A 65,967-nucleotide genomic window follows, 5' to 3' on the forward strand; every position below is an offset into this window, starting at 1 on the left:
TGCAGCCACCAAGAGGACTTGGTCATTTGAACTCTGTTCCTGATGGGAGGATTTCCCCAGACTTGTTTCTTTGAATGAATTTCTTTTTCTTTGTTTGGCCAAAAAAAAAAAAAAAAGTAATGGTCTTGTTCTAAAGCATTAGTATAACCTCCAGTATCTCTTGAGCACACTTAGTGTGTTTCGGTTTTGCCCTTAGTGTGGGGTACACATCCATTACTTCATCGTTGTTGCTCCATATGGTAGTAATTTGTGTTCCCTCGTCCTTAGTGAATCATGTATATATAGCATTGCTCTGAGTAAGTTGTTGCACCTCAACGTTTCCCATAAGTATTGGTATAACCTTCGATATCTCTTGAGCACACTTAGTGTATTCCAGTTTTGCCCTTAATGTGGGTACACATCCATTACTCCATTGTTGTTGCTCCATATGGTTGTAATTTGTGTTCCCCTTATGTCTGCATGCTGCAGACCGTTGTGAATCCTTTATATATAGTATTGCTCTGAGTAAGTTGTTGCACCCCAACGTTCCCATGACATGTTTTTAATGGATCCATTTTCCATTGTGCCCCATATCCACCTCATTCGGTTCCTTGGTTGATTTAGTCCTACACACGTTAGTATATTGTTATTGGTGCCTATGTTTTGTACATTTCTGTACATGCAAGTCTTTAAGGAATTGTAACCAGGGAGAGTATCTCTAGACCCTCCCATGATGTGGGTAAATAGGTGTAGGTCCCTACTCCATCCACTCACAAAAGCCAAAGTGGATTTAGGGTCAATTGGGTTCTGATTATCCTAGTTACATTTTTTTTCCCCGCTAAAAGGGTCATTTTATTAAGCGAAGAAAAAAAAATTAAAAAAAAAATACAGCAATTAGAACCTTATGAGGAACCAACCTCTCACACCTACAACAACTGTTGCCCTCAATACACCCTTCCTCACTGGTTCCTACTCACATTTGAAAACATCTAACCCATCAAAAACAATATCTCGGACGTCTAGAAACTTCCAAATCAAGTTCTTTAAGAATTGAATTGACCAAGCATGAACCACTAATGGTCCAAATTGCACACCTCGCCACTTGAATTGAAGAGAGAGTTGTTGATCAGATGAAGAGATAACAGTCGGCTGCTGCAACTCTCTCTTCCAAAAGACCCAAAGATTTTGAACTTTCTCCATCCGGAAATTATACACAAAATAAAAAGAATATCTCAATCTATTAAGTAAAAGAATTGGACGCTTACTGACATCCACTTTTGGTTCAACGACACAAAAAATGTCTGGTTGATGAGTCATTAACAAAAGTTTAAGAGCCCTCCTACTAGACGCATTACAATGTTGCGAATATTCCAAAAGAAAAGCTTCATAGCAACTACAACAAGCAAGCATTGTCCTCTTCCAATGAGAAGCTCTTATTTATTGTAGATATTTTTCCTAAAGCAGCATCTACCTTCTTGAATTCCTCTGCCATAGAATCCTTTTTACTTGCTAACCATTTCTTCACTGCGTGAGCCTTCTTAGGACGACCAGGTTTCCGATGAAGAGAGCCTTTAGCCTGCACTAATATAGAAGACAAAGGTGGATGAACTATTTCCAATGCAGCGATCCATCACTTTCCATCCTAGCCGAACTCTGATGGACCCCACTAGAATCCAAATCATCCTCCCTAGTTGCCACGTCAACCCCAACTGAGTTCCCTCTTAAACACCTCTCTTCATTGGCCGAACTTCTATAGTCAAATTCATCAACGGACCAATGAATCCCCCAAAGTAAGGTTTCCAATTTGATTAGAACTCTTACTCGCATCAAGGACTTTTTGAAAATCAAATGGATAGGCCAACCACACAACTTCAATCTTATCTGCGGGTCCCATTAGTGAACTCCTTAAAGAAAAGTTACCAATTAAAGTAGAACTCTTAGCTGCATCAAAAGATTTTTAAAATTCAAAAATATTGGCCGAACCACTAACCTCAAAATCAACTTCGGGGTCCACTTGATAACTCCCCAAGTGAAGGTTTCCAAGTGGTTACATTTATAGCATTCTAAATAGCATAGCATGTAATTACTATTATTGGAAACACCCGATGTCTCAAAGGTTTGTTAGTGTTATAAGACGTTAGGAGATAATAACATAAGTGTTGGGTTTGGGTGTCTTGTAATCTGCAAATCCATATAATTAAGTTGTATTTGTCATTAATTCAGGGTTTGGGACAATTACTTGCATAGGGTTAAAATTGTAACTATATGGGGGTTAGGTTTTAGGTTTCTCTATAAATAGTCTTTATGAGATAACCTAGATGTATCAATTCCTGTAGGGGATTGGAGAACCCATCTTGATGATAGGGATTAGGGGCAAGCAAAGGGGTAGCACTTTGTGAGGTGTGAGAGTGGTGTGGGGTTATTTGGAAATAGTAAAACTTATTTTCTCTTTAGTGGATGTGTGCAGGATTTTACCAAACCATATTAAATTCCTCTTGTGTGTTTTGCTTGTGTTTCTTTTTTATTCATGGTTATGTATCTGTATCCCCAATAAGAAGTCCATCATATTATTTTGTTGTAGGCATTCGACTCTCAGTCCTAGTGGCTCTACTACCTAGATTCGCTGAGTCCAATCACAATCCACAAATAAGTGTCATATTGATTCAACCTCACTACCACACATATAACCACCACTTTGTAATAGGTATTCAGCATGCCAGAGTGGCTCTGATGGGGATACCTCTATGCAAAACATGCCAAAAGAACATTTTAAATATAGGATGCACTTTAATCTACCAAAAATAAAAAAAAAAAAATAAAAAATAAAAAAATTCCACCATAGTTTATTATGATTCTAATAAGTTCTCAAAGTTAGATTTGTTCAATAATTTCAAATGAAGTTTTGTTGAGAATTCCCCTGTATCGGACAACATGGATTTCCACATATCATGTTCATAAGTCAAAGCTCTATTCAAAATTTTAGAGGAAACTAATGGCGATAAGGAAAGCAGAATTTCATTCATACAAGTAACTTGCTATGTCCATCACCTCAGCAAGGCTAGCAGAATTTCATTCATACAAGTTAATGGTTTAACTCACTAGCCTTATAATAAACGTGCTAGTTTTTCCTTTTCATATGCTTTGTGCTAAAATCATGATTAGTATTTGGACGAAGGAAAAAACAAATCACGATTAGCAAATATGTATGTAAAATGTGTTTAGTATACGATTGTCACATGTCATCATTTAAATGTGTTTTGTCGTATGTTTCCTAAATATGCACAAAAAAAATACAAACTTTTAGAATTCCATTTTAAACACACTTTTGTTTTCCAAATGCCCCCCCCCTTTCACCTTGGACTTGTTTTATTTGATTATATTTCTTATAATATTATCTTCAACCCAATATTAATGCACAAGGTTGTGGATCTATTAAAAAATTTATAAAATGCTGATTTTCAATTTTGACTAACACATGCATTGGTCTCAATCAAATCAAGTCGTAGTTGAAATGGTTTTAGATATAAATATGGAATAGTTTTCGATACTATAGTTGTTTTACACGATAGAAAATGTATTTGAAGTAACATTTCCTTAATTTATATAAGAGCATTGACTTTTTCATTCATTATGTTATGTTGAAAAAACATTAATTGTCAATTTATCCTTCTTTACCATTCTCAATTTGGTTAACTACTTTATTTGATTTTTTTTTTATTTGTTTTTTTGTTATCTCTAGGCAAAGTACATTGTACACATTCCAATTTTAAAAAAAATCCAAACATTTTTTAAATAAATATAAGTTACGTGGGGAAGTATTAAGCTCCACCTTTGTATTTAAAAATTAAAATGTCATTTCATTAGATTACAATGATGCAAGGACCACTCTTCTGAACAAAGTATATGTTTCTTGTAAAATATTTAGAATTAAGAGTTGTAAATAAATATAGTTCACATAGGTCAAATAAAGGATTCATAACATTCCTCCATTATAAAAAAAAAGAGCATCTAATTAGATTTCCATACATCAATTTTTTTATAGTGAAATAGTATAAGGTGAGGGGAAAAAAAAATCTTGGTGCCTAACCTTCTTGATTTTTCTTTCTATGTTCATGTAGGGTTACATCCTACCGTAAAGTTCGGATTGATGAGTTAAAAAGCATGGCTAAAATACTATATATTTTTTTTTATCTTTTTCCAAAAAAAATGTTTTATATTCTTTAGTAGCATAACAATGGTGGTTTTCATTGATTGATTTTGTGTTTGGCCACTAGGATGTGAACCTTTCACCAAAACCACATCAATGGTGATCTCTTACGTAACTATTAAGAGGTGTGAAACACTCCACTTTTTCCCGAAAAAGACTATCCCTAAAGGTATATCAAAAAAGATTTTTGGTTAGACTCACAGGAGTATGGGTCCAACACTATTTGGTCTACATGGGTAGACTTGTGGCTGTGGGTTCCACTATTTCATATAAATGTAAAAATGTTAGGGCATAAGATATGAATTTGAGTAGGTTCTCAAATCAAAGTTCATGCAATTGAATTAGTCAAAGCTAATTTGATATAAGAGCGTTAAATTAGGCCAACTTAGTATATAATAAGTTAAAACGATTGACTCAAGTCGTTCCATAAGTTTGAAGTTTTCAAACATTGGTCAAATGCCTCAGATCCGAATAAGTGAATCCGAGTAGGTTCTCAAATCAAAGTTCACATAATCAACTAAGTCAAAGTTGATTTCAGTTCAGATAATCACGTTATGTATCTAATGAGACCTAATTTGATATGTGAGTGTTAAATCGTGATTTTTCCTAGGAGCAATGCTGCTTCTAGCAATCAAAGGCCCAAATGCATTTTGGGGTCTAGGGCAAATCTGGACCCCAAAATGCATATGGGTCATGCGTTGTTGGGAGTGACACTGCTTCCAAGCATGATCCATTAAATTGGGTTAACTTAGTATATGATAAGTTAAAGGGCTTGACTCAACTCGTTCTATAAGCTTCAAAGTTTTCGGACACCGGTCAAATGCCACAGATCCAATACAAGTCAGATTCGATGGGACAGTTTCAACTGGGCAACGACCGGTAGGTTTTAGGTTTGAGCACAAATGCACAATTAAAGCCACATGTCCCTCGACATTGGCATTGGGTGGTAGGCATCATGCCTCCCTTTTAATATCCTTTGCTTTGTGAAGGGAGAAAAGAATCAATCCCTGCCAAACAATGGAAATAAAAACCAAACAGCAGGATAGGTTGATCTAATCACTCTTGGGTGGTGACCAATGAACGAGAAAAAAGGAATATTACCAGCGTAGATTCCACGTTGCTTATTTCAATAACGGTATATACGCTCCTCTCCTTTCTTTTGACCCGTTCATATCGCATCAATTGATCCAACGGTCAAAGTCTCCTATGACTTTTCAAGACTTTACGTGTTCATAAAGTCAAGAAAATGAAAGACAGGCGAGTGAGAGATTACAGACCGTTGATTCCACGAGGGTCGAAGACTGACGGAACGGCTACGACCGTTAGGAACTCCGTCTTAGTCCACGTGGGTCCTACTTATTATAGCTAAGTAACCAATCAGATAATAACACGTTTCCCATCGTCTGAGCTGGAATCCAGTTACGTGAATCTACGGAATCCACCTCGCTTCGCCTTTATGGAGAAAATGAACTGAAAAATGCCTTCAGACCGCGAAAGAGGAAATAAGCGCGAGGGAGTTTTCTCTATTTAAGTGTTTCTTTAGATTTCTTTTTTCTCTCACTCTCTTCTGTGATCTTCGAGTTCCGAAACTTCTCTCTCCTGAGTTCCATTGAGAACCAGAAACTTCCTTCTCCTTCTGAAACTATGGCTGATACAGGTATTTTTGAGTTTTGTAATGTTGCTATGACTGCAGATCCTTTCCAGAGTTTCTATTGTGCTGATTTGCCGTGTGTTTCTCAATCCATTTGAGGTGGTTGTTGTTTTTATGGATCTGATCATGCTACTTTGTGCGAGTGTTGTAGGCCTATGCTTTCGCCCTATTTATTGTTGGAAATTGTCATACAGTCTGTAAACATATCCTTTGTTTCCATTGTGCTGATTTGCCCTGTGTTTCTGAATCCATTTGAGATAGTTATTCCTTTTATGGATCTGATTGTGTTACTTTGCGCGAGTGTTGTAGGTCTATGTTTTCGCCTATTTATTGTTGGAAATTGTTAGACATGCATCAATTTCTGACATGCTTCAATTTCGAGCTATATAGTTTAGCTTACGGAGTTACGGTGTTAAGTAAATCCGCAGTTTTCGCACTTTGCATGCGGTCTTCATTTTAAGTAGGTAGATTTTCGATTTACTCGGAGATGATCTGGCGTCTACTGCCGATTCTCATTCTTGTGAATGTAGATACAAGCAGTGATTACACACTGAATGATCGAGACATCTAATACAGAAGACTAATTGAAGTTCGTTCTTGTGAATGTAGATGTAGATACAAGCAGTGATTACACACTGCATGATCGAGACATCTAGAGTCTCTGGACTTCCATTTCGTCCGTGATGATATTATTTTGAAAACATGGACTCCCATTTAATGACTGATTGTTCTATGCACATGTGTCAGTTGCAACTTATATACTATGTCAAAAGAACCAGGAACTTTTCTGACACAGACGCATTCCCTTAGATTGCTGTTTCAGTGACCTCAGTTGCATAATTATTGTGCCTGTTCTTAATACAGATTAAAAAGAGAGGCTGTATTGCCAGCAACTTATGGCAGTTAAACTGCCTGGTAACTGTGGTTTAGATGATATGCCACAGGTAAAAATGTGTGGAATTTGTACAATGCCCAAACCTAGAGATGCTGGACTGGTACACATTGACAACACTTCCTAGCTATGTGTTCTCTATTCATGATATGATCAGATACCCTCGGCCAAGTTCATGGGCTTCATCTTAGGGTTCTTGAAATGCTATGCTAGGTGTTAAAGCATTCACGAAAACAATTGTTATTGCAATTCTTCTGCTAGTACCAACTGGTTGCAGGAGAGTTCCTGTTTCTGATAAGAATGCAAAATCATGCTTTATGTTCTAAAAAGTTGAATTAAACGTCTTACAAATAAATTGCCAAATTTTCGTAGACTTCTCTTCCATGGATTTGCCTCAGCTGGATGGGGGTCTTCCCACAAAGTGTTCTGTAACTCTGGTCCATAAGGCTGTGTCTAAACCGTAAGCACTCAAATTATTTCAATACAATTTAAACCATATTGAACTTTTGGCTTTCCTTATCATTTTGGCACTCCAACTTGCACAGTATTACTTCTGTTGTCTACCATTCTCATTACTGTCATTTCAACATTGTTTGACCATCTAAATGGACTTCCCCTTGTTTTGTTACCTAATATGGTTCACTTACCTTCTTCATCCAGACAAATCACTTAGTGGTACTGTTTATCGATTTTTAACGTTCAACTATGTAGAACGAAGTTGGTCTTATAGAGCAGTCTTATACTTTGGTGATCATGCAACACTAGAAAGTCCCTCTTCACTCTGTGACTTATCAATTTTTCCATTGAAACATCAAGCTGAATCTACCCTTGTTGATTTTGGAATCTTAATGGGGTCTCTCTCTCTCTCTCTCTCTCTCTCCGTCTCTGAGGATCTTTTTGAGCTTATTGCATTGTTGTTTAAGTTTTGCTACAGAATAACCTTTGATTTCACCATGTACATTATCACCTTTCAGTTATGACTCCACCAACTGAGACTCTGGAAGAATCTCACCTTTCAGGTATGACTCCACCAACCCAGACTCCGGAAGAATCTTCAGACTTGCACCATTCATCGCATCCACCTCTAAATGAAAGAATACTTTCATCCATGTCACGGAGGGCAGTTGCAGCTCACCCTTGGCATGATCTTGAGATAGGTATTTAAATGTTTATGTGAATCATGTTACCCCTTGGTTAGCCTACTGTGGTCATTATAAATATGCAACAGTATAGGCCAACCAATTATTTAGTATTTCATGGTTAAATCTTTCAAATGAATGATATGATTGTCAACTTGTATTCATGTATGCAGGACCCGGAGCTCCTGTGATTTTCAACTGTGTAAGTTTTCTAAACTCTATGGTTTGAAAAGCATTTGGAATTGGCATAAACGTATAATTTGCAAATTCCAGATGATAAGGTTAAAGAATGTATCTTCATCTGTATGTCATATGTGATTTTTATTTTTTATTCTTTGAGCTGGAACCTTTTCCTATTTGATACGTTTTGAGTATGGGGTGGAAAATTCATTTAGCACATCTAGGTGGCGTTTGGATAAAATTTATCCTTTTAGAAGTAGTTATGCAAATTTCAATAACTACATCGTCTTCAATGGTCCCTCTCTGTCTGCTCACTTGTCAACAAGTCCATGTTATGTACAGGTTAAGAAAAGAAACCTTCTCTCTTGTTTTATTTTTTCAATTTCCAATAAAGGATACAGTGGCTCTCTTTCTTCTTCTTCTTCTTCTTCCCTTTTTTTTGTTTCTGGGATATCTGAAAGACGGAAGATTAAGGGGATAATTACGTTGCCTTTACAATCTTTGGTGAAAGGATGTATTACCTATTAGTACCTACAAAACATATAGGAGCAAGGACCCACATATAATGTTGGTGGCTATGTTGGTTTTCCAGATGTGACATAAAAAAATGGTTCATCCAGCTGAATATCGTCCTTTTTTTTTTCATGAAGAAAACAATGAACCTCTGACAGCTAAGAATCTTTCTTACACAATGAAGTTTGTTGTTGATTAAGAATCTTAGATCATCAAATGTGAAATTTTCCTAGCAGCAGCCTCATATAGACCCATCAAGGCTTCTGTGATCTCAGATAGAGATGATCTTAATAGGGCTTGTGCTTATCATCACTTGACAGTTAAAGATTAAATATCAAAATTTCTGTTTTGAACGAAGTAAGAAAACATGTAAATAGAGTATGGATAACTCTAACCAGAAGGTTGTAATGCTGGATATTGCTTCTTAAACTTAAGTAACATATTTCTAAATCTTGCAGGTTGTGGAGATAGGAAAGGGGAGTAAGGTCAAATATGAACTGGATAAGAAAACTGGACTCATCAAGGTAACTCTGTTTCTTCTTCTTTAACATTTCTTTATTTTCATAGGAGCTACTAGTTGACACTTTATATGCAGGTTGACCGTGTACTGTATTCGTCAGTGGTGTACCCCCACAACTATGGATTCATCCCACGCACTCTTTGTGAGGATAATGACCCGTTGGATGTTCTTGTCCTCATGCAGGTATTCTATTCATATTTCCATCCCAGACTGCTATTGACATTATTGTATGTGCAGTTGATAGATAGTTGCACATCCATTTGGATTTGAAGGCAAGCCTAGCAAGAAGTGTTCTCCACTTCCACTTTCCCATTTTTTGTGTGTTTGCCCCGCTCATTTCGTTTTCATCTTTACCAAATTGACTTGGGGCTATGTTTCAGAAATTTCAGAGTGCATCCAGTAACTTATGATAATTTTATAGTACTTCACTTCTAAAACAACACACAAAAGGAGTGAATGTTAAAAATGCAACCTTACTACTCCAATCCATATACTGTGCATGAGTCATGAAAATTTTCCATGAGGTCATCAAGAATCTCACAATAAAATTGGAAGAAACCTATAAAGTAATCACATCTGTATGGGCTAGTCACTTCTCTCCGCAGCATTAATTGCTTTTCTGACCTTTACTTGACCCTAGTTTTGTCAGACATATGACTGAAGCCAGGTGATATAGATTTCATTACAAGAATTGGAGGAATCACTTCTCCATTTTCTAGATGCTGCTGGTTGACTCCAAATCATGCCTTGAACACTATCTTCTCTGCCCATCAAATAGTTGTCCCGCTATCCAAAGGCATACTTTATGTAGCCAACCCCCACTGTCACCAGATTTTTCTATACCTAGTAATTTATGTGGTCAATGTTAGGTTTATTATTTATTAATTATATATTTTTAAATGAGTAACATTTTATTCTTCTGCAATGCCAAATTTCTTTATACATGCCTCCATCTCTTTTCTGCCCAATATTCTTACAATTTAAGCACTAGGAATGTCTGTCACTAGAAGCATACATCATTGGATGCATCATTGGTGATAAATGATTAAAATTTTAAAACCCCTCTTGGGGTATGTACATTTGAGGTCTATCTCTTTTTCAGAGCTGCCGTTGGTTCTCTGCTAGTAGTAAGGTTCAAGTAGGTCCAGATACATAGCTGAACACCCTTCCCCATCCCCTCTCCGCATACACAATATAATTCTCTTATTAATTTTCATGGCTTGAAGCTGGGTTTAATAGTTCATGGTGTTGCAAATATATAGGAGCCTGTTCTTCCTGGATCCTTTCTTCGTGCTAAAGCCATAGGTCTCATGCCTATGATTGATCAGGTATTGGCTTCTCATGAAAAACATGGTATTTCTGGCCTTTTCTATCAGCTTCAAATGACCTCTGACAGCTGACACCAACATGTAGGGGGAGAAAGATGACAAAATAATTGCAGTTTGTGCTGATGACCCCGAATACCGTCACTACACCGACATCAAGGAGCTTGCACCTCATCGGCTGGCTGAAATCAGACGGTTTTTTGAAGACTGTATCCTCACTACTGTTCACTTGTTGACTAATATTTGACGGTAGACCTTTATATCTTGCATGACAACACAGATTTAAAGTAAATATTGCATATTTCTTCCTTGACAAAATCGTACTTAGACAAGAAAAATGAAAACAAGGAAGTTGCAGTGAATGACTTTCTGCCTGCCAATTCTGCATATGAAGCTGTCCAGCACTCCATGTAAGGACTCTTTTTAGCTCCTTTATTTTGTGGTTTTAGTTAAGATGCCGAAAATATATTTTAATGAATGATCCTTTCAGTGTTCTGATTAGTTCTGTCACTCATCAACTTAAATATAGTTTACAAATATATTTATAGCAAAAATGAGTATGCAATTGGTACAAATTCTAATCAGTAAAAAGCTGCCCGTGGTTTTACTGATTATTTATTAGTGAGGAATTCATTTTCTACAATGCTTTCTAGAATTCAATCCATAACTTGAAAACACAGCTACTTTCATGGTTGGACTAGTGATCTAGTCTAGTAATAACCCTTCTCTCTAACTTTTCCTATCATCTTGTTTTTAAGGAATCTGTATGCTACCTACATTGTGGAGAACCTGAGGAGATAGGGGAGTTGCAGGGATTGATTCTGAAGTTCTCCGTCTTGTTACTCATATTAAGGTTTCCTTATGAAAGAATTTATTTGTACTCTCATATTTTGATGTAATTGGAACTTCTGATTATAGTATTCTACAATGAATGGGTATTACCTTTGTCTTCAGGGCTAATGTATCATGCAAATCTATTTCTTTTTTCCCTTCTTGATAAAGATGTATCATGCAAATCCTTTACCCAAAATTCGGATTGATGGATAGATATACAAACTAGTATCATGCAAATTTATTTATTCTATCTTTTTGTGGGGTGGGGGGAGGGGGAGAAAAGGGTTCTGGGGAGTTTGGGTCGTCGCAAAGGGGACTGGATCTTGTGATGAATTTGGATCGGTTGGCAGTAAGCCGCACATTTACCCTTTAACTACCATTGTTGGGGATAATATTAGGGTGTGCACTCTGTTCTTGGTTCACCAGAAGTAAATTTCACATCTTAGGTGGATCTTTAGATATTTACCCTGATTTACTGCATATGGAAGTACATTCTTGCCTCAGAATCTATTATGAATAGATGCCAGTTTACAGAGTGCCTTTTTTCTTTTCTTTTTTTCCCTAGAGAATTTTTAACTGTGCAATGTTATTGTGATTTATTCTTTCTTTGGTGAAGGAAAACAAGGCCAGATTCTAGATCCCTGTGAAACAAGGTTAAAAACACTATAGAAGCCAACCACATGAAATTCCTACTGGAAAAGAACCACAAAACAAGTCATTCTAGATTGATCTCATTTTCAGTGCGTTGGACTTCACTTGATTGACTTGTGGGATGTACTGTATTTCAGTGTACAAAGACAGGATTTGAAATTTAGGGAAACGATGTACCACTACCAAGTGGCAACTAAACTTATTTATTTTAAAAAAAAATTGAAGGACATGAATGAAGTGAGGGCGGATCAGTGACCCAGACGGGGAGCCGCTTCCTGACCACAAACATCAGTGGGGCCCACGGTGAAAAACACTTTTTGAAAAAAATTAAAAAAAAAATTTTTTTTTCACCAGTGGACCCATTGATTTTTGTGGTCAGGAAGCCATTAGGACGGAGGGAGATGATCCCGATTCCGACACGAAAGGTCTACAAAGCACATTTGAGGTAGCACCTGACTCACCACGCCTAAGCGCTAGCGCACTCCATAACCTTATTTAGATCCGTTTTATCCAGATTTTGCTCGATGGTTGCTCACAATGTCTTTCTTCATTATCATCCATATCCGTCTCTTACATTGCATTAACACAGATGGCCACAGGTCGATCGAATTAAAACATATACGAGCATTGCTAGTGTTGTACGTTATGAGAAGGTAACCAAAATGTATTCTCCAGGTTATAGTGATGAAAGGGTGACAGTTCTGAAACCGTTTCTCTGAGGCATTTCTTCGAACAGTTCTCTTGCTAGAAACCACATTTTTTCCATAAAACTAATGCTTCGGTTGAGAACAAAGGTTGGCGTTGGGATGAAAAGTTTTTTTTTTTGGTAAACGTTGGGATGAAAAGTTGCAAGATAAGTAGTTCAATACTGCGAAGTTATCACACTGAACCTCTAAATGCTAATAGCCACCTGCACTTGCCGCTAGCATCGTCTCACCCATCACCACCGACTTGAGATCACTCGGAACAGATACCCCAACTAGGTTCAATAAGAAAAACCCATGCCACTGCAGTTTGCATGTGATAGCAAACTAGCATTGCAAATGGAACGGCAAGTCCACAGCTATGAGATCCACTAACGGCAACCCACTTAGCTGTGTATTTTCTGCTGAATTTGAAACCCCTGTGACCTGAGAAACAGTCCCTCGTTTGAATTCTGCTGCAGCTACAAATGCCCTAGAAATAACACCCCTCAGTTGCATATTCTTTAATTACATCCAAGAAACTAAAATGAGAGAAGATTGATGGATTCCTTTCGCTGATTCGCTTCCATGGATTGGAAGCAGCCATGGAGACAGATAACACACCTCCTCGGTCTTACGATTTTATCTGGCACACTTTCATCAACTTTGTTTTTGAAAAACACAACATGCTCTCTAAGCTCGATTTTTCTAGTACCAAAAACGAACCAATTTACCAAACGCATTTCAACCATTTTTAACTCTCATAGCCCCCTTTGGTTTTATCACTTTGTCGGCTGTTCATCGATCCCCTTTCGAGGTTTCTCACGGTTTAGCAATCACAACAAGACAATTGGCCAAAAAAAAAAAAAAAAAAAAAAAAAAAAAAAACAAAACAGAAAGAGGGGAGAAAAAAAAAAAAACACCACCCCCCCCCCCCCCACCCCCCCCCCCGCAGCGACCCACCCCCCCCCCCATAAAAAAAAGGCGGCAGATGGGGTACCCCTTTCCCTCCCGTTATTATCCCCCCCAAAAAATTATCCGATTAAGTTACTTATTTGATTCTTAGTTTTTTTTTTTTTTTTTTTTTCTCGGCTAAATTTAACATTACAAAAAAGGGAAATCAACAATAATGCAAGGCATGGGCCCCCCCCCCCGCCCAACCGCCGTTACCCCTTAACATAGAGGAGAGTGCTACGAACATACGAGGTGCCGTCACCCCAAATTGAAGATAAAGTTTAGACTGTAGCCCCATATTTCAAGAATACTAAATCCATTTTTTCCCACCATGCTATAAAGCTAGAAGCTGTTGAGTAAATATATATAATGTAAATCAAATACTTGAAATTCTTTGAAAAAATAAAAGCAAGAAAAGGGAGGCGGGGGGAAGAAAAAGAATCAAACTATTAGTTAATTCGCATCCCTGTAAATAATTAAAAATTTTCCAAACCTGCCTTTAAAATTTTATGCTACTACCCGAATTCGTCCCAATATAATACTGAAACCGTATTGAGTATGTTTTCATCACTGCCTCCCAGACCAGCAACTTAAAAGCATAAACATATTTGAATTGATCAACCAGGCACAATTCCCGCCATCTGAAGCTGGGAATCCATGGAATGACCATATGGTTCAGACAAAATTAGGAGACAACTTAAACACAGATTATAAATCCCTGCACGCACATGGATTTTTGGTTTCCCCCGAGATCACAGTAAATATGGCTCACATACAGGAAATTCAAACAAAATAATCTCTGAATAAAACTTATAGCCTCTTTGCAAAACGCTCTGAAATACCCAACTAACTTGAAACAGATAACGAATCAAGCCTATTAAGTTCCAAAATTGCAACAGAAATTACTAAGAACTAAGCTGGAAAAAATTCCTTTTTCTTTGGGGTAAAAAACTGGAATAATTCAAGTCCATCAATCCAACTGCTGAACCTTCCCTAGTAAAAGAAACCAAGTACTTTACCACCAGCATTCTTTCTCCTTGCTTCTTCATGATCCATGATGCCAGCAGAGGTCGTCAGCACAATATACCCAAACTGCAGATTTTGTAACAAATGAGTCAATAGCATTCAAACAGCGATCTAAAAATCAAAATAAAATAAAATAAAAAAAAATTAAAAAATGGAGAACAAGCTCTAAACCGGCAATGTGCTGTGCCTGCCTACTACTGGAAATGACTGCCTTATCCCAATCTGATTCCTACCTAATCATACAGTCAAGGCAGTCATTTCCAAAAGTCTGGGACGCCTTCTGTGTCTAGCCATCAGAACCAAATGAGAGAATAGTAATTCATTTAACAGTGATACAGTTCTGAGGTAAACAGATTGCCAAAAAAACACCCTCTACCAAGAGCTTTCTAAAATTATCAGGTAAAGCATATAATGCTAACCTGTCTTGAAGGAAGCAACCTCGCAGTCCAGTTTTCAATATCTGAAACAGCAACATCAAATCGAGGGCTAATAACACCACATTTGTTCAATCTACCATTCAGTTCAACCACAATCTTTCCAGACCTATGATCATCAACATACTCAAACTCTCCAATGTAACCTGTAGAATGCAAATGAAGGACAAAGAAGAAAATGGTAAATTATGATCAGAAAGGTTCAATAACAGAAAACAAAAATAAAACAATACATGTGGATCGGTTAATTCAATAAAAATGAATGGTAGCTCAGTCGAACCATGTTTCTGCATAACCATGAGGAACTTGATGATCACTTTCGAGGATGGTCTAATCATGACCTGCCGTTTTCCCCTCTTCTCCGCATTGTACATGCTTTTAAGAGCATCATTTAGAACACTGATCCTCACCATTTTGACAAAGACTGCTCCTGCAAAAGGCAACAGTGGGAACTGATTGCATATAATGATGTCCTAAAAAGAATTTCTTCCTCATTTAAATGAATCAGCATTAAAGCATAGCAGAATCCGTAAATGAAGATTTCATAATTGAATTCATCAATATTGGAACAATCCCACATGAATAAATGCCAGACATTTTCTCAAACTGAGGCAGGTAATAGGGTGTACCTTATATATATATATATACACACACACACACACACACACACACACACATATATACATATACATATACACACATATTAAAAATCATGAGGATAAAAAATGAGGGTTTGGGTTAGTTTAAATGCATACAAGTTCATACATTGCCAGCGCCTGCTACTTTAGAAATGCACATAAGCAGAAAGCTTAGCCTGGACAAACTTACTTCCACGAAAGCAAATTGTGGTGTCTAATTGAGTAAACCCTTAGTGCATAAGAAGATAATAAAGGTGTCATATTCTACCAAAAAATGCAGAATGAAAACAACCAAAAAATAAAATGAAATATAGCTACAGATGGAACCCAAAAAATGTGACACATACAACAAAATTTTGAACTTAAAATATAGTATTCAAGAAGTATTTTGTTCATATGAATAAACATAAGTTGACCATTGACCCAACAAAACATAAACATCTAAAAGCTTTTCAAGGTTCTAAAATTTTAGATGCAAGTCCCAACTCAATATAAACAACGATCACAAGGGGGCTGGCCCATGCGGGGCGCTAGTCATCCATATATTAGCGTACAATAAAACAGAATGCAGTTATATTTCTTCTTATTCTTAAGAACCACACACAAGTAACAGCTTCTAAACAAAGAAGCAATATAAAAACAGCAATGACGATGATATTTGTAAATACAGATATTGCCGAAAAAACAGCATCTGTTAAGACAGCCCAAATGAAGAGACTTGATGCACTATGATTTAGCGTAAATATAATGCCATACTATGTAACCTACCTATCCATCTGACATAACTCCAAGGTGAACATGAGGACACGCACAGGAGCCCCACTAGACTACTACCGAGGCAACCTTAAACAGAAGTAAAGCTGGGTCTACAAGAATAGTGTAATCAAATTCAATGGCATGGATTATTCGCCTATTCGGTAATTGCCAAATCTCAGAAGCCAAGATCATTCCACCAGAAAATTTTACAATGACATTTATTATGAAAATAACTAGTACAACGCTTACAATCTATGTTTACGACAGAAACTAGAACCTCACATCACCTTGTTTTGTTAAACTCACAAATATCTGCAGATGTAACTTAGCAAAACTGAAAATCCTAAACGAAGATACCCCATGAGAGGATCCAAAATTAAATAAATATTTCGCAATCGTACATGAAGTGATTCAACTGAAGAAAAGAAAAACCGGCGAGATAAAATTAGTAGACATATGAAGATCTATAGCAGCAAAGACATCGTCTAAAACAACAATTAACTACAAAGAAAAGCTGAAATAGAATCAAAAGAAACAGCAAGCGACGAGGATTAACTTAGCAGAGTAACGCAGGATTGCAATGGAAGAGCGAAGGGTATCAGATCCAGCGTTTGAGGGTCTCGAGTCTTACCTGTAAGCAGAAGCTTTCTGCAGCCGCTCCTCCTGAGGACTTTGAGGGGAACTAGGGTTTTGAGAGAACAGAAATTGCGAAACCCTTCATTATAAATAGAAACGAATATATGAATGCGAATTACTGAAATACCCTTACCGGTTTATTTCTCGGTTGAATTTTGCGGGTTTTCTTGAGAGAGCAACCCTAGGGTCGCCCGGTTAAACTTTCCAAAGCCCATAATAAGAAAATTGACTTGGGCACTAAAATGGGTTGGGCTTTTAGCTCTTCTTCTTCTTCTTTAGGGTTTAGAATAAGGACCTATCTGATAGTGCGTTTTTATTTTGCCACCTGTATAAGAATAAATCTAACAATCATGAGACAAAATGTAGATACAAGAACAAATCTAAGGGTTGTTTTAGCATTCAAATTTTTACTATTTTATAAATTTAGAAATGAAACCCTAATACAATTACAACCCATGAAAAAAACCTCACAAAGCACCCGAACCCTATCTTCTTTGCACAAAATCTCTTCATTTTCATCTTTGATTCACATCTTCTTCCATATATGCAATTTTCCAATCCCAGTTGCTCTAGTAATACCCAAGATCGTCTACCACTACATCCATGATCTCTAACAACCCCACCTCTGGACGACTCTCCGTTCTTCACAACTTATGTACCGCCAAATATACCTGATACCAAATCAAGCTTAAGCAGCAAAGTCGTGAGTGCCTCATTCATTTGCATCTTCTCCCATTCACTAATTCTAATGGCACTGAGTGTCTCTTCCGAATGCATGAGCTTTTGTAATCGGTCTGCCACTAAATTGATGACCTCGTTCTTCTTGACCACTTTCCGAATCATGTATGTTCGGTAAGCCGACTATATCTTCATGGCTAAGTCAAATTCCAATGGTTGCAAAGAAGTCCGGTTAAGTTAGGGTTCCAATGCTTTGAGAGGTTTCATCGTGTGTGTAATTGCATCGGGTGTTTAATTTTGTAAAATAAAAAAAACAATCAACTTTCAAAGAAAAACAAAACTTGCATTCACATATATATACCCCCACATTTTCTCTCGCAATTGTTAGATTTATTCTTTGCACATGTGATGAGACCATAATGGCTCATTGTTGCAAGTAAAAATCTTTTGATAATTCACCAAAATATAGTTTATGGTGTGTCTCACTTTGAGAAATACGGTGATTTTTGCAACATAAATTGAACTTTAAAAAAGTTTATACTTTGAGAAAAAAAAATTTGATGAAACATATTAGTTTCTCAAAGCAAAAGTTGGGTATATTGTATTTTAGTGAAACATATTTAGAGAGTGGTATTACATAATATTACATCCTAAACATGAGAAACCTATTTTAACCCTCACAAATTGTGATAAAAAAAATTATATTCTTCAAACCTAAGGATAGGGATCATTCGATTCTTCATCGTCTATGTCTCCAATGACCAAAGTTTCTATTCATCTTCTTTGTCTATGATGAAACTCTAGACCTTGTCTTTGTGAAAATGGTCATTATTCTTCATATTATATATCTCTGGTTAATGTGATAGAGCTCTTACTTCTAGAAACAAGTTTTATCAAACACCTATAAAATTGTTTATAATTCCAAAAGCGCTTAAAGTTGCTTATGACATCTCTCAGAAGCACATACATTTAGTGGGTTACTAAATAGTTCCTAGGTTTATATACGTGAGGCTTGGGGTACCTCATTTTAAAAGCATGTTTTGCAACTTCTTAAATAACGTTTTTGGCATTTTTCTATCATTTGATAATGAGAGGATGGATAATGAACATTTGCAAAAATGGTTTGTTCTTTTGTTTTTTTAAGAATGAACCAACAGCAAAATATAGTCTCAACGACTAAAGATATTGGTGTTTGCCAACTATGTAAATCCCTTGGGGTTTATGCTTTCAACACTTCTTATGTGATAAAAAATTTATCATTTCTCATTTACTTACGAAAAAATGTTTTACTCCATCCTACACAAATTGCTGAACGTTTATATGTATATATATAAACGACAACTAAACCATTAGTAACCTTTGTAACAATGGATTTTTATACGGCCCATTTCTAACAAAGAATATGGACCATCCATCATTGTGGATGTATGACATGTGGCTTTACATCACATCAAAAGGTTGATGTTGAGTTTATACAGGATAAAACAAATTATTTAAATTTAATTACAACCCTTTAATGTGACTTGTGAATATGTATAATACATCCACAAGATCCATTTACTTGTCAAAAATAGACAATTCCCTATAATAATAGTTCTATTGTCATTAAAAGAAGACAATATTTGTCCATGAGAGGAGACACACCACTTGGATAACCTACAAGTAGGGGTACCAATCAAACTCGGGCCACTGGTGAAGGGAGTAACACTATAGGGTTAGACGGAACTTCAAAAGATGTAGGAGAGATCGGAGAAATAGAATACAATGGAACCATGGAAGAATATAGAGATGAGAGAAACCACGAACGACCAAAGATAGAAGGAGAAGGCATCAGATGCAAATGTTAAAGATGACTCAAAAAACTGAACATGACGGGAGATATTAGAAGGAGAAGGCAGCAGATATAAATGTTAAAGATGACTCAAAAAAATGAACATGACGGGAGATATAAATGCGACTAGAAGAAGGATCCAGACAATGATACCCTTTGTGATGTAGAGAATAGCCAATGAAGATGCAAGGAAGAGTTTGAGTTAAAGCTTATGAGAAGTATAAGGATGGATATGAGAATAATATAAACAACAAAAGGCACAAAAAAATGGAACCTCAAAGGGAGATTTAACTCCAATAATATGTAAGGACAAAACTGACCAATAGGAAGGGGGAAGACCAAATTGAAACAAAGATGCAAGTGCAGTCAATGAGATGCCAATTTTTGCATTTAGCAATGTCATTATGTTGAGGGGGTGCGAAAACATGCTTGAAACGTTTTTCAAAAGGAAAAAATAAAATAGAGAGGGCAAACAAATTATAAAAATTTTCGGAACAGTTAAAGCGTGGCAAAACAAAACCATTACCAAAACAGAAAACTAGGGTTTGCCAACTAAGCCACCCCTCGGGGTTATTTTACCTTTAAAATTTGTTATCGAAAGAGACCAAATAGTGATATTTCATGAGTGAAAAATCGAAAAAATAAAGAAAATTAATATAAAAAATAAAAAAGTTAAGAAATTATTAAAATAAATTAAAAATCCGGGGCCATGGCCCTGAGTCCTGCCTAAGAGTGGAAATGCTAGAACCCTTCAAATACATTGATTAGTAATTTTGTTCTTCGTTTTTCTTTGGGTAGAGATTAGGAAATATATCTATTACCGTGTTTTTTTTTTGTTGTTTGGTAACAATTTATTCGACCACATTATTATGATCCAACAAAATAAAATAGAACAATTTTGTTTTGTTTTCTTCATGATTCTTATTATATTTTTGTATTTTAAATCCCCTTTTAGATCTCTTTTCATATTTTCATTCGCATGATGTAAATTAGCTTTGCTTGTGGAGTTTTCGATTAGTTATTTATAAATTATAACCCTATGTCATGCGCTGCATCCTGATAAGCTGCGTTCTATCGTATCTAAAACCCTGGTTTAAACCCTCTCCCTCTATTCTCCGTTTCTTTGCTGACGTTTAGAAGCCGTTTTCATCCATCATCACAAGCAAACCCAGGAGAATTTGGGATGAGTTCCTTCAACAACAACAACAGCAACATGGACAATCTCCTCTTGCAAACCCTGATGGGTAGATTACAGCTTCGACCTCCTTATCTCCACACAAATTCTCACCTTTCCCAAAGTTTGGAAGATTTTATTCTTGATTCCAATTTAATTCCAGACGACGATGATGGTGACGATACCGATAGAACTCCCCTTGCCAAAGAAGAATCGAAGCTGGAGAAGGAGATCATTCGTATCATACTCACTGGAAATACCGAATCCTTGAAACCCAATTCAGGGCAAGCTGTTACGATCGGTGAACACCATGTATGTGTTGGGTTTCATGAGGATACAGGGTCTGATTATCGCGTATGGGAGTGGCATGGACATATAATGCTGTTTGATGAAGAGAATGGGTATTCCCCCGAATACATCTATGGGAATTACTTCGAGAGAGCTCCAGCGCTAAAGCGAACCCCTGATGCTGAAAAAGACAAGGAAAAGGTCGAGGAGAAGGAGGAGCCGGTAGGAAGCTTGGGGCTGAGGGAGTTGATTGAAGGTGGGGATTCAAACGGTGGTCGGATTCTCCATCGGAACATGAATTCCAGTTCTTTGAGGTGAGGATCTCGTTCTCCTCATTATTTGGTATTTTCCTAAATGGGTTTGGGTTCAATGCTGACTTCAGGTTTAAAAATTGATAAGTGAAAGCACCCTGTTTGGTGTTTGCATGGTTTTGAGAGTATGGTAAGATTGTCAATGCTTATTGTGTTATATGACCAACTCCGAAGAGGCTTGTCTTCAAGATCTTACCTGGAATGTACACTATTCTGTGCCCTCCCCCCACAACACTAAAGACTGTTCTGCTTGTGATTCGTTAATATTTTATTGCTCTAATTTTTATGTCAGAATTTTACCTCGGTTGGATTGACCTTTTGAGTTGCAGCTTGTGATTTGTTAATTGTATTTGCATTTTCATTATTACTATGCTATGTTGTATCTATTGCCTTCTTAGTAAAGATTTTCATGAACCAAACATTCCCTTAAATTCAATATGCAGAGGTTAAATTTTCTCTCCAGGCTGAATCTAGCTATCCATTCAATAGTATACTACTGACAACTCCTTACACACACACCCAAACTGATTATGGGCATTCACAAATAACACTTCACAACCCTCACAGGCTTTTACACACACAAGTGAAATGAATCAGTCAATATTGGCATAAACACTATTCCAGGTACTGGCACTTACACAAACATATAGGTTTGCACTGTCCTCATTGTGCCACGTACACTAGCAAAACCAATCAAGTAGGTGTCCCAGGGACATGGCTGACTGGCTTGGCAATGTCTTCTCATACAGACTGGCGCAATATTACTTTCGAAGTTGTTTGTAAATTTACCCTGCTGCCTAGAATGGCTAGTTTGCACACCCATCCTGCAGCACATATACTATAATATCTACAACAAGGTAATCGCATGTGCATAACACAAGATATACATGGTTCAGCAGTATACCAACATCCATGGGGTAATACCGTATCTGGTATTCTGTATCAACCCAATACACAGCTCACAATTTTGACTGTTGTAATGGCCCTGATGCTTCTACAGCCTGCTTCAACTTTTGGTATATGCCCTGCTATGTAGAACAAATAATCCAAAATCCCTATTTAATTACAACTAAATATTGATTCAGATATTTACCAAACATGTAACCTCAGTAAAATGCGAAAAGTTAGAGATTGACAAGAGGGTCTACCTCTGCATGTGTAAATCCGCTGATGATTTGTTCCCAAATGTGTTGAAGTTAAAGTACCAAGTGCCATGATCATCAATGAAGTCAAGCCAATCACCAGAACCCTTTATCACCATGAATTAGGTTTTTTGAACCTTGGATTACTTCATGGCAGAAACAAACTAGATGCACTTTCTACAAGCAGTAGAACTTACAAACTCCCTTTTATTCTCCTCAGATCAGTTCACAATAAGAAGTTACATTACTGTTGATCTATAAAATAGCCGCAATTATAGCTAATCCACAGTTATTACTTATTACAGCAATCAATCTCCTTCAACCTAATGTGATATCAGATTAAGGTTAACCAAATCCCAGATAACCCACAAAAAAGCAAGTCAGTCAACTGGGGAGCATAAGCTTCAACAGTAGGGTATGAACCTGACCCAAAAGTAGACTTACGGTTCAAACTAGAACTCAGAAATACAGCCAAGAGTGGGGGTTTCAATGATTGTCTAGTGCTGATCTTGGAAAGCTTAACCAAGCCTTAAGATACGGGCTAATTAAGTGGCTAGATACAAACAACAGCAGATATCAAAATTATTAAGGCTCTTTTTGGTATCAATTTTCATACTCATTTTTTCCCATTTAAAATAAATCAATATTTAAAAGCATTTCCATAAAAAATGAAAAATAATTTGGTAACTGTTGTTTAAAATTGATTATTGAATGGAACACAGGTTTGGCAAATGAATGTGTAAATAGTTTATAATAATTATAAATTGGTAAATAAGTGAAGAGATTCCACATTCACCAATCTTCCCCAAAACAATCCAAAATCAATGAAAAATATTGCGTTAGGGCACTTGAAGTTCTCAAGAAATGGATTAATAGTAGGTGAGTAAACTCTAAATCCCCACTCGTTCTCCTTGAAGCTTGTCTGTTTCTTCCTCTTCTTCTCCTTCGCTCTGAAAAATTGAGACGGCAAAGATTTTCTCTCTCTCTTCTACACTTCGTATTCTCTTTGCTTTCTTTTCTTCAACAAAAGAGGTCCTTTCGAAGAGTTGTATGTTCTCTTTTTGTTCTTCACCAGAATCTGCAATGGAGAGGACATGTGTTGCACAAGCAGGAGGGAAAAGTTCTCTTTTTTCCCCTTTTAAGGTAGGTCATGGGGAGGTTGGTTGAGACAGGATGGAGCTCCATTGTAGTAGGTAAGATGATAAACATTTAATAAGAGGATCATAGTCCTAGATTTCTACAATAAGAAGAGGATCAGCCTTGATCTTTTTTACCCCTCTCTTCCTGCATTGATGCAATTGTCTTTAGATTGTATCCTGTTGTCCACCATTATTACATATGAAGACGAGGATAAGAAAGCCACTGGAAGCATAGCATGAGCTTGGGCTGGGTGGGGTTGCAGGAGAAAGGAGGAGGAGGCTTAGGCAGGAAAAGGTTGCAGAGGAAGACGAGATGGTGGAAGCTTGGTTGTGGAAACTTGTGTTGTTTCTAATATTGAAAGTGAAATATCTAATGTATCCCTAAGTATTGGGTCTTGGGGGTAGGGGCTGATCAAACTTCAGTGCACAATGAACCAAAAGTTTTTTTTCCCTAGAATCTTTAATTGACTAAAAGTTCATCATGGTTTTCGGGGTTTTTTCCTATTCTTTTAAATAAAATTAAAGTCTCAAAATAGATAGAAAAAGCACATAAAAATGAGAAATTGTAAGAAAATTAGAATAAAAAAATAAAACCAAAAGGAACCTAAGTATAGAATATTGTTACTTTGTTAGATACCTTGTTAGATACCAAACCAGAACTGGTTGTGATCCAAACTTGGTTGAGTGGAGCTGGCAGTGAAGAGATCCAATTGTTAGACCTTTTAGGGTTTTCCTCAAAACCCTAATCAATAATAAAACCATGCAAGAACTAGAATACTATATTAAATTTAGGAAGTATTAGGCATACCTTACACCAAACGTATATTAAAGAAGATTGATGCAAACCTTGAATGCTAAATCTGCAGAGTGACGAAGCCTTCTCCAATCTCTTCATCTTTCTACCGTACCTCTTTCTTGTGGAGAGAGAAGAGAACAAAAAAACTTAAGAGATTGGAGGGATCCCATCATAGCTATTTATAATAGCAATCCCAAACCCTAGTCCACTTCCACAATAGATCGGTTTGGCCCATCTCAAACCTAATGGCAGTTCATCGGCCCGATGTGCTGAGACCCCCATCAATTATTAACCCAAATAATTAATCCAAACCCATATATTGCCTAGGATAAACCTAACAATCTCCCACTTGGGCTAGATTAATTACTCTGTTACGATAAATTGATGTGGCCATGGAATCTCAATCATAAAAATTTGCCATTAATCCTTGATCTAGTTAACAAGTTCACAAATGTCGGATAATAGTAAAATTTGTCTCATCATACGACATATTTCTTTCTATCAGTCACAACAGAAGTTTACTTACTAACTAAACCGAAATGAGATGAACAAGGAATATTTAATAATTGTGGTCACATAAACGACATTTTTCCTTGTCGATCCTTCGTCATACCCCTGAATATTGTCATATTCATGAGTTGCCTTGAACACCGTCACATTTAAGGCCAACACACATTTAGGCCCAAGGCCATGGTCAATAGTTAATCTGTCAATTATGATTAAAGCCACATTTGGATAATGGTAAAATTACCATTTCCAAAACATCACAACAACGAAACACAATTAAATTTATGCATGCATCAAAACATCCATAAGAAAATAATTCCTTCATCATATATATATATATATCATCATTCATTAACTCCCACTGAGTTCTCTCACTAAACAAGCATAAAAATTATCAAGAACAGATCATAAGATCAATTAAACTACCAAATAACAATGATGTGAGAGTAAAAGTTCAATCATTAAAACATAAGAACTACTAAGAGAAAAAGGTTTCATCCCCTGTATTACTCTTTCTTCCCATCCTTAGAGTCTTTCTTCTCAAGCCAAGATTTACGTGCATTACAGTCTCTCTTCAAATGTCCCTTTTGATCACACCAGTAACACTTAATATCATCATGGTTCTTCTTTTCCTTGTTATATGGATGATACTTGTTTTTCTTGGAAGAAAATTGTTTGTTTTTATAAAACCCACTAGCAGATGTCTTGTTGTGTTCAATTAGATTCATTGTCTCGATTGTTGTCCTTTTCTTGTCGTTTTCTTCTTGAGCACATATGGAAATATTGTCTTTTATGGTTTTTTTCTTTGTTTGCGCATTGAGTGAGGTTCTAAGCGTAGCATGACTTTGAAAGAGATTTGATAGCAAGATGAACTAGAAATTCATCATCGATCGTTGTCCCAAGATCTTTTAATTTATTTGCAAGAGAAGACATCTCCAAAAGATATTCTCTAACACTTCCCGTACCATCAAATGTAGATGAAGTCAGCTTGGACATCAGTTCTCCTTTCTCACCCTTTTGTGATAACTCAAACACTGCTTTTATCTCTGCAAGATATTCTACTGCAGTGTCCTTCATCTCTACACTGTCACGCATGGACTCAGGGATGATTTTTTTCATTATAATTAAACTTTTCTTGTTGACTGTCACCCATTCTTTATGCTTTGGCTTCCATCCCTACTCTCTCCGGGGAAAACTATAAAAGATGGGTAGATGAAATAAATGCTACACTTGGATTGCTTGATTTTGATGTAGCTCTGAAAGAGCTAAAACCTGTTGATATTTCCCCTGCAAGTGCATACGAGGAGAAGCTAAAGCATAAAGAATGGGTGACAGTCAATAAGAAAAGTTTAATTATAATGAAAAAGTCAATCCTTGAGTCTATGTGTGACAGTATAGAGATGAAGGACATTGCAGTAAAAAGTATCTTGCAGAGATAAAAGCAGCGTTTGAGTTATGACAAAAGGGTGAGAAAAGAGAACTGATGTCCAAACTGACTTCATCTACATTTGATGGTACGGGAAGTGTTAGAGAATATCTTTTGGAGATGTCTTCTACTGCAAATAAATTAAAAGATCTTGGGACAACGATCGATGATGAATTTCTAGTTCATCTTGCTATCAAATCTCTTTCAAAGTCATGCTACGCTTAGAACCTTACTCAATGCGCAAACAAAGGAAAAGACCTTATTTCCATATGTGCTTAAGAAGAAAAGGACAAGAATCAAGACTATGAATCTGATTGAACACAACAAGACATCTGCTAGTGGGTCTTATAAGAATAAACAATTTTCTTCCAAGAAAAACAAGTATCATCCATATAACAAGGAAAAGAAGAACCATAATGATATTACGTGTTACTGGTGTGTGATCAAAATGGACATTTTAAAAGAGATTGTAATGCACGTAAATCTTGGCTTGAGAAGAAAGACTCTAAGGATGGGAAGAAAGAGTAATACAGGGGATGAAGCATTTTTCTCTTAGTAGTTCTTATATTTTGATGATTGAACTTTTACACTCACATCACTGTTATTTGGTAGTTTGATTAATCTTATGATATGTTCTTGATTAAATTTATGCTTGTTTAGTGGGAGTTAATAAATTGATATTAATGGTATATATAATGAAGGAATTATTTTTCTTATGGATGTTTTTATGCATGCATGCATTTAATTGTGCTTTGTTGTTATGATGTTTTGGAAATGATAATTTTACCATTATCCAAGTGTGGCTTTAGTCATAATTGACGGATTGACTATGGCCTTGGGCCTAAATGTGTGTTGGCTTTGAATGTGACGGTGTTCAAGGCAAACCATGGATATGACGATATTTAGGGATATGACAAAGGATCGACAAGGAATAACGTCGTTTATGTGATCACAATTGTTGAATATTCCTTGTTCATCTCATTTTGGTTTAGTTAGTAAGTGAACTTCTGTTGTGACTGATAGAAAGAAATATGTCGTATGATGAGACATATATTCTACTATTGTCCGACATTAGTGAACTTTTTAACTGGATTAAGGATTAATGACAGATTTTTGTGATTGAGATTCCATGGCCACATTAATTTATCATAACAGAGTAATTAATCTAGCCCAAGTGGGAGATTGTTAGGTTTATCCTAGGCAATATATGGGTTTGGATTAATTACTGGGGTTAATAATTGATGGGGATTTCAACACATCGGGCCAATGCACTGCCATTAGGTTTGAGATGGGCCAAACCGGTCCATTGTGAAAGTGGACCAGGGTTTGGGATTGCTATTATAAATAGCTATGATGGGGTCCTTCCAATCTCTAAAGTTCTTTTTTTCTCTTCTCTTTCCACAAGAAAGAGGTACTGTATGAAGACGAGGAGATTGGAGAAGGCTTCGTCACTCTATAGATTTGGCATTCAAGGTTTGCATCAATCTTCTTCAATATACGTTTGGTGTAAAGGTATGTCTAATACTTCCTGATATATTTTATCACATTCTAGTTCTTGCATGGTTTTATTATTGACTAGGGTTTTGAGAAAAACCCTAGAAGGTCTAACATCATCGTCCTAGATTTCTACAATAAGAAGAGGATCAGTCTTGACCTTTTTTACCTCTCTCTTTTTGCATTGATGCAATTGTCTTCAGATTGTATCCTGTTGTCCACCATTATTACATGTGAAGACGCAAACGAGGATAAGAAAGCCACTGGAAGCATAGCATGAGCTTGGGCGGGGTGGGGTTGCAGGAGAAAGGAGGAGGAGGCTTAGGCAGGAAAAGGTTGCAGAGGAAGACGAGATGGTGGAAGCTTGGTTCTGGAAAACTTGTGTTGTTTCTAATATTGAAAGTGAAATATCTAATGTACCCCTAAATATTGGGTCTTGGGGGCAGGGGCTGATCAAACTTCGGTGCACAATGAACCAAAAGTTTTTTTTCCGTAGAATCTATAATTGACTAAAGTTCATTATGGTTTTCGGGGTTTTTTCTGTTCTTTTAAATAAAATTGAAGTTCAAAATAGATAGAAAAAGCACATAAAAATGAGAAATTGTAAGAAAATTAGAATAAAAAAATAAAACCAAAAGGAACCTAAGTATAGAATATTGTTACTTTGTTAGATACCTTGTTAGATACCAAACCATAAGTGGCTGTGATCCAAACTTGGTTGAGTGGAGCTGGCAGTGAAGAGATCCTTTGCTGATAAGTTCAACTAATTCCAGCCAAGGCTTGGGAACTGATTTTGTTTGAATGTTTTGGCTCAAAATTTCTGCCACCAAAATATCAATGGAAATTGGTATTTTTCTAATACACCATAATAAATCATTTTGGTGGGTTTAGGTCAAATTAAGGCTTGGAACTTCATTGAAATCCTAATTTTAGCCATATAAACATATTTAAATGTTCAATTTTTGCTTTCACACCCTTGATTGTTGGTACTTGATTGAATTTGAATGTATAACTAGACTTTTTGACATTCTTGATGTACTAGAGGACATACGTAAATTTGCAATTTGAGCCATTAGTGAAGTAATGATTATACTGTGTTACCAATTATGCTTAGTAATTAATGCATAAGCCCATTTAGTTGGGGTAAGGCTGAGTTGCTGTATAAGCACATACTGTTGAATGTCATTGCTAGGTCAATCCATTAGTACTTCAATCTTTCAGTACTCTCTTAAATACAAGTGTCTAGTAAGGCAGTAAGCTAGTGACTGAGTTACCACTAAAATATATTTAATTAATCTTCATACAGTTAATATAACCCATAACCTTTTTAGATTTTTGTTGTAGGAAGATCCATTTCTTGAAATAGGGGAAAAAAGTTACATTTATAGGGTGAAAAAATGTCGACACTATGAGGTCATAGGTTGGTTTATGATTTTCAATGAATATCAAAACTATTACCATGAGGGGTGGGCCTTGGCGTAACAGTTGGTGGACAATAGCTGTAGCTTGAGGTGAAGGAATCAAAACAGCCTCTCAGCAAAAATTGCTGGGTAAGGCTGCGAGAACTGCATGGGGGGGGGGGGACTTTGCTTTTGCGGAAGTCTTTGGCATAGGGTTCGCCCTTATTAAATCTATTGCTATCTAACATGTATTGATCATATTTTTCTCCCCAAAAAAAGAAAGATTTGGAGAACATGGCTTACTTGAAAATGAAGAACAAACTCGAAAATTGAGCCTAGGAACTTCAATGATGCGATTCCCTAGGTTAGGTTGGAATGACATCATTAAAAATAAGCTTAAATATTCAAGAAGGCGTCACATATGGCCTCCCAATTTGAAATTTCATTCATAGGACACTCAGTCCAAAATTTTGACTGATACCGTGAAGATATGGTCTGCTTAGAAGGACAAAACATTTTGACCAAAAATTTTGTTGCCCTTTCTTTGTTAGACCTTGTGTTTGTGTTGGTGCTTGCGGAAAATACTCAAAAAATATTTGAGATATTGTCAAGTTTTTGAACCAGAATTCTGATGCACTAGTTGGGAGATATAAAGGTATCACCAAATTAGAAGGTTAATCCGTAACACACACACACACACACCCCCCCCCCCCAAAAAAAAAAAAAAAAAAAGAAAAGAAAGAAGAAGAATTAGAAGGTTAATTCCTGCAGGTCAAACCAACCATCAACTTGAGCTAGAATTGGGTTTGAGTGAAAGCCCTGGTGTATCTTTTTTGTGCTTCAAAGCTGGGCAGATTCTGATGGTGAAAGTCGGAGTTATGCAAGCTTTTGTAGAATAGAATAGGAAAAGCAGAGCCACAAGCTGTGAGGTGTTCTGGCTTTTTGGGTGTTGCTTTGTTTCTTCAATCAACAGCTTATACCGCTTACAAGATAGGCAGAGCAGGGTTGACTGATGCAGATCCAGCCTTAAATTAGGCTCTCTTTCCTAGGTTCACTGGATGGGTGTCCTTTGTAATCGGCCAACTTGTTGGACCTAAAACATGGGTACATGGGTTGATGAATATGAAAATTACCTATACTTGGCTTTATATTTGTCTAGTGCATATTTGAGTTGATGCATATTTTTTACAGCTGATGCATGTTATTTAATTAGTCCTCGATGAGGCTAATGCATGTTATTTAACTAATCCTTATTAGAGTTGATGGAAAGTCCTTGTGGGTTGATTATGAAACTCAATGCCAATTAAAACTTCTATTTTAAGAAGGCTGCTGATTTCAGCTCAAGTTTGTTAAGAGTCCAAGTCCACTTAGGAATATCTAACTCTGCCTTCCAACTTTCTCACAGTGAACTCCCATTTTAGTCATCCGCCAATGACGCTTACTCAACGATACTCTTGTGACCACCGTGAGTGTGTGTATCATTGACAGTGTTGACAACAATGGCACCAATTGCCATATTCCTGTCGAAGAGTTAAATCTTGTCCTATCCAGCACAGCGTGCAACCCCAATGCTGTTCCTCTGTATAAATACTGCTTCTGTTTCAGTATTTATGCTTGTGTGGACTTCTGGTTTTAATTTTTTTAATAGTTGGCTGAATTAATCCAATAAAATAATACAAATCAAGCCACGTAATTATTAAGCTAGCCCATTAGCTGAACCATTAAGTCACTTATCAAAGTGGAAGTTCAGTTCCGATCCCAATGTGCTCGGCAGATTGATGGTAAAACACTGAAACATCAGTACACAACCAGCGAATATTTCAGTCTGCCTTCCAACTTTTCTTACCGTGAACTTCCATTCTAATCATCCACTTATGACTCTAACTCAGCAACACTTGCACTATGAGCATGTGTATCATTTATCGTGTTGACATTAATGACTACACTGTTTGCTATGTCCCTGACAAAGAGTGAAATCTTGTTCTATCCAGCACAGCATGCAATCCCCACACTGTTCCTTCCTATAATTGTTGCTTCTGGTTTAAGTATTTTTGCTTTTGTGGACCTCTGTGTTTAGGTTAATTCCCCTTATAATAATTGTTTTTTGCTGTTAGGGAGTAATGAGGGTAATTTAGGAATTCCATGTTAGAGAAAGTAATAAGTGTTAACTAATCTAAGGGTAATAAGCGAAAGAACTGCAGGAAAAAACCAGCGATAGTTTGGAATCCATATTGGACTCAACCGTCGGATTCCCCCCCCTTTGTAATAGTTATTTTCCTATATAGATTATAGAGAAGGTTATCTTTCGAGGATTCTCACATCGAGAGTGGGATCTCTCAATCTTTTCTCCCATTCTTTTCTTCCTTCTTATTCTTGAGTTCTCCTCCTATTTTTCTGTTTGATTCACATGGTGCCAGAGCCAGGGTATTAAGAACCCTACAGATCTTTGTGCCACAGGCTATACCTTCTCTGTTTTCATATTACACTGCTGTTGCTTTCTGCAGTCGTTTTTGAGAGTCGTATACAAAATTTTCGGTAATTTGTGGTAGCACTCGATGCTTGTTTTTGAAGATTGGATGTAAGAGCTGGTTCATACTAATATGCAGATTGGGCTGGTTCACCAATTGATAGGTTGTGGACTATAGGCTATTTTACCTTTGTTGGAGGAAACCTTGTGTCTGGGAAGAGTAAGAAGCAGACAGCGGTTGCTCGATTCAGTGCAGAATCAAAGTGTCGTGCTATAACAATTGTCAATGATGTGTATTAAGCAATTTTCGGGAGAGCTTGGCTTTGACCATGAATCACCTATGTCTGTTTGGTGTGATAAGCAGGCTGCTATCTATATAGCATCAAATCCAGTTTTTCAGGAACAAACAAACATATTGAAGTAGACTGTCACTTTGTTCGTAAGAAGCTACAGCAAAGACTGATCTCCACTCATCATGTTCAAACCGGAGGACAATTGGCTGACTTGCCAAATCCTTAGGGGCTTGAAGAGTTAACTATATTGTAACAATATGGGAATGTTTGACGTTCATTCTCCAGCTTGAGGGGGAGTGTTAGAGAGTAATAAGTGTAATTGAGGATTGCCATGTTAGAAAAAGTAAATAAGGGTTAGTTAATAAGGGTACTAAGGGTAGGAAAGAACCAGCAATAGTTTGGAGTCCATATTGGACTGAATCGTGGGATATTTCTTTCCTTTCTTTGTAAAAGTTATTTTCCTATAGAGAGAAGGTTATTTCTTGAGGATTTTCACATCGAGGGTGAGATCTCTGGAATTTTTTCTCCCGTTCTTTTCTTCCTTCTTATTCTCGAGTTCTTCTTCTCCTATTTTTCTGTTCGATTCACACTTGTCATTATGTTCAAACCTGTTTCTCTAAGGATGCAACACCAACGAGCATGGTTAACAGGCCATCATTCTAAACGTGTCAACACTTGTGACCACTATGAATGTGTATCATTGATTGTGTTGACATTAATGAGTAATGACTACACCCATTGCCATGTCCCTGACAAAGAGTGAAATCTTGTTCTATCCAGCACAGCATGCAATCCCCGTGCTGTTCCTTCATATAAATGTTGTTTCTTGTTCAGTATTTATGCTTGTGTGGACCTCTGTTTTTAGGTTAATTCCCTGTATAATAATTTGTTTTTCCTGTTAGAGAGTAATAAGGGTAATTTAGGAATGCCATGTTAGAAAAATAATTAGGGGTAATATGGGAAAGAAGGGTAGGAAAGAACAAGCAATAGTTTGCGAGTCCATATTGGACTCAATCTTGGGGATTTTTTTTCCCTTTTTCTGTAATAGTTATTTTCCTATATAGAGAAGGTTATTTCTCGAGGATTCTCACATCGAGAGTGAGATCTCTCAAATCTTTTCTCCCATTCTTTTCTTTGTTCTTATTCTTGAGTTCTTCTTCTCCTATTTTTCTGTTTGATTCACATGGTGCCAGAGCCAGGGTATTAAGAACCCTACTGATCTTTGTGCCACAGGCTATACCTTCTTTGTTTTCATATTACAATGCTGGTACTTTCTGCAATCGTTTTTGAGTCTTATACAAAATTTTTGGTAGTTTGTGGTAGCACTCTATGCTGGTTTTTGAAGATTGAATGTAAGAGCTGGTTCTTATTAATATGCAGATTGGGCTGGTTCGCTCATTGATAGGTTGCTGACTATAGGATATTGTACCTTTGTTGGAGGAAACCTTGTGTCTAGGAAGAGTAAGAAGTAGATTGTGGTTCCTCGATCTAGTTCAAAATCAGAGTGTCATGTTGTAGTACTTGTCACCTGTGAGTTGATGTGGATTAAGCAATTTTTGGGAGAGCTTGGCTTTGACCTTGAATCACCTGTCTCTTTGGTGTGATAATGAGACCAAGGAACGAATCTGGTTCGTGGTTTCGCGATATTTCGCCCCCAAGTGGCTTTTCAAATTTAAAAAATGTGAATTTTAACAAGTCGTTCTCAACGGACTCAACACTTTAAATAAATTAATGCAAAAACGTCACACTCACTCGGTCAAATAAATTAATATAAAGTTTAAAATAACCTGCAAAACATCACAATCGGTTAAATAAAATAATATGTTAATATCCTGCGGTTAAGTAAATATATATTTGAGTGGTGTGTCGGCATTAATGCTTTACCTTTAACTCATATTTTTAAATAAATAAAATAAAATATCACGTGGTTACAAATCAGCAACCGTCAATGTCAAATCATTTTTAATTTTTACCAAAAATACTATTTTTAACGGATGAAATGATGGACATTGGAAATTTGGACTCTGGCGGTCGCGCATCGTCTTCTTCCTTTTCTTCGTTCTTCATAGTTCATCTCTTGGTTTCCGCGAGATTTCGGTATTCTTCTCGTCGCAGCTCTCATCTTTGCCGGGCGCTCGGGTGGCCGTCGCCGGCCGGGTCGCCCTTCCTTGGTTTTCGTCTCGATCGCCGGTTCGCATTCGCCGATTGCCGGTTTCGCCAAATCTCGCGTTGTTAATCTCGTTTCGCCCTGGTTTCGTTTCGCCGGGGCGTTTTGTTCCTGTACTTTCCATGAATGAGACTACTATCCATATAGCATCAAATCCTATTTTTCATGAACCAATAAAGCATATTGAAGTAGACTGTCACTTTGTTCGTGACAAGCTGCTGCAAGGACTGATCTCCACTCATCATGTTCAAACCAGAGGACAATCGGCTGACTTATTCACTAAATCTTTAGGAGCTCAAAGAGTTAACTATATTGTAACAAGCTGGGAATGTTTGATGTTTATTCTCCAGCTTGAGGGGGAGTGTTAGAGAGTAATAAGGGTAATTTAGGAATCCCATGTTAGAAAAGTAAATAAGGGTTAAGTAACAAGGGAAGAAGGGAAAGAAGGGTAGGAAGGAACCAGCAATAGTTTGGAGCCTATATTGGACTCAATTGTTGGATATTTCTTTCTTTTTTTTTTTGGAGTTTTTTTCCTATATAGAGAAGATTATTTCTCGAGAATTCTCATGTCGAGAGAGATCTCTCGAATCTTTTCTCCCATTCTTTTCTTCCTTCTCATTCTCGAGTTCTTCTTCTGCTATTTTTCTGTTCGATTCACATTTGCCATTATGTTCAAACCTGTATCTTGAAGGATGCAACACTGGCAAGCATGGTTAACAGGCTATCATTATAAACATGTCAATGTTAGATCATGTCTTTAACAAGTTACTGCTTTGTACTTAACTAATAATGTTTATGTGGCTTTACTGATAAAAAATGTGTCATAATATGTTTATCCACGCACACCAAAAAAGAAGAAAAAAAAGACGTTTTACAATTTTATTTCATACTGGGTACTACTTGTGTTGTAAAGGGGGAATACTTTGGGGCTTCTGATCCAGCAACAGTCATATTACATTCTTGGTGAGTTGCTAATATATTTAGCCATTTAGGTGTTTCTCTTTTATCCTTTGCACGTGTGGATGCAAAACCAGTTCTGGCCTTCTAGCTTTGTGGGAAGCATTTGATCATTGTGGATCTGACTGACTAGGTCATTATAGCTACACTAGTGGAAGAAGTTAATTTGCAAATATTGATTAGAACTGGTGTTTGGATTTAATGAACCTGCACTGGAATAACACTCTGGAGCTTGTTTACTATTCCTTCTCCCACCACCCTGTGAACTTCTTTTTCTCCCTAAAATTCTTCTGACATTGCCTAGTTTACCTTTCCTCTGAATCTTACAGGTTTTAGGTGTGAGGACTAGTACTTGGGTTGGACCAAGAGAAGAACCGTTGGGGTTTGAACTTCGAAGATGAGTCTGCATTTTCTTCGGTCTTTCTGACATTATGATTTTGTTCATCAGTGTCTCAAGTTGAATATGCCCAAATACAGAGGTAATGAAGGAAAAAGTTTTCTTAGTAAAAAATAGAATGAGTGGTGGCATGGTGGCGCAAAACGCCTTTTTTTTTTTTTGTTCTTTCACAACTTTTGCAGAGATTGCGAAAGTATGTTTTTCTCAAATACTTAGCACTTTATCCTTTCCAAATTTATTGATGGGATGGTGATATTTGGATGATGGGCTACTATTATCAGTTGTTTGAGTTTCAAGCTACTGCACGTATTACTGTATTGCTGGTGTTTTTATGACCTGTTATATGTTATTGGTATAGATAAAAGTATGGCATCAATAGAGATGCATTCTCCCCCTCTCTTTCTTTCTGGGTTAGTGGTTTTCTTTTATGGCTCGTCAATTATTTTGTGGTAAACTGAAGCAGCCCAAGATTAAAATTCTTTTTAAGAGCAAATGATAAAGATATCCCAAAATGGCATTGTTTTACTCTGTTATGTACCCTCTGTCATTTACTCTTGTTTGTAGTAAAATGCCTGGAAGTAAGATGAGGTTGGAACTCTTTATTCTCTTGTAATGGGTAGTGGCATGAAACTCTTTTTTTTTTGCTTTTTTCTTTTTTCTCTCTCCTTTTTATCATGAACTTCTAGACTATCTCACGTGTTTCATTACATTTTTGTTCGTAGACAATTGTTTTTCTGTTAGAACGGATTTTTTTCTTCTTATTGTTCTTGAAAAACATTTTTAAGTCATAAGATAATGTTTGATAAACTCGTTTTGAAATTGTTTTAAAAATGTAAGAGAATCTAAAGATGTGTAAAGTCCAATTGTAGACTCAAAACTTCCTTTTGCATCCAAATTTGAGCTCATCTGATTGAATTTTGGGTGATCCTATTGGCTAGTTCTGCAATCTGTTTTACAAGGAGAAATCCAGTTTCGGCCAATTTTGGGTGATCCTAGGTTGGGACTTAAGCTATTGTTTTAAAATAAACAGTAAACAATGAAAGAGTAAATGCACATTATCAGATACAGTGATAGATGGGGGTATTTATAGGCACGGTTCAATGTGTATCGTTGACACCTGGCGATATATCGCTGTGTCGCTGGGGGGCAACACGACTCTCCCCAGCAACACGATATTTACCATATATTGACGACATATCGCCCCTGTGTCGGCGATATATCTATAGTCGATATATCTATATCGATATATCACTGAAAAATACATCCATCATATATAATTGTATAATGAATTGTAAATTTTAGTACATCTCTTTACTACTTGTCTTCCTGTCTTGATTGTTCCATAGGTCTTATTACTAAAATTCTTTCATTTAATTTTATCACTACTTTGTTGTTTTGGCCAAAAAAAAAATTGTTCCATGGGACAAAATCCTACCTCTTTGTCCTATCAATGACATGTTTCTTTTTTGAGAGCTGGAGTTCCCTTCGCGTCTTGACGTGGATGACTGAGGCTGGGCTCATCCAGACGTTAGCTCTGGCAGCCGCTGCGACACATGGTCGAGAACTTGGCTTGGGCATGGCTTTTTGGGGATGAACCCCTAGTCCAATTTACTTGGGTTCAATTAAGGATCGGACGTGGCTTGGAGTCAATGCCTTGGGTAAAATTGGCATAAACCTCCTTTTCTAATGTGCGAATTTCACGAAAATTTTGGCGACATCTACTCAAATAGTTTCAGTGATACATCTTACATGCCCCAAATTTATTAGCTATTAAAGCTTTCAACAAAACTGGCACAGAGCCATGGCTGAGACAAGTGAGGAGAGAATAGAGAATCCCTTGTGATTTTGACCACTAAAACTGTTAAGCTAACAACAATTCTGCATTTTAATGGGGAAATGCCAATTGAAAACAGAGAGGTAGAGCTGAACTAGTGAAGTCTCAACATAAATTGTTTTAGTGTAGGGGAAAAATCGAAACAACTCTGCATCTCGTCACGCTCCTTGGCCTTCTCAATCCATAAATTGTGAACGAGACAAAGGAGAAGTTGAAGGTTTTCTTTGTTTTCTTCCTCTCTTCTAGCCATTTTCTCTAGTATTTCGTCAGTTTCGACGATTTTTATAAATGTTTACTTTTGATGTTTTTTTATATATGTTTTTGGCTAATTGGGGAAAAAATGACGAATTTTCACCCTAAATTTGGCAATACGTTATACCATGTTTTCTCTACTCTATAAAAGTCACAAGTTGTGTGATAATATACAATATAAGTGCTTTGAGGTGGTCCATTAACCAATCATCATCAAATTACAAAATTCTTATCAAGCCTATCAACAGCAATGTGATCTCTTGAGGAATTACCAAAGTTAATGGACTTATCTGAAACAACAAAATATGTAATTTAATGTGCTTTTTTCAGTGATCCAGTGTCATCACCCCACTTTCAACTTTCACTATCGTGCGAAAATGTCAAAACACAAGAAAGAAAAATCTTATCCAAATATAGAAACATAAGAGTATGATATCCAGTTGATCGTGATTGTTCATTTACCTTGAACCAATTTTTTTTTTTGCTTATTTACCACTATCTCTAACAGTTTGAATATCAAAACCCTAGTCAATTTAATCTAGAAGTTCGTTTTTTTGGTAGAAAGTTCGTTGCAGTACTTTATCATGAGTTCACTCAGTGAAAAAGAAAAAAAAATTTAAGTAAAAAAATTCGAGTACGCAAGAAAGCGTAAATAAAGAACACGGAAATTAAAACAATCCTACCCGTCAATTGCCGACTCTTCAGATAAAAATAAATCCAACGCTCCAAAATAAACACACGACAGCGATCCGCGTCAATTCCTGTTAACCAATAGAAAAGTCATAGTTCCTTCTATAAGTACCTAAAATTAAAACCTTCTTATTTTCTTCCATCTAACTTTCAGACTTTCTCTAGCTTTCGCAGTTAAATCTTCTCTGTCCGTCGTTTACGTTTTGTGTATTCGTATTCTCGTAGCGGTTGATAATGGCTCCCAAAGCAGAGAAGAAACCCGCAGAGAAGAAGCCAGCGGAGGAGAAGAAGACGGTAGCCGAGAAGGCACCTGCGGAGAAGAAGCCCAAAGCCGAGAAGAGGTTGCCGAAGGAAGGTGGCGGAACCGAAATGAAGAAGAAGAAGAAGACCAAGAAGAGCACCGAAACCTACAAGATCTACATCTTCAAGGTTTTGAAGCAGGTTCACCCTGATATCGGTATCTCCAGCAAGGCCATGGGGATCATGAACAGTTTCATCAACGATATCTTCGAAAAGCTTGCTCAGGAGTCTTCGAGGCTTGCCCGCTACAACAAGAAACCTACCATCACATCTCGAGAGATCCAGACTGCTGTTAGACTTGTTCTTCCGGGTGAATTGGCGAAACACGCTGTTTCGGAAGGAACCAAAGCCGTCACCAAATTCACTAGTTCGTAGAAAACGGGTTGTTTTCCCCCCTCACTTTTTGTGATTCGATCTAGATTAGATACAATTTTAATTCAGGCGGCAGAGGGGTTCGATTATGATTTTGTGAATTTCGATCGTTGCCTGGTTAGGGTTTCTTTGAGGTGGTTTTGTCCTCTCTCCTTAAGGATGGATGCATGCTGTAAATCTCTCTTTTACTGAAAATTCTGGAACATTCAAGTTCATGTTTGTTGTGTTGCTAAAAAAGTAGCATTACATGCTTTTCTTACTCTGGTATTTTTATGAGTTGTCTAAACGTTCTGTCTTCTCTAATCTGAAAATCGTCATTTCAGATTGAAACTGAATTTGCTGGGATGTTTGTGATCGTTAATTCGCAGGTATTGTGGAGTAGTAACTACTTACTTCAAGACTTGGCTGTTAACATTAGATCCCATTTGCGAATTTTTGGATGATGAGACAAATTTGGAAACTTCGTCTGCAGTTGGTTTATATTTCTTTTGTTTGTGACTCTCAGTGTTTCCTTTTTAAATTTTTCTACAAATGAGAATCCCTTGGTGTTTCTTTTTTATATTTTTCTGCAAATGAGAATTGATCAGAATAGATTTAGTTTTCTAACTTAGTCATGGAAAACTATAAATATGTGTTGTGCTTCTTGATGCTGCCAAACGCAGAAGAACACACCTCTTGCGTGCTTCCTTACCCAAGTTTCTTATATCCTGCTCGCTTTGTGAAGATGCAATTCATATTGTTGTATGCATTCATGCTTTGCTAGTGCATTCTGGGAGCAAGCATTGGTATCAAATGAGACATTCATACTATTGAATCTGTTTTCTACTTGGAATTGATTCCAAAAATGCAGAACAAACAGAACCGTGCAGTTACCATAGTGATTATGGTCATCGTCCCAGTGCACATAATGTACACAAATCTCTGCAATCCAGTGATTGGATCAGTGCACTTAATAAGTATTCCTAACCATTTATTTCCATAGATCAATGTTGGCTGCATTTTCTGCAGTGAAAGCACAGACCATACCCTTCTGATATCTCACTCTTGTAGTTTTATGAACTTCAGTTGCTGGGTTTCCTTTAAAAATCGTAAATATAAGTGCCTCACAGCCTCCAGTAGACAGTTTAAACTGAGAATTGAGGTTTGAGGCTGCCTTGTTTGATAACAGGAAAGCTCTAGGACTCGGTTGAAGCAGTCTTGAACATGTTTGGGTCACCAATTCTGATCTGACAAGTTGTAAATCATTTTATTAATGTTCCAGAGGATTCTTTATTATTGGTTTTATAGCAAGATCAGATTAACATTCTAATTGCATTGCTGAATTCCACTATATTTTATCGGTTCAAATCTGAAAGCATAATTAGTGTCTTTTTCTTTTTGGGAAAAAAAATTAGTGTTATGTTCCCTATATAATACCTCTGTTACTAACTCCAGATTTCCATTAGATTTTTATCAGGATTTACTCTTTTCATGTATTATTTACCTTCGTCCAGGTCTTAGGTTACATTGAAACCATGGAGCGTGTTATTCAGTAAGTCATGTCAGCAAAGATGAGAATGCAAAGATGAATCATGAATGTATGAAAAAGTATAAAAGCTAAAGCAAGAAATAGACAGATAAGAACTGATTTGGGAGTGTTGGGTTGACCCACCTGGGTGATGAGATGGTCATTTGGGAGGCAAACTCACTTTCTAGTAAAGTGAAATAGTGAATGTGAATTTGCTTTTCCAGGAGAAAGAGTTAGTTGTCATTTGGAGGTGATTTCTCGTTTAGTTTTTTGAGAAGCTCTCTTGGGGGTAGAAATGTAGTCATTTAGAGGTTATTTCTTGCAATTTCTTGAGCTTTCTTCTTGTCGGTGGCTTATAAGTAGTATCTAAACTATTGGAAATTGTATTTGGGCATCATAAAAGTGGTTATGTTCTTGTGGTTTAGAAGTAATATTTAAACTATTGGAAGTTGTATTTGGGAATCTTAAAAGTGAGAAAGAACCATTGTTTGATTGTATTCTTGTTTATTTTCTCGAGGGTTTATTCTCTCCTTTGATATTGTTTGTATTCTTGTGATAGCTTTTAATCTCATTATTCATCATAGTGGAAGTTCTAGCTGGGATAGATTCTGTGATTTTTACCTTCACATTGAAGGGTTGTCCATGTTAAAATTGTCTATGTTTTTGTGGTTGTTATTCTTTCTCTTTTTTCCTTTTTATTTTTTAGCTCTTTTACCATCAAATCAGCAACAGGGTTTGCTTTTCTGAAGACATGTTTGAATCGTACGGGTCCATCACCTTTGCATATCTTCCTTTCACCCGAACACGAGGAATTAAGCTAGTGATGGCATGGCGTTTGACTAGTCCGACAACACCAGAAGGGAAAAGAAATCCTTCACCATCGCCACTTGAATGCCATCTAGAGGTCCACTTTTAAAATTGGACAATATGGAATTTAACGGGTGAAACTTCCCATTTGAATCGCCAACCACATCCCCCATCTGAGTGAAGCCTCCTCTCTGCCCAACAGCAGTAGCAAGTAAACCAGCCTAGAGCCCATATCTTCTGTAATGGTGAATCCACTAGCTTGTGTGATCTCTGTTCGTTTCTGCTTGTCAATAATACTTTTTGAAATTAGAATTCTGGTCTTCTCAATGTTGACTTTGCTCCCAATAGTGCTACAAATTTTTTCTAAACATTCCATATAATAACCCTCCCAATTTGAAAAGGTTTCCTAGCTCTACTAGAGATAATATCTTGTATGCCATGAGTTGGACGTTCATTACATAAAACAAGGAGATATGGGGACAGGGGGTCTCCTTGCCAAATTCCACGAGAAGGTTTGAAGCTGTATGTGGCTTCCCCCATGCCCCCATTCCAGAGGATTCTTATACTAAGAAGGGGATATGCATAATGCTATAACCTCCACAAAATAGTACGGCGGTCTTGCCAACAGGAGGGTTCCTTTAATAAAGCTCCATCCGATCCTGTCATAGGCTTATCTCTAAGTCGATCTCTATCGCCCTAAACTGTTGCTTATTAGTGCTTCTCATTGATGAAAGATCTCTTGGGCAGTGATAATATTTTCTTGAATGTCTCACTGTCAACAAATTAACTTGGTTTGGTGCAGGAAGACTTGGCATATATACTCCTTGAGTCTGATAGTGATGGTTTTTGTTAGAATTTTGAAGCTAATGTTGCAAAGGGAAATAGGTCTAAATTGTAAAATCCTATGTGGTTTGTCAACTTTTGGAGTCAAAAAGTAATGAGCGTCTCATTGAGCTTACTATCTAGTTTGTCTCAAATGCACCTCTTATCATCTGGAATAGCAACCCTCTTAGAGTTTCCCAGGAGTATTGACAGAGTGTCATGTGGATCCCATCTGGTTCTGGCAATTTCCATAATCCATAGACTGAAGTGCTTCACCACATTGTATACTTCTTCTACAGTTCTACTGATACTTCTCGGTCAAGTTGAGAGACCCAATCATGGTTAAAAAGCACGAAAGCTGTGGAATACATAAAGAGGCTGCATGTTCGCGGATTCTTCAGAAAAAAGGTTTCTAAGGAAAGAAACCACATTATATTTTTTAGGGTAGCTGGTTCCCTCATCCGTTCACCATTCTCATCTTTTAGTTCTTCTATTTTGTTTCTGCATCTCCTAGTAACTGCAGTGGTATGAAAAAAAAATTGTTTCTACCTCCATACAGCAACTATTCTTTCCTTGCTTTTCGGGTAGGAGAGATGATGAAGTAATGGCATCAAATTTTAAACTCATTGATTGCCCCTTCAAGCTTCAGAGAACGAAGAGCTTCAAGTAAACTTTCAAGCACCACCGTCTGTCGAGAGAACGCAAGACTCATTCGAGGTTATTGTTCCGTCAAGATGAATGGTGTGAATCCGCCAATGTTTCACCCTTTTATACTTGGGGGTAGAATCCACTCATTCATAAACCACCATATCCTATCAATTCATGAATCTAGAAATTTGAAAACCCTAAATTCTAACAACCAAACATGCCCTTAGTAAGTCGACCAGCATGGGTCAAATCACATGTTATGTTCGTGCCCTAAGCAACCCACTACAGCAACAGGTGTTGGTATATGGACAAAATTAAAAACATTTGGTAGGTCCAGATGGTGCATCAATCACTCTGTCAACATTTTTGTTGCCTCCAGCACTGCATTTCAGTTCAATTTAGGGATAGTAACGCACAAACATAAGAACTTACAAGAAACACAAAGATTTACAGGTTTACCAAAAAAAGCAATATATTTACATGGTTTGAATTTGAAATTGTGAGTTCTATCACCGCTTTTCTTGTTGGACTCTATCATCGCTCATCGGATTAAGAAACTTGTACTTCCAAACATACCAAGTCTAAGACCACTAAAATTCAAGTTGATGTATTACCATCTTCAAACATCAATTCAGAAAAAGGAACACTCACAAGGCAAAGAAAATAGTTCACTGAAAGAGAAATTTGAAACAATACAGCGATGTACTTGTGACTCATAATTTAGAAAATAACAACAAAAATTCAGCTATTTCAATTCATTTGTAATAATTAATAGCCAAACACCAGACAGATGCAAATCTCATAGGTTCAGTTAAGCCTTAACTTGAACCGCAGCATTACCATGGATCATGAAATAAGAACTTTATTCAACTTCTATATTTTTTTTTCGCACCCCAGCTCTCAATGTAAATGAAATCAATGAAATAATTTCTCATAAAAATTTTGTTTTTTTTTTTTTTGTTTTAGTGTTCAATAATTTCTAGATCATTCCAGACATTAGATAGGGATACGATGGCTAATGAGGAAGGAGAGGGGTGAGGATGAACAAGGTTTGAACGCTCCTTAATGGTTGTGGGAACGGCGAAGGATGCGAACCCAAGAAACGAGGAATTCATAAAATAGATAAGGTTCCGAACGAAGAAAGTGGAGTAGCATAATTCAAAATGATCTGAAAACGGGAAGGATTCTAACCGTGGAACTGTGAATCGATCATCTTGAACTAGGAAAGAGCTGCAATCTCTATATAATAAATGTCAACACAAATACCAACCCAGGAACTATATTGCAAAAGATTAAAAACGAAAGCATATCCTAAGTGGCTCCATAAAGTAAATGCAAATCCACAGAAAAGCCAGATACACTATGAATAAGTCAATGTTAAGCATCTTGCCATTCACCACCCATGTCTGTTATCTACAGCACACAGATCTGCAATCAATCAGGATTCATTAATTCGAAGTGCCTAACAACAAAGATCAGAGCTTTAAAGAGTACAATTGGTTCATATGTTGCTAAGATCTACACATCCACAAAACACATGATACAGGTGAGACACGAGAGGGGTTTCAAGCTGGAGAGCCTAACTAAGCTGCCGCCGCTTTCCTGGGTGATTTTGTAGCCTTCGAAGGTGACTTTGGCTCTTTACTAGCAGCTTTCTCGGTCTTTTTGGGCAACAGAATAGGGTTAATATTGGGAAGAACACCTCCGTATGCAATCGTTACACCAGATAAAAGCTTCCCGAGCTCCTCATCGTTCCTCACCGCTAACAAAACATGCCTTGGTATAATTCTGTTCTTCTTGTTGTCCCTGGCTGCGTTTCCAGCCAACTCCAGAACCTAAATTCACAATTGAAATCATCAAATCAAAATAGAAATAAATTACACAAGTTAACTTCAATCTCGCACTTGAGAAGTTGGAATGTGCGACAAGAAGCAAGATTAAAAAAATATTCTTCCCAAAAAAAGAAAAGGTCAAACTAGAGCTAATTCTTCCCAAATATGAAGGGAAAAAAAGGTTCAAGAAATAATCAATCGCGCCGACAAAACTTATTTACAGAACCAAAGGTAAAAGATCGCTATAAGGAGAGAATCAAAAAACAAAAAGCAGATGAAACTGGGAAGAGATCTACAGTACCTCAGCTGCTAGATATTCAAGCACGGCTGCTAGATACACCGGCGCACCAGTTCCGACACGTTGAGAATAACGACCGTTCTTCAAGTAGCGTCCGATCCTTCCAACAGGAAACTGCAAACCAGCTTTCACAGATCGAGATACAGGTTTCTTCTTCGGTCCACCTCCTCTTCTTCCTCCGGCACCTTTCTTCACCTTTGAAGGTGTCTCCATCTATCAAATCTCAAATTTACTTGCCGGCGGCGAAAAACAACACAGATAACTATTCCGGCCGGTGAATTGCGTTGCTCGAAGCTACGAACCAGTGGTAGAACGCAAAGTGAAATTTTTGCAGAAGCGAACGATTTGGACTCTTCGAGTGGCGAAGAAATGTGTGGACAATTTTATAGTCCGGTCGTTTACGCTCCGTTTGAGGATTACGCGATTCCCACCGTTGGATCGTTTTCTGAATCGACGGTAATGGTTAGTTTATTTGCAATCCGTGCAACGCGACTTGAACCAATAGAAGGCTCTTGGGGCTCTGACGTTTTTTTTTTCTTCTTATTTTGGTGGTATATGGGCCCTCACGTTAGACAATAGAAAATCTCAAATCGACGAGTCATAGACTAATCGATACGTATCTATATTTGACTCAATCGATACGATACATCTCGATACGTCTCTATATTAAATTATACTAAAATACATTGGTCAGAGCGATATAATACTTGATCAGGACGATACGTCTATAAAATCACCTGACTAATACAATACTCAATACTAACCGATACTTATCTATATTTGACCCAATCGATATGATACATCTCGATACGTCTCTATATTAAATTACACTAAAATACATTAGCAAAAGCGATATAATACTCGATACATCTCTTAAAATCACCTGATCGATACAATACTCATACCGATACTTTAAACATAGCTCACAATACACTTAAAGCAAGTGTAAATCCAATGGAAGCCTTTAGATTAAAGTATTCCTATAACTTATTAGTCTTTTCTTTTTTTTTTTTTTCTTTTAAAGCTTCATTGAGAGAACTCATAGCTTCCGACGGACAAATGTTTAAATGCCATGGAGTAGAAGGGTGCCAAGTCACAAAGATAAATTACAAAAAATTGAAGAACTTTTCAAAATGGAAGATTCCTTTCATGTAGACGTAATAGATACTACAATGGTTTTTCAATCTTCTAGCAACAACAGGTTAAAGAAAAGGTATTGGAATCAATAGATTACAATTGTAAAAGATCCACATATCTTTGCAACCTTTGTTTATGGTGATTTAGATTCAACAGAATTCATGTATGGAAACCAACTAGAAGCAATAGGAGCACAAAGGAAGAGGCTTTGGTTTTGCATCGGAGATTTCAACTCCTATTTACATCGGAGAGAAAAGGAAGGTGGAAACAACACTTTTCAAGGGACTATCATACATTTAGAGCTTTCATTAATGCATGTAGTTTAATGGACTTAGGTTCCGAAGGGTCTCTTTTTACATGGTCAAACTAAAGGAAGGGAGAAAACTCTATTCGAATCAAGTTGGATAGAGCAATTTGCAATGTTGGATGGAGACTATTTTATCTTTAAACTACCATCTTCATTAAAACAATTATAGGATGAGATCGACCACTTCCATGTATATGATTCAACCAACATAAATTGGAAATCCTCACCAAAGTAGAGTTGCTTGGTTGGTAATGAACAACACCTCTTAATGAAAAGGTCACAAGTTCAACTCTATCCTCTCTAATGGTATGTGTAATATCCACATCCCCATATATGAAAAGCTCATTTAAAAAAAAAAAAGATTCCTATGAGATGACAAAGCCTAGGCTTGAGATTCCTTTTTTTCAAATTAGCATTTGTATTAAGTTTAAAATAAGGCCACATTGGTGGGCTCAAACTGTAGAATGGGTTGATTTGGGAGTCTTTTTTTTTTTTTTGTTCAATGGGGCTTTATTAAGCCGGGGGATGGGATATTAATATGCCTCAGCGAGAATCGAACCCACGGCCTCTTCACTAAGAGATGTTAGTTTCAACCACTAGAACAGTTCTGCGTTGGCTTTGGGAGTCTTATTTACTGGGCTTCATCGTTATACCGTCATTTGGATTTGTATGAGCATAACAGACCCAATCCTTAATGCCCAGAAGAATGTTTCAAGAAGAGCTCTTCTCCTCTCAATTATACCCTTCCAGGCCCATGAAGAATTCGAGCCCACTCAAGCTTCCTCAAAAGAACTATCGTAAAAACCTTGTTGTTTATAAACTAGAGCCCAAGTAGACGATGGACAAGCCCATGGAGATTCAAGTTTAGCAAGTAGAGCCCTATTTTGAGTTGTGAGGTCTCTAAAGCTCAATCCACCTTTCTTTTCGACTTGCAAAGTCATTCCTAGGCTAACCAATACTTATGATGTTTCGCTTCTTCCCAACAAAAGAATTGTGCCATGGCTTTGGCAAATCTTGGCATGATGTGGGATGGGTAATTTGAAGTGAGAGGTGGCATATGAATTCATCGAAAGTGTAATCAACTAAATCATCACCTCCTTCCCTGTAAAGGATAAAAGCTTCTTTTCCAGCCTTACACCGTATTGCAAATTTGTTTCATAACATCCCACAATAACTCTTTCTTAGACATCCCAAAATTAGTTGGCAATCCCAAGTATGTCTTTGTAAGTTTGAAATATTATAACTTATTGAGCACTTTATTGGGAAACTCCCTCTAAAAGAGGAACCAAATAACTATATGATGTAAATGTAAATTATTACCAAAAAATAAGGAACAAATTCCTTCTTTCTTTTTTTCAATATATGTGACCATAGTATAATTGTAAGTTTTATACTAGAAAAAAAAATCTTAATCAAATATAAATTTGAATTTTAGTTCCATAATTATAGCTTGAACTTAAAAGGAGAGACTATAACCACATAAGGAAATAATAAAAGTAATTTCAAAAGTTGGTAGCATGGTGAGGTGCCTCTCATCCACTGTAACAATCTATTGTGTTTGGCAATAACGGGATGACATAATTTTCAATAATGAAGTCCATTCCCCTACCCAGGTGTGTGCTTGTGTGAAGCTGCTAGTTCAATACAGGTTTGATGATAAAAAATTGCAGGTGGAAGACAACGGTGTTAACAGAGGTTTTTCAAGTGTTGGCGTATTGATGTTTCCTTTTTCCACAAAGAATTGTTCATTCACCATTGGGGTTGTCCTCTAGAGGGTTGGCTAGTTGTGAACACGGATGGTTCGGTAAAAGGTCATAGGGCATGATATGGTGCCATCAAAAGATTGGGGAATGGCCTGGTGGTGTTTGCCATAAGAGGTGGTGTCGCTGACAACAACATTTTATCATGTGAATTGAGAGGCATTAAGTGTGGTATTCTATAAGTTAAGAAGCATAACTTCTTGGCTGTAGAGATTCGTTGCTATTCTTTGAATGTCGTACATGCCATTTAGGGAGAAGTTGTTGCTCATTGGATCGTTGCTGAACTAATGGAAGAGATTTAGGTGCTCTTAGAAGGGTTCCAGCATTGGCAGGTGGTCCATAATGTCCGTGAGACCAACCGATATGTGGATTGGTTGGCGTTAATGATGCTGTCGATCGATGAGCTTAATTTTGATGTTGAGGTGCTCCCTAGTCCTTTGCAATCGTTTGTTAGGGATGAGTGGTTTGGTCGTCTTTTTTTAGAAATTAGCTTGATATAATCATTTTCTCTTATTATATTATGTAATTCTCACCCTTGTTTCAAAATAATAATAATAATAATTGTTAGCATGGGAAAAAAGAAAAAATGTTAGTATAGAAGTCAAATTGTTAAGATCTGGCTACTTTAATTTTTATTTTTTATTTTTCTTGAGAAAATATAGCTTTATTTAAGAATAAAAGGGTTACATTCTATAATATTTCATTCCATTAGTATACTCCTTGGGAGGGCTGAAGGTGGGAATGATGGTTGAGATAAATTCCTTGGGTGAGCATGATAAACCCAACTAGAGAATTTGCACAAGTATTAATCTCCTAAACATTATGAACATAGGAACACTCCATAAAATATCTCGCATGCTCTTTTAACCCGCCATCATATCTGATTCATACCAAGGGATGCTATAAGCTCCATTCACCATTTGTAAAGCTAACTTCAAATTAGTTAACCTCAATACATGTTAAGAGTAATGCTCTAACATGTTGTATCCCAACCAAAATTGTCGTAAGCTCTGTATAAAGAATATTAGTACTCTCTATTCTTCCTGTAATTGTGAACATTGGCACACCCTTATGGTCTCTTCCAGATATCTCATATCCTTTATACTCATCCATCTGGGTACCATAACAATTCATATCAACCCATCCATTTGGAAGTTTTGACCATTGAAGGACCCTCTCAATGGCAAAGGTGTAAGAGACATGGATAATTCAACGAGCAATGAGGCTTCGGGTTTTTGAGTATCCGGGACTTGAATTGAGCTATCTAGGAACATGTTATTGCCTCAACTATAACACAACTCAACACATTATGTGCTGACGTTTGAGAACCTCAAAAAGTTCAGATCCTATAATCGATAGTCACATAATCCTATTAGTATAGGTTTTCCCCTTGAAATGTTATGACATTCACTACAGTTTAGCCTTCCACATTCCTACCAATGTTCTATGGAACCCCTTTTTTTCCCTCTTCAATCCTATAAAACCTTTATGTTAAGATTGAGAAATTGTATTGCTTAATCTCTAATATTTCTATCAATCATAGCTTCGCAAATTTCATAGGAATTTTGCATTTATCAAAACACCCTACGGATGCCTTTCCTCCCATCATCTAATGATCTAATATACATAGGCAATGGAATGACATTAGTCGTTATGGCGACAAACTACAAACCCTAGATTGCCGTTAATACAACTGGAATCTCTATATTAAATTAAACTAATTTTCTCCCAAATGATCGGTATTGCTCTAATATCTTTGTTACAAAATTATTCACCGATTAATTTCAAGAAGTTGACTTATAATAGAAGACAAATGCTTCATAGTGTGAGGTTTATTTTTTTCTTTGGTAAGATCATAATGTGAGATTAAGAGTACATAAAATATATATTTTTTCTAATACATAAAAGCTGCGTGAGGATTAAATTGAAATTTTTTTGTTGAGTGAGCTGTGACCAAAAGAACGAATTTTAGGATTAAAATCAACAATGAACAGTTATTGATCCGATAATAACAGAATCAGGGAGTTACTCTTTCAGAGATTTAGGGTTGGACACATGTAAGCCGGTCATTATATAACGGATGTACCCTGCAGTTTTCACAAACAGACGATCGCACTGGTTATGCTTGTTCAGCGAAGATCTGTTTGAGAGATTACTCTGCAAATATTTTCGATCTGCCTTGCGTCATGATCTATCGTTGTTATCTACATTGGCGATCTCCGGGTTTTGGTATTTCGATGGGTTGATTTTAGGTTGATTTGGGGTTTAACTGGTTTTCGCGAAGCGATCGGAAGTTCTATATCGTGAGTGTTCAATTGGGTTTTGGAGTGATCAAGCTTTACGGTGGCATTGGCATTAGTTTGGAGGAGCATCGGCTATGTCTTCGATGCTCGGGAAGTTCAGTCTTCGTCGTGCTATGATGATTCCCTTGGCGACCTCGTTTCATGGAGGAACTAGTGCACATCGTCTGAAACAGCTCGAGAAATGGAATCGGCGTGGTAACTTGAGTTGACATTTGGCTTAAGGATGGATTTATTGTAATTCTAGGGCTTCTTCATTCTTTTCTTCTTCTACTTTCCGTCTCCCGATTTTACTTGGTAGAGAAACTAGAGTTCAGACATTAAAGATTTAAGTAATTTTCGCCGTTGTTCTCGTATTGGTAGGATCTACGCGGTGAGAAAATTGGTATCAGTTTCTTTTATTCGATTGCATCAGGTTGTTCTCTTTGAAGCTCTTGATACTTGATTCTGTTGGCGAAAAGGGTCCAATTGTCGTGAAGGTATTCTTTTTTATCCTGTATTGATATCATAAGGATTCTAGGCTTCCTTTTTTTTTTTGTTAATTTACTTAGTATTTGATTTCTACTGCGGAAACAAGGGACGCTTTCAAGATTGTTTGGATTTAGCTCGTGTTAGCTTCAATGCTTATTGGTGTAATCTGAGAACATCTTATTATCATGATTTTTCTGGGCTGGGCAGTGCTATGGCCGTTTCGCTTGGAATATTATACTTTTAGATTTGTGTTCGTTGTTTTAAATTTTCTCATTCTAGCTTATCTGAAGTGACACTGCTGTGACTTATGTTTTTTCTTCATCTGTAATCGTGTTTCATGAAAGCTATTTTCGCTGCTAAAATTTTTCATTCTTCCATTTTTTTTTTAATATAAAGTGACGGTGGTGTGAGTTGTTTTTCTTTCCATTATGATTTATATCATGAAGTTCTGCTTTATCTTAGTGGAAATGTTTCCACTCGCATATGTGCTTTTTTTCTTCTTTTTTTTTGAGGTGAAAACTCCCTTATTTAGTTATACGATATCATACTTGATAAAAACCATAAGATTCATCATAGTGAGTTTCAGTCTACTACTCAAAGTTGCATATTACTGTTACTTCCTCGCAATATTTCCCCGTGATTTTAGGACAGAAGAAGATAGCAGAATGGCTGGATGGAAAAACTTAAATTGATGCAGAACTCAATTTTTATGTTATTTTGTTCTAACGTGCAGACATATATCCTCAGATGAGGCAGTTGAAATCCATTTGTCATTCTAGCCCACTTTCTAATGGGTCGTCAAAGTTTGGATTTGTTTTTATGTGGATGGTGATGTAATTCTATTTCTTTTCCTACTTGTTTGGTTTTATCCTCATCGGAAAACAATAAAAGGGGAGCCTAGTAGTTCAAATAAGCTTTTGCATGTAATATTGTCACACTGAGGCTTTAGCATTCCAGTTCGTATGTTATTGTCCAATCAAAGGCTGTAAGAGAAGACAGATCAAATGTTGAGCAATGGGTCTTGTTTTGAGTGGACTGAATGTATAAAATGGGTTGATGGTGATGGTCACCTATTGTGGCATTGTTTATATCTTCAACAATGGCTAAACAATGCCAGCAGATGTTATTAGTGGATGTTTTTATTAATGATGATTAGGCAAGGTGTTATTTCCATATAAGTTAACAAATATGTCAAGCCAAGTGGATTTTCATAATCTTTATTTGGAAACTTGGTTGTTCGCACGTTCTTTAGTTTTCGTAATGGTTTGTAGGGATTTTTATGATTGCTATATGCGGTGCTTATAATGCATCAACAATAAAGGGTGAACTGGAGACTTGAAAAAAAAGGGGACAAAGAAGAATAAGGGAGAAATGTAGGGTAATAGTGAAAAGCAAGAGATTAATTAAGTTAACAAGAAGGAATTGTGAGGGGATGAGTTATTTTCAACCTCCCAACCTGCCTGCAATGGAAGCTAAAATTCAGCACACAGCAAGTGCGAAGAATTCCTTCAGTTATCATCGCTTCCTGAAAGTTCCAACTTAGGAATCATCACTCAAATCTCTCTCTAATACAACCAGCTGCAGTAGGGGATGAGGGAACCAAACCAAAAAAGAACAATAATGTGAGGTATCATACACACATGAGTCCACAAGCTTAACTGAAAACAAACCTCAACCCATTCTTCCATCTGCCCAAGAAATTAGGTTACAGGCGTTTCTGTTATGTATATATATGAAGATAAATATTACATCTATATTCTATAGTAAGCCTATATACTTGAATACTCTATATCTTTATATATCTTTATAAAAATACATAAAGCACAACCATAGTAATACAATATTTTATACAATATACAATAACAATAATATATAGTCTGGTAGAAAGGTACATAAACCTATTGATTCTAACAACTGATTGCAGAGTTGATCATTCGGACCTTTCAATTCATTGATGTCGATGTCGGACCTATGAATGGGGATATTACCCAAACTCACAAAAAAAAGGAAGTACTTATTCAAATCTTCTTTGTTGATAACCTCGAACAATCAATCGAATATTGATTAATATTAATTTTAAATTTCTAACTGAAGCCTGAAAGAGCAATAGAATTAAATGTACCTCCTAATTACTTCCTAAAATTTCCAACTAAGTAAAATAAAAATTCAATAAAATTAAAATTGGAATTTTTCCTATATGTCTAATAGCTACCAAAACAAAAGATTTCATATATTTCCAAGATAAAATAAGCCCTAAATATCTTACTGAACCATACCAATATTAGGACTTGCTTCATCTTTGTCTTGGTTCTTAAATGGTTTTGGGTTGATTCAATGGAGTGCATCTCTGTTGATATGACAAAATTCAATCTCTTCATTGTCGGCCAAAAGATTCTTTTGTTATCCAGTGCAGCCTTTCATAGTCAGCTGTTGGTCTTTACAGGTCCATTGATGGATAACCTTTCTTGCTGAATCCTAAGTGTTAATTTTTCTGTTGTAAAATGAACACAGTCCCATGTTTTGCGTTACGGTCTGTGTTTGTATGTGGTATCTGGAACTCAAATGAAGTCATCATTCTTACATCTTCTTAGCTCAAATTGTCACCTGGATCCTGGCTAATTTATGCTTGGGTCAGCTTGTTTCTGACAGGGCCTCTTTTGGCTTTTTTTATATGTACAATGATGCCTTATGGCTCACAGATGCATTGGACATTGCATTGTGGCAATCAATGTATGCAAACGTACTAAAAAAATGATCTGTGTTAGTGAACTTTAAGAAAATTCAGTGATTATTTTCCCTGATGAAAATGGTATGGCTCTTCTGTCTTTGTAGGACCTGCTATTTCCAATGGATACAACTATTATATGTCATTTCACTGATCCAGAAAAAATTAGTATGGATGACTCCTATCCATCAGATGTAGATAATATGCAAGTCTATCAGAAGAAAGATGTAGATCATAAGCAAAGTACTTCATCCCATGGAGTTGATTCAGTGGCAGATCTTGGATTTGCCATCACTGGGATCTTAGATTCGCAAGATGTTTCTGAATCATTGCCAGGACAATTTGATCAATTAGACAGGGTTGGAATATGTCATCCGGAGGCTGATATGTGTAGGGAATTGACAATTGATCTGGCTGAATCTGAGAGTGGAACATATCAGAAAGACTTGAAAAAGGCATTGACATTTCCATGCTCTAAGGACGCATCAGTTGGTGAGAAAATGGAGACGTCTTGTATGGGGTTGCATGGGGAAAACTTTTCTGGTTCAAGGGAGGGCTGTATGCGTTCCATATCGCTTCCTGTAAGTTACCCTTTACTTTCATCATTTAACCTATTTTTCTGAGTCCACAAACTGCTATATTGAAGAACCATCATGTTAACTTGCTATAGCGTATAGAATTTGAAGTAACATGGATACAAACATAGAATGTGTGAATGCCACCTGTTTTTAAAAAGTTGATTGGCTTATATGGAGTACAGAGGTACATGTATTGGATAGAGATATTAGTGGACACGTAGCCGCCTTGAGTTTTGGAAGTGAAATATGCCCTTACTGTCATTTAGAGATGCACCATTCACCCTCTCTTATATATGTACATTTATAAATACATTTTGCTTGAAAATATATTGAGGTTTTGCAGTTTCTTGGACTTCCTTAAATGTTCTTACTGCATTTGGACTTCTGCTATAAACTATAATGCCAGAACATTTGCCTCCATTAAACAGTTCTAGTATTTGGCAAAACAAAATTTTGTTAATTTAATGATAGAATCTTTTATGATCGTGACTTGCTGTTGAGTGATATTTTTCAACCTCCTTGGGACACATGCTAACGTGTGAAAATCAAAGGGTTGGGAGCAACCCATGTTGCTAGTCTTTGAACTTAATACTCCATCCTGGGTTTTGTACTGCCACTTTTGGAACAAAACATGCATGTAACTATGAGGTTGTATTCGACTTGGTGGCAATTTTTGGTTGTTTACATGTTATGAGAATTTTTTTAAATGGAAAATTTTGCATGTGGGTCCCCTTAGTGAGGCCTAAACCATGGTTCACAGATCACCTCTTTCTCCCGCTATTACCAAGCGCCTGATTACCTCTCCAAATGGCTACTGACGCTTCCCCTTCTAGAAATCCTATTTCCGTGGGGTATCTTAAGGCCTGATTATCATCGCCCTGATGTCATCATTTCATCCCATGATGGAGTTGAGTTCTGGCAGTACACGATTGCTGGTTTTTGCCGGCTGTATTGAGCACATGGCAATGCTCCCAATTGATACTCTCAAGACCTGTATGCAGGCCCTGGTCACTAGTTTTTTTTTTTCCTTAAAAGATTTTGAAGTGGGTGATTTCAGGTAGGGTGGGACCAGTGGTGGGTGATTGGAAGTGGGCGTGGAGGGGTTATTTTGGTCATTCACGAGCAAACTTAACCCCTCTCAAATGGTGTTAGTTGACTTGGGACCTAGATTTGTAATTTTCTTGCATAAAGGGGACCCACACATGTAATATATTATTTTTTTCTTTGAATCTGTGTTTTGTTTCTAAAAGATTACCTGTACTTGAGCAAGCTGTTATGGTTGGTCAAGTTAAATTTGATCATCTTTTGTGAAGCAATCTTTTCTCTTATTCCTCCCCCTAACTGATCCAGTTCTAGGTTCTTGTCGACGCCCAGAATTCTAAATTGTAAAGCCCTGCCTGTCATATTCTAGACACAAGTTTAGTCATGTAAGTCAGGCTTGTGAGATACCCTTGACTTTGGACCTGCTGTGCTTGTCTGCACCTGGAGTTACTAGTCTTATCCTGTCCATAATAAACGTAGTTTGCCTTTTGTTACCATCAGTTGGTGTTTTGTTCCTACCTTATCTTGGATATTTACTATCAATGATATTATTATGTGGTAAATGTACGGAGAAGAGCCTTTCTCTTTGGGAGTGTGTGTGACCTCTGTCCCGTGTAGGTGGATTAGCACGAGTGGGGTTTCTGCTTTTTTTTTAGGGTTGGGGGGGGGGGGGTTGTGTGTGTGTGGATGTGTGTTGGATGTGGCTTTCTGTTTGAGAGTGTGAGCTGTCTCTGTATGGGGTCGATGGGAGCCCATGTAGGTGCATTACCATGGGCGGGGCAGGTTCATGGGGGTTGAACCAGTCACTTGGCCTCCACATTTTGTTTGCATGGCGGTCCCTTTTCCTTGAAAGTTTTGAATAAGTTTTATGTATTTGTTTATTTTGCTGTTACTGATAATGTGCCTTCCTGCAGACCCCTTCAAGGCTTGTACCTGCCATGAAAGGTAGTCGTGAGAAAGGAGGAGAATCTCTGAGGAAGATGAGAGTGACATGGGCTCCTGATGTGTATGACCCACCTGTTACATCCCTATCACACACAGTGAATAGCCATAACCAGCAGCGCAGGAGGACTAACAAAAAGAATGGCAAGCACAAGCACAAAGGCAAATCGTCACGGGGGAGCACCAGTGGCAAGAAACAATCTAGAGCAGTTGCCAATTCAGACCCTCGTTCAAATTTAACGGCCAGCAGCGGTACCCTGCATTTAGATGGTTTTAATCAGCCAACTGCGGAGCTGGTAGAAGTTGGTGGTGGTCAAGAATCAAACTGCGGGGGTGGCTTCCCGGGGACGTCAGTAGCGCAGATGCATGTCTCTGTTGGTGATGGTTTTAATCAGCCAGCTGCGGAAGTTGTTGGTGGCCAAGAATCAAACTGTGGAGGTAGCTTCCTGAGGACTTCAGTAGCAGAGATGCCTGTCTCGGTTGCCGAGGCTACATAAAAGGGTAAGTGTGGTCTCAACGTGAACTCTTGTTACCGGGCAAACCCCCCCATCATGTGGATAAATAAACCTGGGAGGATTTTAAATCTGGCACAGGAGGTTCTGCGTGTTGCCCATGTATGGTAGAACCGCCAGTGCGCGCCTCTTTCTGTAACATGCATGCATGGGCGATCATTTGCGTATCTGAGTTTCTTTTTCGCTGAATAAAAGGAACTTTATTACTGTAAAAAAAGTTTCCAGATTTCCGGTGTACAGGCTACAGCATTAGAAATTAATCAAAATATCGTCTTATTTTTGGTAGAATTATTATTATTTTTATTTATTATGGAGTCAAAGAATGGAAAGGGGCCAAATAGTTAGACCCACAACCAACTGGGCCTATACAAAAAGTGTCGTTGGTACCCTTAAATTTGAAGGATACCAATCAATGACGCATCTGAAATGGCTTTGTCCAAAGTATTTACAACTGAATTGGATGATTTTCGATGGGAATTGACTCTGGTTAATGATATGTATATTATATCCCTTATATATCAAAGGGTCCGTATATTAAAAACAAAAGAGTTCGAAGACGGAAAAAACCACTCTCGAGCTCTACATTGTGGATTCACATTTGAGAACCTATAGGGAAGACTGAAATTGGTTAGTAGAAATGATCAGGAAAGACGATTCCCAATCTACCTTTTTAGAGCGTTTATTCAGAGCTGCATCACAAATTACATTTGACAACATGGAGACCAACTAGGTTTAAGGCCCACTTGAGAATATGAATCATATTCAGCAGCAATGGAAAAAGGAGCAGGAAGAACTATGATTTACAGAGGTGACTTCCGTACAAGCCCTCTCTTCATAATGACAACATCTTTCGGAGTCCATTGACTTCTTTTAAAAGTAAAACCAAATTGCCGGTTCACCACAAATACCAGAAAATAGAAGTGGCATGGGAAGATATATCTTTAACTAAATTTGTAACATGATTTCAGTTCCATATTATATGTATGCTGTAAAACATTGTTGTGAACCTCGATAGCTCAAAATATCCAAACCACTGGCAGAAGGTATGGTGTAATTTTGTTCATATTAAACATCACAAACACGGATGAAATACGGAGTTTCACAAGTAACAAAAGAAATGCTTAAATTGATTTCCATTCCATTCACCATTGGGACAAGTGTTTCTAACCAAACAATCCAATGAATAATTTCTTCCAACCAATAGAATCATCCACACCATCCAATTGTTTTGTTTACTCTGAAACCAGTTTCTGAAGGCTCTGATTCTGGCTTAGGCGGTGGCCTTGGTTCTCTAGGTTTAGCAGGATCAACAAAAATAACCCAGCCATCCAAGAACTTGGCATTCATTCCTTCTTGAGCTTTCTCTGCTTCTTCTATTGTTGCATATCTTACAAAAGCAAACCCCTTTGACCTTCCAGAGGCCCTGTCCGTGACGATACTTGCTGCAAAATTTATCATACGTAAAGATTACGATGGTGTAATAAAGCATGGTTAGGCATCAAACGTGGGTGCAAATTCCACTGACCTTCTATAAGCTTGCCAAATGGGGAGAATGCCTCTCTCAGCTTTTCATCTGTGGTTAACCTTGAAAGGCCTGATTCATATCACAGCAAAAATAAACAAGTGAATAGTGGGATGTATTACTACAATCATCAGGTCACTTCAGTTCGGTTCACTACCCATTCTCCTCCTAATACGATGACAATCATAACAAAACAATCAAAAGAAGCAAGAACTTAATGTAATGCTCTGGATCCTTCATACCACTAATTTTTATTTTAGTTTTTATTACTACATCCTTCCTTTATGACCCATAAGATAGTAGCAAGCCTTAAAAGAAGCAACAAAAAGAACATCATCCAAGCCTTATCCAACTTAATGAGGTCAGCTACATTGATCCAATAAGAGACAATAGACTATACACCCTCACAACACTCTTGAAGGGGCACTGGTCCTTTTTAGCGAAGAAACATTTCTTAACTGCCCAACATTCTGCTCTAGGTCTTGCAAGAGTTTAGCAAACAACAAGAGTCCAGCTACATGGGTTTGACTGCATCGATCGTAGATCTACAATCAGCAATATTAAAGGTCATATTAGGAGTAAGGCTACTGAGACCAAACAAAGTGTCTGCCACGGTGGACTTTGAAAGAATTAGAAATTTAGAAGAATGGGAAAGGAAGAAGGCATAAGAACCGGGAGGCAGAAACAGCCACACAGGCTCTGGAACCCTAAACTCAAATTCAAAACTTCCAATCTCTGCCTGACAATTGGGATTAAATCATATATAAAAAGCAAATTAGAAGACATTCCTAAAATAACACCAATTCTCTTGAGTAGGATTCTCATTCAAATAAGGAAGCTAAAATGACTTAGAAATCAAATATCCTGTGTAGGGATGTAAATGGATAACTGAAATCTATTTTCTAATCTGCATTGTATCCTATTAGGTGAATCAGGATCTATCCAAAACTAATCAAATACAGTATGGTAAACCTGACCTATTATTATCTGATTCATTTAGCATTCATTTTTAACTGACAATATTTGTTTAGTATCCAATTCGGCAAGCATCCAATTAATTTTACATCTAATTAAAACTAAAAAAACATAAGAAAATCAAAGACTATAAAGAGCAGGGGGGAAAAAGGTACTTCCTAAACTCTCGACTCTCAACCCTAACCCTCATTAAAACAAAGCAGTTAAGATATCAGTGGCTGGTAAAAGGAATTCATATTCAATTTGCTTTCATATCCATTTAGAAGAATCTATATTAAAAAAATACCATCTGGTTAGTGTCCGAATCTTTTCGGAATCCTGTAGTATACAACTACGGTACTAACACTATCCGAATCAAATTCGATCCATTTACATCCCTAATCCAATGCAGGTAAATTCTAAAAGAAACAGAATATAACAAAACAAAAACATTATTTCCCCCATATAACAAATTTCCTAAATTCTACTAAACCGATGACAAGAATTAGACTTTGAATAACGGATGCTAAGGAGATATCAGTATAGATTTAGTAGGATGGTTCAGGTACAAACATACCGCTGACGAAGAGTTTTGGAGTGGTCAAGGATGAGTAAAAACTTAGAGGAGTAAAACTCCAGCGCTGAAGAAGAGGTGAAGGCGTCGACTGACAACTGAGAACGCGACGGAATCCAGATGCAAACGCCATCCCGTGCAAAGCTTGTGAGGATTCAAACCGAAGCTCTCAACAGCGACAAACAGATACACCACGAGAAGAACGAGACGAGCTGTAGAAAATATTCGGAAAACCCTAAACCTCCGAACAGATCAATTGAATTAGAAATTATCACCTCATACGCCAATAGAATCACCTCGATATGTCATCTTCCAATCATCATCCACGACCAATAGAATCACACGAAGAACTAGATTCACCGAAACAAGCATGCAAGGTGGCGCTGAAGAAGAAAAATGGAGATGGATATCACAAAAATGATCTAAATAGTTAAAATTAGGGCACGAGTTGATGAATGCGAGGGCTGTATAGACTCTACTGGGTTAGATTGTGCATTTTGTGCTTGCGCCTGGGATTTTTATTTGCGGCAGCAGCTGCCTGCTGCCGCCAAGGGTGGGGATTTTGCCACATGTACAATAATCAATCAAACGGTGTGAGATCAACAGACGTGGATTTAATTGTAAATACAATTTTTATTTTTACATTAAGGGTTTTAGAAATTCTCAAATTTACAAAATGAGCCCCTCACCTATCCGACTGATCCCTTTTCTTGTTTCGCCCTAGCTGGAGCATGTCTCGGGTTCGGAATCAACGATTCTCCAAATGAAGCAACTTGGAGAATAATAGGGAAATATGGGTGGATAATCCCTTTTCTTGTTTCGCCCTAGCTGGAGCATGTCTCGGGTTCGGAATCAACGATTCTCCAAATGAAGCAACTTGGAGAATAATAGGGAAATATGGGTGGATAATCTCATATCCCATGACAAATCCAACCTAGATTAGCGTTGTATTTTGTTTCTTCCTTCAATTAATTTCTTCAGATCGGTTTCAATCTCTTTGTTGCGAGCGGGTTCAGCAAGGGTAGGTCTTTGGATTACGAGAGGATCGTTTTTATTCCCTCTCGCAAATGGCTTGATAGAATTAGGGTCTCATACAAGTAATATTCCAAACCTCAGATCTGGTGAACAAGGTTAGGGTTTTGTTTAATTTCAACAATCTTGATGTGGGTTCTTGGCCGACAACTACTTAGCCAAACCAAGGTGAGAACGATCAATCCTCGCTTTGATTCTCAGATCCATCTTCATCGTTTTTTTCTTTGAAGGAACATTCTGTAAGCCATGTCGTTTGATGAAATCGATGTTTTAATGAGGTGTTTATGCGGTTTGATCTAGTATGGTGTTTTCCTTTGCCATCCATGATATCATGGAATTGGAAAGCGGAGTTGGGTTTGGAGAGGATGTAAAAGAGATCCAGACAAAGCCATGAATCATTTAGAGGGTGAGTGTCGAGCGATTGCCATTAACACCGCTCGAGTTGGTTAGAGTGAGGGATCCGTTTTGTAAATTTGCAAAGTTTTAGAACCCTTAGAATGTGAATAAAAAAATATTATATTTATAATTTAACTTGCCTATGAATCCCACACCGTTGGATTGTTGTGGTGAAATCCCCACCATTGGCGGCGCCAGCAGGTGCTTGCGCCGCCAATTAAAACCCCTGCCCCTGATCCTGGATCCCCACCACCGGTTCGCGTATCAACCAGATAAACCGCCGGTTTGGCACGGTATAGATTCATCTACGCAGGTCATGGTCGGACCGAGCAATCTGGAAGGAAAACATCCACTTAATTGAGAGTTAAGACCTCGCATGTCATAGAATTGAACCCGCATTTGGTGCGTGTGAACAAATATAACAGATTCAACTTTAGTATGGTGGATTACTGTCCTGTCAACGGTTGGGATCGAAATTTGAGAATTTCTTTGTAATTTGTGTCACTTGTTGATTCGATTTCTTTAATTTTATATGAGATTTTTACGCTTAGGCGTAGGAACCAATCTTGCTTGCTCTTATACGTGGTATATATCATACTTGAAGTGGCTGGGAATAATATTATGGAAATACTAACATTTTATCAAGGCTACAAGTGACAATTTAGTAGCGGGGAGTGGTTCGATTGTTTGTGATCTGGTAATTGTAGTCAAGAACTATTAAATTGAAATCCTAGGTTACTTGTAGAGGATCCTCAGTTAGTGTTTATGCTCTAAATTATCTACAATTTGATTTATTGTTATTTTTTTTGGCTATTCCTCCTATCCATGGGTGAATACAAACATTACTTTGGATCTTCATGGGTCAACAAGGACTGGTAGAGCTGTGAAGAAGGAGAATGTCAACCGAGTCCAAAGAAGTTTTTTCTCCTGCTTACTTGTCTTTAGTGCATAAACTGCTGAACCTAGTCTTTCCATGTTATTAGATATGTTAAAACAGAAACCCAAAAGAATATTAAGGGAAGGCAGGGTAGAGATACCTTGAGCGTAAGGATTGGAAGGGAAGGGGGAAGAGAGACTAGAAAGTTAAAGAGAAAGCATTTGTTCGAGAATTAGCAAGCACTTTCTTTTAGGGTTTGAGGTGGCATGACCATGTTCGATAGAGGTCTTTTTAGGGCCCTCAATCTGGAGGACAACAATACCAATAGAGGGAATCAAAAGAACATGGTGCTGGCCTAAGATAACCTTAAGTGAAGTGGTAAAGAAAGACATGCTTGGCATAGGCCTTTGATGTAGATGGCTATCTTGGACCAATCCGGACAATGAAGCCTAATTATAGTCATGGGTTTGGTAAAATTTAGGATACTTGTTGTTCTGGGAAATAATATTTTTGCTTTATTGTATTCCATTTGTTTTAAAAACTAGCTGCACAGGAGTAGGGATTTAAATGGATCGAATTCGGTTTAGATAGTGTCAATGCCATATTTGTATCTGATTCTATTTGGATAGATTCGGTAATACACTATAAGATTCCAAAAGGATTCAGACGCTAACCGGTTGGTATTTTTTTAATATAGATTCCTCTAAATGGATATGAACGCGAATTGAATGTGAATTCCTTTTGCCATCCACTGACATCTTAATTGTTTTGTTAATGAAGGGTTGAGGGTTAATTGTTTAGCAATTACCTTTTTCTTCTGCTCTTCATAGTCTTTGATTTCCTTATGTTCTCTCCATGTGCAACATATATATTTTAGGAGAAAAGTAGGTGAACAAGAATGTGGAGTGATGTATTGTGTTGTTATGTGCAAGGTAAGTTGCTTTCTTGATTGAAAATTTTATTTTACTTGGATTATATTATACTATATGCTCTGTTTTCATTTACCATATTGTTCCTAATCTCATGGGGTGGTTTATTGTGTACAACAATTGTATTTGTTGGAATTCTCAGAGTTTTCGACCAGAAGGTTGTAGAACTTCCTCTTGCTAGTCACAAGTAAGGAAAACGGAGGAAAGGTAAATATTACATTATGGATGTGTGGCTGAAATCATCTCTGAATATTTAAAATGACCTTGTCTTGAAATATCTAGTTGCTACTTGAACATGTATATCCAAGTTGGATTTCTTTACTTTTTGCTGCCATTAGCAGAGTCGTCATTTTAGAAGTGATAGAAAATTTACAGTTAGTTGTAATGTAAGAATGATCAAAGACAAGTAATTGAAAAAGTTTATTAGATTAAGGGTACAAAATTGAGAAGGGAAAAGCTGCACTATACCATTTTAGTGAAGTATTGTGTTTTGTTTTTTCGTGATAGACAACTTATTTTATACTCCACATGAAGGTACAATGGTTAAATGTTCTTGACAACATTGGATGTGAAGGTTTTGTTGTATGTGACATTGTTGACTATTATTTGTTTTAAGGGTCGGTTGTTGATTATTGGTAAGATTTTTAAACTAATTTTTCATCTTTTGCTAGCTGACAATATTACTTAGGAACAAAAATGTATGTTTTGGTACCACCACAACCTCTTCCATGTAGAACTCAATCAACAGTTGCCTTTATGACTTTATGTGTTAGTTCAATGCTTCTTTGATCAGTTTGTCTCTCAACCAATATTCTAGGTGCCATGGATCTCTTTCAGATTAACTATTCCTTTTAGAAGATTTGAAACTTGGCATCTAAACCAGCTAAATCGACATGATCCCTATTGAATATACACTCATATTAGTTATATAGAATCAATGAACAAGTTAAAGAATGTCCTTTTTATTTTAGGGTCAAGATGGTCTACAACCAATTGCCTTTTCTTTTTTTTTTTTTTTGTTTGGGGGGGGGGCAAATAGAAATTCATTCAAAAGTGCAAGAAGATCACAAAGTATCCGATAACCAAGTAATGGAAATTAGCAGTCGTTCCTACCTGCTAAGAATATTTGCCTTCCTAGCCATTTAGTGAGAAATGCAATTGACTACAACCTCTACAAATAAAAAAGAAACTATATGAAAGAAAATTTAAAGATAAAATGGGTGATGTGACTGATGTCCTCCACAACATTCATCAAACTTAAAGGGACAATAGGAGGAAGGGGGGGGGGAGACCAGAGGTTCATCTTGCACCAAACCAACTTAAGCGCTCGACTGCATCCTTATGATAGCCTTTATATAAAGACTTATTTATTTTGCCAATTTAAGTTGGGCCCAAACTCTTGTTTGCAATTTCCTGTAATTTTTATCTAGATTTGTGATACATGGTAGTTATTATTTAAGGGTCACAATCAAAACCCAATTAAGAATTGAATTTAAAAAATTCCTAAATTTTCTCCTAATTTTTTTTCTCCTCTTTTTTAGGCTTAATTTTAGGGATTTATTAGATTCAATTCCTAATTGGATTCTAATTCTAACCCTTGAATAATTAATTACCACATGTTGTAATCCTTAACAGGAATTACAGGAAATTGCAAGGGGTGAGAATTGTAAAGGATGTGAACCCCATATACGTGAAAACATAGAAATGATGAGGTTTTTAAGTGGAAAAGTTGGGTCCCCAATGATACAGGCAAAGTTGCGTGACATGCATCATCAGAATTTTTAGAGGCTACATCTAGACTAGCCTAGGCCCAAGTTCCAGCGTAGAATGCCTGTGTTCCCCCCCCCTCGGGGACAATGATACAAAGTGAATACATACGCCTCCTTCAATGTGTGCTTAGTGGGGTTATGTTTGGTTTTATTATGAAGAACTATTATGGGTCAATGCAGGGTTGGTAGAGTGGTAAGATCTATATTTCTTAGTGGAGGGGTCATGGGTTCGACCCTTGCGGACAATAAAGTTCCCCCTAATGATGTAATTGAGGTGCGCGAAAGTTGACCCGGATGAACCTCATACACCAAAAAAAAAGAAAAAAGAGAGAACTATACATCATCAAGGTGCGCGAAAGCTAACCTGGATAAACCTTATATACTAAAAAAAAAAAAAAAAAGAGAGAACTATCAAGAGCAATCATTTCTAGCATGTTCGGAGCCCAAAAACGCATCACCCCATGGATGGCTGAAGCCCGATCCTTACGAAGAGCAATATTGCACACTCTTGGAGAAGGGGTTAATTGTGTCACTTTGAGTGTGATTGTAAAGACTTAGTGCATTATTTTAAGGTATAGGACTTATCCACAGGTCCTCTAATCCTCGACATTGTGGATCTAGGCTCGCACTTTGAGTCAGTGCATTTTTTCAACGCATTTTTAGGGAGATCAACTCCACAACTATTCACCTAGCCAGGATGACTAGGTCGGTGGTGCTCACGACTTTATGGTTCATTTCTTTTTTCTTTTTTTTTTGGGTAAACAACACTTCATTCAGAGAACTAAAGAAAGTACAGACACACCTGCATGAGTACACAAGGTTCGAATCGAACCAAGGAGTGGACAATGACCAAACTGTCATACATGCAATAGACAGGGTCAGCCATGGTAAGAGTTGGGTCAAGCCCAAAATGGATCACGTCCAAAGAACCCTTAGAACAAAAACACCAAAAAAAGCACCAACACCCACATAAGGGTACAGAATACACACCACATAGGGCGGACATACAACACCCTCATAGGGGGACATACAAAACGTCGCAAGGGCGGACATAGAACTCGTACAGTTGTGGCAATGGTAGCAGCAAAAGTGCGGAGAAGGTTTGGACCTATCATCCGCCTTTGCCTTAGAGGCGTACTGTCAAGCTCGGCTGCAAGAGAACTTGTACCCAGAGCTGGAGTTGTTCTGTGGTGTGCACCAAATAACACTACAACCAGATAAATGTTCTGTTATGTGATAACAAAAAAAGGAAAAAAAAGTACTGCAACCAGATCTACAATAAGAACAAGTAGAT

At 37.2% G+C, this 65,967-nt stretch overlaps 7 protein-coding genes across 9 annotated transcripts; 4 read left to right on the plus strand and 3 right to left on the minus strand.

Annotated features, from left to right (window-relative positions):
- The first annotated feature begins 5,666 nt into the window (after positions 1–5,666).
- LOC149023448 (soluble inorganic pyrophosphatase 4-like) lies at positions 5,667–11,359 on the plus strand. Of its 3 annotated transcripts, none has more exons than XM_089143980.1 (9): positions 5,667–5,843; positions 7,704–7,886; positions 8,042–8,070; positions 9,020–9,085; positions 9,157–9,264; positions 10,344–10,409; positions 10,495–10,615; positions 10,735–10,816; positions 11,165–11,359. In XM_089143980.1, the coding sequence occupies exons 1-9, from the start codon at positions 5,831–5,833 to the stop codon at positions 11,205–11,207; spliced, it is 711 nt and encodes a 236-aa protein (XP_089000106.1). In that variant the 5' UTR covers positions 5,667–5,830; the 3' UTR covers positions 11,208–11,359. The 3 variants fall into 3 exon arrangements, with proteins under 3 accessions (XP_089000106.1, XP_089000107.1, XP_089000109.1); XM_089143981.1 differs by having other exon boundaries at positions 7,734–7,886; XM_089143983.1 differs by having other exon boundaries at positions 7,749–7,886.
- A 2,875-nt stretch (positions 11,360–14,234) lies between these two features.
- LOC149023449 (small ribosomal subunit protein uS8z/uS8w-like) lies at positions 14,235–17,086 on the minus strand. Its single transcript, XM_089143984.1, has 4 exons — positions 17,014–17,086; positions 15,269–15,418; positions 14,974–15,134; positions 14,235–14,620 (listed from the first exon to the last, which is right to left on the minus strand). The coding sequence occupies exons 2-4, from the start codon at positions 15,399–15,401 to the stop codon at positions 14,522–14,524; spliced, it is 393 nt and encodes a 130-aa protein (XP_089000110.1). The 5' UTR covers positions 15,402–15,418; positions 17,014–17,086; the 3' UTR covers positions 14,235–14,521.
- Positions 17,087–20,548: 3,462 nt separating this feature from the next.
- LOC149023450 (uncharacterized) lies at positions 20,549–35,957 on the plus strand. Its single transcript, XM_089143985.1, has 2 exons — positions 20,549–21,303; positions 35,418–35,957. Exons 1-2 carry the CDS (start codon positions 20,711–20,713, stop codon positions 35,422–35,424), a joined length of 600 nt encoding a protein of 199 aa, XP_089000111.1. The 5' UTR covers positions 20,549–20,710; the 3' UTR covers positions 35,425–35,957.
- A 2,451-nt stretch (positions 35,958–38,408) lies between these two features.
- On the plus strand, positions 38,409–40,618 carry LOC149023451 (histone H2B). The gene has a single exon (XM_089143991.1). It carries the CDS (start codon positions 38,496–38,498, stop codon positions 38,934–38,936), a length of 441 nt encoding a protein of 146 aa, XP_089000117.1. The 5' UTR covers positions 38,409–38,495; the 3' UTR covers positions 38,937–40,618.
- Positions 40,619–44,146: 3,528 nt separating this feature from the next.
- LOC149023452 (histone H2A-like) lies at positions 44,147–45,212 on the minus strand. Its single transcript, XM_089143987.1, has 2 exons — positions 44,851–45,212; positions 44,147–44,552 (listed from the first exon to the last, which is right to left on the minus strand). The coding sequence occupies exons 1-2, from the start codon at positions 45,058–45,060 to the stop codon at positions 44,301–44,303; spliced, it is 462 nt and encodes a 153-aa protein (XP_089000113.1). The 5' UTR covers positions 45,061–45,212; the 3' UTR covers positions 44,147–44,300.
- Positions 45,213–50,728: 5,516 nt separating this feature from the next.
- On the plus strand, positions 50,729–57,081 carry LOC149023453 (uncharacterized). Its single transcript, XM_089143986.1, has 3 exons — positions 50,729–50,830; positions 53,655–54,128; positions 56,081–57,081. The coding sequence occupies exons 2-3, from the start codon at positions 53,670–53,672 to the stop codon at positions 56,603–56,605; spliced, it is 984 nt and encodes a 327-aa protein (XP_089000112.1). The 5' UTR covers positions 50,729–50,830; positions 53,655–53,669; the 3' UTR covers positions 56,606–57,081.
- A 705-nt stretch (positions 57,082–57,786) lies between these two features.
- Positions 57,787–60,139, minus strand: LOC149023454 (RNA-binding (RRM/RBD/RNP motifs) family protein). Its single transcript, XM_089143988.1, has 3 exons — positions 59,674–60,139; positions 58,146–58,214; positions 57,787–58,062 (listed from the first exon to the last, which is right to left on the minus strand). Exons 1-3 carry the CDS (start codon positions 59,801–59,803, stop codon positions 57,827–57,829), a joined length of 435 nt encoding a protein of 144 aa, XP_089000114.1. The 5' UTR covers positions 59,804–60,139; the 3' UTR covers positions 57,787–57,826.
- Between the last annotated feature and the right edge of the window lie 5,828 nt (positions 60,140–65,967).

This window comes from Hakea prostrata, chromosome 2 (assembly GCF_041222555.1).
Source record: "Hakea prostrata isolate BN-2017 chromosome 2, UWA_Hpros_2, whole genome shotgun sequence".
Classification (NCBI taxonomy): Eukaryota; Viridiplantae; Streptophyta; class Magnoliopsida; order Proteales; family Proteaceae; genus Hakea; species Hakea prostrata.

What these genes read in the sequence shown, in the direction of transcription:
- LOC149023448 (XM_089143980.1), top strand. An exon ending in TTGGCATGATCTTGAGATAG is followed by an intron (nt 7,887 to 8,041) that starts GTATTTAAATGT and finishes TCATGTATGCAG; the next exon opens with GACCCGGAGCTCCTGTGATT. An exon ending in CTCCTGTGATTTTCAACTGT is followed by an intron (nt 8,071 to 9,019) that starts GTAAGTTTTCTA and finishes TAAATCTTGCAG; the next exon opens with GTTGTGGAGATAGGAAAGGG.
- LOC149023450 (XM_089143985.1), top strand. Translation starts at nt 20,711, where the DNA reads ATGAGTTCCTTCAACAACAACAACAGCAACATGGACAATCTCCTCTTG.
- LOC149023454 (XM_089143988.1), bottom strand. Translation starts at nt 59,803, where the DNA reads ATGGCGTTTGCATCTGGATTCCGTCGCGTTCTCAGTTGTCAGTCGACG. An exon ending in TCCAAAACTCTTCGTCAGCG is followed by an intron (nt 58,215 to 59,673) that starts GTATGTTTGTAC and finishes GATATGAATCAG; the next exon opens with GCCTTTCAAGGTTAACCACA. An exon ending in ATTTGGCAAGCTTATAGAAG is followed by an intron (nt 58,063 to 58,145) that starts GTCAGTGGAATT and finishes TAAATTTTGCAG; the next exon opens with CAAGTATCGTCACGGACAGG.
- LOC149023453 (XM_089143986.1), top strand. Translation starts at nt 53,670, where the DNA reads ATGGATACAACTATTATATGTCATTTCACTGATCCAGAAAAAATTAGT. An exon ending in TGCGTTCCATATCGCTTCCT is followed by an intron (nt 54,129 to 56,080) that starts GTAAGTTACCCT and finishes GCCTTCCTGCAG; the next exon opens with ACCCCTTCAAGGCTTGTACC.
- LOC149023452 (XM_089143987.1), bottom strand. Translation starts at nt 45,060, where the DNA reads ATGGAGACACCTTCAAAGGTGAAGAAAGGTGCCGGAGGAAGAAGAGGA. An exon ending in TTGAATATCTAGCAGCTGAG is followed by an intron (nt 44,553 to 44,850) that starts GTACTGTAGATC and finishes TTGTGAATTTAG; the next exon opens with GTTCTGGAGTTGGCTGGAAA.
- LOC149023451 (XM_089143991.1), top strand. Translation starts at nt 38,496, where the DNA reads ATGGCTCCCAAAGCAGAGAAGAAACCCGCAGAGAAGAAGCCAGCGGAG.
- LOC149023449 (XM_089143984.1), bottom strand. Translation starts at nt 15,401, where the DNA reads ATGGTGAGGATCAGTGTTCTAAATGATGCTCTTAAAAGCATGTACAAT. An exon ending in CATGGTTATGCAGAAACATG is followed by an intron (nt 15,135 to 15,268) that starts GTTCGACTGAGC and finishes TGCATTCTACAG; the next exon opens with GTTACATTGGAGAGTTTGAG. An exon ending in GGTTGCTTCCTTCAAGACAG is followed by an intron (nt 14,621 to 14,973) that starts GTTAGCATTATA and finishes CAAAATCTGCAG; the next exon opens with TTTGGGTATATTGTGCTGAC.